This window comes from Perognathus longimembris, chromosome 28 (assembly GCF_023159225.1).
Source record: "Perognathus longimembris pacificus isolate PPM17 chromosome 28, ASM2315922v1, whole genome shotgun sequence".
In the NCBI taxonomy this organism is placed as follows: Eukaryota; Metazoa; Chordata; class Mammalia; order Rodentia; family Heteromyidae; genus Perognathus; species Perognathus longimembris.
The window spans coordinates 93,856,812-93,928,900 of NC_063188.1; the positions used below are offsets into that span (position 1 = coordinate 93,856,812).

General features: G+C 37.6%; 2 long non-coding RNA genes across 2 annotated transcripts; one reads left to right on the forward strand and one right to left on the reverse strand.

Moving 5' to 3' along the window:
* Nucleotides 1-11,727: 11,727 nt before the first annotated feature.
* Nucleotides 11,728-29,728, reverse strand: LOC125344087. The gene is made up of 3 exons (XR_007209408.1): nt 29,649-29,728; nt 17,710-17,715; nt 11,728-11,738 (listed from the first exon to the last, which is right to left on the reverse strand). It is a non-coding gene; the product is annotated as an uncharacterized LOC125344087 (long non-coding RNA).
* On the forward strand, nt 16,355-29,755 carry LOC125344086. The gene is made up of 3 exons (XR_007209407.1): nt 16,355-16,366; nt 20,860-20,866; nt 29,652-29,755. It is a non-coding gene; the product is annotated as an uncharacterized LOC125344086 (long non-coding RNA).
* The last annotated feature ends 42,334 nt before the right edge of the window (nt 29,756-72,089 follow it).

Sequence of the window (72,089 nt, forward strand, 5' to 3'; positions counted from 1 at the left end):
TAGGCATATACAGAAGTATATAGAAGGAGAGTTCCAAACGTCTTTCTGGATGCTGGTGGCTGGTGGCTCATGCCTGTAATTCTAGCTATTGGAGAAGCTGAGATCTGAAGATAATGGTTCAAAGCTATCCTGGACAGGAAAGTCTATGAGTCTCTTGTCTCCAGTTAACAACAAAAAGCCAGAAATGAAGGTATGTCTCAAGTGATAGGGTGCCAGCTTTGAGTGCAAATGCTAATGTGCAGCGCCCAGGCTCTGAGTTCAAACCCATTATCAGCATACACACAAAAAATGTATCTTGTACAAAACTTGTACAAAAAGTTCATCATAGCAGTACTCACAATAGCCAAAAGGTGAACACAGTCAACAGCTGATGATTCAGCAAATAAAATGTGGCACATTTATATAGTGGACTTAATCAGCTATAAGAAAGAGACAACACAGCTATAGCAGGAAGCATATATACGGGATTTTAGTCCAGGACAGTCCAAGAAAACACTAATACACTTCCTTAAAAAGGCAGGGGAAAAATGAGGGAGGAGGTAACAAGTTGGATAAGAAATGTACTCACTGTATTACAGATGAAACTGTAACCCCTCTGTACTTCACTTTGACAATAAAATAAAAAAATAAAAAGAAATAACCAGAGCAAAAAGAGTCAGAGGACTGGCACAAGTACCAGAACACTTGCCTAGCAAGTCTGAAGCCAAAGTGTAAAAGAAGATGATTTATGTTATGATACATACAAGAAATTAAAGTATTTTATTTTTCATTAGCTTTTATTAGTTTTGCAAAATGATTTCATTGTGAAATTTCTATACATTCATATAATGTACTCAGATGAAATTCAGCTTACCTCTCACTCTGCCTTCCCCCTTTAAAACAACTGCAACAGATTTCATTTTTCTGTTTTTATAAGTATATAAATGTAATATTTTGAGCACAGTCACCCTCTCAGTTTGCCCTTCCCATCCATAGGTACCCATTCCTTCCGTACAACCTGTTTTACACTATGTTAAATTTGAGGACACCATATGATAAATGAAAGCAGTCTACCATAAAAGACCACATATTGCATGATTCTATCTGTAGATTTTCTTTTGTCAGTCAATGGGGCTTGAATTCAGAGCCAGGGTGCTGTCCCTTAGCTTTTGTGCTCAGGGCTAACGTTCTACCATTTTGAGCCACAGCTCCACTTCCAGTTTTTAGGTGGTTAATTGGAGATAAGAGTTTCACAGACTTTCATGATGGGGATGGTTCTGAAACTAGACCCTCAGATCTCAGCCTCCTGAGTAGCTAGGATTACAGGCCTGAGCCACCAGCACCCAGCATATTTACATATTTTAAAGAAATGTCCAGAACAAGAAAATTTACACAGATAAAAAGTATATTAGTGGTTGTCAAAGGCTGAGTGCATGGGGAGAATGGAAGTAACTGTTAAATCATATAAAATTTCTTTTTGGTGTGATGAAAATTTTTTATATCTGGTCGTGATGCTGGAAGCATGGCTTGGTGAGTATGCTAAAAACCACTGAATTGCACATTTTAAGTGAGTTAACATTTATAGTAAATGAATTATATATCAAAGAATCTCTTTCAAAAAGAGCATTTATTCACTTTAGTCCCAACAAAATGTATTAATATTAGATATTTTGATAGGTTACTATAAAAGTACTGAGTTTGAGTGTATCCTGTTTTCCTTGATACCTTTAACTTCAGCTAATTGCTAGTTGTGAGGCAAAAAATAAAACAATTCTCATGGTGGAGAAGGGTTTATGTTCTGTTTGGATCACATAAACATTACTATTTTCTTCATTGATGTTGTGGGCCACTCTGAATGCTACATTGGCTCACCATTAAAATTTTGCACAAAAAGAAGCTGGAAAACATTTTCTCTTTCGTCTTCCAGCTCATTTGACAGCCTCATGCCTTAGATTCTTAGGCTTAGAAGCATAAAGTATTTTTCCTTGACCCAATGGCAGTGAAGTAATAAGTAATGCCAGGAACTGACTTTAAGAAGGAAATTTCGTCTCTAGGGAATTAGATCACAAAACTAGCCTTACAACTCCCTCACCCTTCAGCATACATCCCAGACATTTTCCAAGTATGGGAAAATATTCTCACGACTTTATCTTATCAGTCCAGCAACATCCCCTTGAATACTAAGTTTTCTTCTTTTTCTTAAGAATACAAGCCATTCTGAATGTCAAAAGGATAGGGGAAATATGTTTATACACACACTTGTATGTAACCCAACTTCAATCAGTGGAGTCTCAAAGGAGAAAATGCATCATCCCAGGGACCATTCTCAATTACATTTTACATCACAGCTGGATAATTGAGCAGCCTATCTCCAACTCAACAGCTGACACAGAGGGAGGCACAATTTGAAAAGAACAGTGGGAATAATTATCTAGCACCAGGTGGTAAAAATGGAAAGCATGAGAAGAAAAGAAATAATCATTGTATTTTGAATGTATACAGAATATTCCAGATCTTCCATAGTCAAAAGTCAGAGAAATGGGCCAAAGTCTGGTAAATTGGTGATCACATGGCACCCTAGAGAGTGCTACTCCTCTGAGCATTAGTGTTTCTTGAGCACAATACACTTTATTAATAAAATAGAGTCAGAACTGCCATTATTGCAGAATGTGAATTTAATGTCTCATTAAATGACCACAGTTGATGTTGGATTTTTTGCCATGATTTTCTGTATTTATTGACCATTCTTCCTCTTTACTGAGATATTTGGATGCTAATTTAAGAAATGTTGAATTAGAAAATTAATTGGAAGGTAAATTCATTGGGACTGTTGATTGTTTAGATACAGAGTAAGAGAGAAGATGAAAGGGCATACATATGTCACCTAATTTTTAGTGCAGAGACTGCCATATACAAAGAAGATGATGTTAATTTTACAAGATTAGTTCACCAGAAGATATACTAATAGCAGTGGGCAGGAAAGGGAAGAAATTTACTATTTCTAGTCTGCCATTTCTGTCTGTGTGGGTTTCTAAGTTGAAGTTTTACACACCAGTTTCCACTGAAAACAGTAAAGGTGCTTCTTTAAAGTACAATTGTTTGAAAATAAAATAAGTTACCCTGGGTGGGAAAAAGCTTTTTACTAATGAAAGGGTTATAGGAGAGGTTACCTGACCATCTTGGAGCTGATATTGAGCAATTATTCTCAAGCTTTAAGGTGCTGAGAATCCCCTGAGGAATCTGTGCAAAATGCATATGTTGATATCTTTATCTCTAAGACATTTCTAGATGCTACTGCTACTGATTCAGGGAGCACAATTTGAGTAGTAAAATCCAAGAGCAAGTTTCAATTCACCCATAATGATGAAATCTGTTTAATTGATTGTTACAAAGATTAACAACAACAATACAGTAGAAATCAAAGTAGAATTTATGGAAATTCTATTTCCATTTTGATTAAGTGTGTATAGTATAAGATTATGTAATTTAACTATGTTTTTATTTTGTATCATAAGTAAAAATGCTAGAAAGCTGATTGAAGAGGAAACTGATATTAACTAATTAATTAGGGAACTACTTAGATGTCTTTTTTCAAATTCTGTAACTCTGTGCAATCTCATGTCTTCTATTCAGGTTTCTCACTCTAGTGTTTGGACCCCAGGCACAGGTGTGGGCATCATTAAGTCCAATAACTTCACCCTCAAATTGGGAATCCATGATGGTACACACGGCAATATGTCACGTAAAGCTGTGTCATTTTCTCTGTGATTCATGTAATGAAAAAAAAACCAAGATTGTCTCACTACTTCCAGAAGGATGATTTGATTTTAATTTTTGTTGCTTTGCATGCTGGGATCATTGGTTTAATTACCAGAGGGTAGTGAAAAATCTATTTGTTGGGGCTAGGACTATGGCCTAGTGGTACAGTGCCTTGCATACATGAAGCCCTGGGTTTGATTCTTTAGCACCACATATATAGAAAAAGTCAGAAGTGGTGTTGTGGCTCAAGTGGTAGAGTGCTAGCCTTGAGCAAAGAGAAGCCACGGACAGTGCTCAGTCCCAGGACTAGCAAAACAAAATAAAAATCTATTTGTTAATTACAGGGTGTAAAAGAAGAACCTACAAGAGTTGTTATCTCCAATGTTACTGTATTTCCAAGGTCATAGCTATGAATAATTTCTCTCTTTTTTTTTGTATTGGTCCTGTGGCTTGAACACATTGGTCTGGATGCTATCCCTGAGCTGTCTTGCTCAAGGCTAGCACTCTACCGCTTGAGTTACAGCTTTACTTCTGGCTTTTTGGTGGTTAATTGAGGATAAGAGTCTCATAGACTTTCCTGCCCTGGCTGGCTTCTAACAGTGATCCTCAAATCTTAGCCTTTTGAGAAGCTAGGATTACAGGTATGAGCCACAGATGTCCAGTTTCATTATTATTAGTTTTTAACAGAGCAAAGATTGCATTTGAAATTCAGTCAAGATACAGTGTCACTTTAATTACTGATGTAACTTATAATATGTACAAAAATATATTAGTCTTAAAGACTATGGGCCTTCCAGAGGTGCCAGTATGTCTAAAAGTATGCCAACACACACACACAGAGTGTAAGTACAATGTAGGAGCAGAGTAACCAAGGGTAAGAAGAAACAGGTCTAAATGTAAAGAATGTTTTAATGAGAGATTTGAGGTTTGAGTTTTACTTCTCCATTAGGCAGAGGGGTAGGTTTGCTATCTCAGAAAAACCAAAAGTGAGACTTCCATAACATGATTGAATTTCACTAATTCTGCATTTTGCATCAGTGAGCTAAACTAAACCAATACGTTTAAGCTAAAACACCAGAGAATTCTGAACCATGTAAACCTTTTAGCTCATTTAAACTATTGAGAGTTAGTGCTTGAGTAGAAAGTTACCTTATCAACATTTAGTTGTCTACTTTATGTCAGGCAATAGCTAACCTTTGTGTATATTTACCTGATTCACAACTGTGCTACCTACATGTATATGTATATATGTGTATATTTACATATGTGTATAATTTAAATGTTTTATGTATGTATGAATGTACAGGTGGGACTGAGGTTTGAACTCAGGGCCTTATACTTGCCAGGTAGGCAATTTACTGTTGATCCATACTTCCAGCCCTGTTTTATACTAGTTTTGGTTTGTTTTTTGTGTATCTGCATGTATATCAGTACTAGAGTGCACACTCAAGGCCTGGACATTGTCTTTTACCTTTTTCATACAAATAAGTTACCCTGGGTGGGAAAAAGCTTTTTACTAATGAAAGGGTTATAGGAGAGGTTACCTGACCATCTTGGAGCTGATATTGACTTGTTAGCATTTGAATTAAAGGGAGTTAGATCCTAGCACTTGAGTTCATATGATTATGTAAACATCTTGCACCATTAGAATAATATTAATTATAAATGTAGTTAAGGATGCCATGCTTAAAAAACATTTTAAGCATTTTATACTTGTTGTTTTATATCACCAGGCAATTGTTTCTTTTCAAAGAATGAGCTATGTTATTTCAAATAACTCATTGAGTATATTCATTTAAATGCACAAACTATAATATCAAATAATCTGTTGGATAAAATTAACAGAATGTTTCCTCCTTTGGTTAAAAAAATCTAAATCCAAAATGAAATCCAAGATAATCAATACTATAACATCAAAATTGGATCTTAAGGTATTTCTACCAAAAAAAATAAAATGTTGGCATGGAAGCCACTGATGCTCAAAACAAATCAACTTTGAGGAGAAATACAAATAACTGGATGCCCTAGGCAACACTGAATGAGATGCAAAACGAGTTTCTTTTGATTCCTTCTCAATCATATAATTCTACATTTATCTTCCTCTACTAGGCATAGCTCAGCAATGTGCTAAATATGTTAGAAAATTCAAGGAGAGCTAGAACTAAGTTCTATCTTAAAATTCTTGTTAGCTAGCTTTCCTGAAACACTAGAATGTTCTGTGAAAAGTTAAATGGATATATATTCCATTCAATTGAACAACTTTTCATTTTTAGTTAGTGGTAGAGGTTGACCTTCTGTTCATATTTTCAATTACAATACTACTTAGCATATCCCTAATATGGCTAAAATCAAATTATAATTCATGTTTTAAAGCATTAAAAAACAACGAGTTGATAAGCTGTCTTCTTTTATTAGTACTTAAGCTAATTGTTTACAATGCAGGCTGATCATAGGTCAGTTAGAACTCTTATTATTAGAAAAACAAAACAAAATCAACCAAAACCAAAAGTGAGACTTCCATAACATGATTGAATTTCACTAATTCTGCATTTTGCATCAGTGAGCTAAACTAAACCAATACGTTTAAGCTAAAACACCAGAGAATTCTGAACCATGTAAACCTTTTAGCTCATTTAAACTATTGAGAGTTAGTGCTTGAGTAGAAAGTTACCTTATCAACATTTAGTTGTCTACTTTATGTCAGGCAATAGCTAACCTTTGTGTATATTTACCTGATTCACAACTGTGCTACCTACATGTATATGTATATATGTGTATATTTACATATGTGTATAATTTAAATGTTTTATGTATGTATGAATGTACAGGTGGGACTGAGGTTTGAACTCAGGGCCTTATACTTGCCAGGTAGGCAATTTACTGTTGATCCATACTTCCAGCCCTGTTTTATACTAGTTTTGGTTTGTTTTTTGTGTATCTGCATGTATATCAGTACTAGAGTGCACACTCAAGGCCTGGACATTGTCTTTTACCTTTTTCATACAAGCTAGTACTCTACCACTTGAGCCACAGCTCCACTTTTGGCCTTTTGGTAGTTAATTGGAGATAAGAGTCTCATGGACTTTCTTACCCAGGTTGGCTTTGAATTATGATCCTCAGATCTCAGCCTCCTCAGTAGCTAGGACTATAGGTGTGAGCTACCAATGCCCACCTTTATACTAGTTATTTTTGAGATAAGTTCTTGCTTCCTGGCTGAGTCTGTGCCTGGAGGGCAATAAATCTATTTCAGGCTTCCTATCTTGTTGGGATGACATATATACAACACTGTGTCCAGATTTCCTCCATAAGGAAAGCTTTTGTGGACATTTCTGCCTAGGCTAGCCTGTAATCTGAGTCTCCCACACAGCTTAGGAAGACAAACATTAGGATGGATGTGTGTGTGTGTGTGTGTGTGTGTACATATGTGCATATATATACATATATGTATATATATATACATATATAGCTTTTTTGTCTGTTGTGGGCTTGAACTTTGGACCTTGTGCTGTCTCTGAGCTCTTTTGCTCAAGGCTAGAACTCTACTACTTTGAGCCACAGTGCCACTTCAGTTTTCTGGTGGTTAGTAGGAGGTAAGAGTCTCATGGACTTTCCTGCTTGGGCGGGCTTTGAACCATGATCCTCAGATCTCACTCAGCCTTCTGAGTAGCTAGGATTACATACATGAGACACCAGCACCTGGCTAGGATGATACATTTTAAATTTAAATTTTATTTGAATTTCAAAAAGAAGCAGAAAGACTGAATAAATATAAATAATTATCATTCATAGAACTTCTTCCTTTAACATATAACTAAGGATCATTTTGTGACTTAGGTAGACTAGGATAAATTCCAAGAAGTTTGATTAGGCATGAAATGTAGTTGGGTGGTCAAAAATGAGGTTAAAATCAGCTGGGGGTCAACTACCATGCCAAAGCCCAAGATTTCATGAATATCAATAACTCAAAACAAACCACACCAAATATTGAGTAAATAATCAACTCTCCATCTCAAATATGATACAATCATCTTTCAATAACTTAAGGCAAGTGAATAAAAGTCCTAGAAATTCCAGGTACTGAAATGGACTAGTGACAGAGTCATTTGGGACCCTGAATCCATTCAAACACTATATTTATAGATTTCAAGGTAAGAGATTGCCTGGGAATATAAAGGAATATATTTCAATTAAAAATGTAAAGGAATATATTTTAATTAAAAATACCCAAGGAAGAAAACATAAACTCGATAAACTCATAATTAATACCTTACTGCCCAAATCCCATTATTTATCATACCTCTATATAATCACTTCACTGACATATATGGATGAATGATAAAATAGCTAAAAAGATGTTTATTTGTATTGAATGGAAATTATATATGCATAATGTATGTATAAACAATGAGCTTTCTTTGGTCCAAATTTCTTTTCTAAGATTTTTTTTTCAGTTTCAAGTCATGTAGTATGGAAAGAAATGCAGAACCTTTTACTATTTTCAATTCAAAGTCATGATAAGTAGAGAAATGCTGTTGTAATAAGCTCTCACAAATTAGGGCAATAAGAAAGAGAAAACCTGCTAGATGCTGGTGGTTCATGCTTGTAATCCTACCTATTTAGGAGGTTGAGACTTGAGGATTCAGCTTTGAAGCCAGATCAGACAGGAAATTCCATAAGACTCTAACCTCAATAAACTACCAAAAAAGTCAAAAGTGGCTCAAGTGGTAGAGTTCCCGCCTTGAACAAAAGAATCTCAGGGACAGCAGCATCCAAGCCCTGAATTCAAGCCCCAGGAGTGGGGGAAAAAAACAGAAAAGAAAAGGGAAAATGGTTTTTGTTTATCATTACAACTTTCTATCTGTTGTAACTTCTTTTTGTTTTTATTTTGTTTTGGCCAGTACTAAGGGCTTGGAACTCAGGGCCTGAGCACTGTCCCTGGCTTCTTTTTGCTCAAGACTAGCACTCTACCTCTTGAGCCACAGTACAACTTCAGGCTTTTTCTGTTTATGTGGTGCTGAGGAATTGAACCCAGGCCTTCATGCATGCTAGGCAAGCACTCTACCACTAAGCCACATTCCCAGCCCTGTTGTAACTTTTTAGCTGTTATAAAAGATGCATGTTATCCAGATAAAGGTGTATACATATATAAGCACACACACACACACACACACACACACACACACACACACACAGAAACACACACTGAATTGTTAATTTCACTTTTACTCAACCGAACAGTGAAGGCAGTTGAATAAAATGTTCACAATAAAATCTCTTAACCAGATTCAAAGTGCTAAGCAGGTATGAATTCAGCTCTATTTTATTAGTTTGTGGGGTGGGGGGAGGGAGGAATGCAAGAGCAAAAGGTAAATCAAGAGCAATGCCAAGCCATAAAATTTCCTAAGTTTCTGACTTTAAAATGACACAAAAATTAAAATAACACTTTCAGATGCACTCAAATATGCACTTTCCTAATGAATTAGTTTGTTATTTGTTGCAGATGAAGATATTTAGGCACAGAGACTATAAGCCAGGTCACAGGGCCTGAGCAGTGCCAAGTCCTCACTTCAAGGTTAGTGCTATTTCCTCTAGGATCATGCAAATGGCAAGAACTCTGGAACTGAAGGTGGGAGGAGGGGGATTAAAATTCTGTAGAAAACACTGCATTTTACACATAGATCTAGAGTATATGTTAATGCTTTTTGAAAAAATACAGAGGTAAGAAGATTGAAATATTATTTTAAATGGCTGAAATATTTTTGGAAGTTTGAGGTAGGTATTGAGGGTGGCAATAAAAGGCCAAAATCAAACCTGGCAAAAACCTCTCTGTGTTGAAATAGTATCCTGACATGTGAAGTAAATAAAATAGAAAATAGAAAGACCTTGATCATCCTTGGTCTCTTATCTGAAATGAGTTCATTACTTGTTATCATTTATACAAATTAATTCACGTCCCTACTTTTATGGCTGAAGAAGGTTATTCCATATTTACCACACTTTTCAGAGAACTGGCAACACAAATCAAGTAGTTTTATGCTATTTTCCATTAGGAGATAATTATGAACTTTGTACAGCCCTCTTCATTTGGATTCTTTTAAAAGTTAACCTTAGCTGTGTACATCTTGTTTTGTTTAGTGTCCTTGTGCCTGGTTTTAATCTTAAATAAAGGGACAAGAAAAAAAATACTTTTTCTTCCAAAGGAAGGAGGAGATCTGAAAAGCCACTTCAGTAATAGTAATAGTTTTATTCTGCTTCGATAACCTCTCCTACTTGTTAGGAGCTTTGATTTGAGCTAACAAGGTTATCAGATTGTATGGCTATTGTCCTGTTATGACTTCCTTGGCTGGGTTCCTGCAGTAAACAGTGCTGATATGTTTTTGTTCAGAAGGCAGCTCAAGAGGGACCAGGAGGAGGAGGAAGGTCTGTAGAAAGGGACAGGGTCACAGAATTGTCAAGGTCTTCTTAGTGATGGAGCTGTAGCAACTGCTACCTACATACAGTCAATTCTAATCAGTGTTTCAATGTGCTGACCTTAGGGCCAGGTCTCCTTCAGAGGTCTGGAAATAGGGATTGAATCTATATATGCTTTATTGTTTGGAAGTGAACGCTGAGACCAATCAACAGAAGAAACATAATAAAACAGGGTAAAGAAGAAGAGGCAGGAGAATCTTTGAATCTGGTTAAGGCGAAAAGAGCTAGGGCCTTAATTAAGCTTAGACCACCTATAAAAAAATTCAATTCATATTGCCACTCACCAAATTTCTCCAGATAATTTTTCCGAAGGATGGAGAAATTATATTTAGCAGAGGAGTTTAAATAAAATATTATATGAAACTTTATATAATCAGATAATTTAAAAAATATATATATATATATATTCGTGCTATGTCTTTCTTGTCCCTATACTTTAACTACAGGCGTGCTTAATAACATTTATTAGTAGATGTTGATAGTCCAATGCATGCATATTTGAAACAGTCATGTATTGAGGTAGATGTTCCCAAAGTATTTGGTCTTAAATACTCATAAAATAACACCTCACATAAATTTTATGCTTTATATATTATTTAATTTTTGTGCGTCAATCCTGGGGCTTGGATCTCAGGGATTGGGTGCTGTCCCTGAACTTTTTGTCTAAGCCTAGTCCAATACACTTGTGCTACAGCTCCACTTCTGGCTTTTTTGTTAGTTAATTGGAAATAAGAGTCTCATTACTGAGTATCTGGGACTTAAGCCACCAGCAATAAAATTTTGTTTAATTTTTAAAAACTTATTTCTATTATCTTTAAACAGTTGTACACATGAGTTGCTATTCAACAAAGCAGTTCATGAGTACAGTGCATCTTGATCAGTATCACCCCTTTCAACATTCTCACTAGGCTGTGTGTGTGTGTGTGTGTGTGTGTGTGTGTGTGTGTGTGTGCTGGTCTTGTGCTTGGACTCAGTCTCTGAGCTTTTGTGCTCAAAGCTAGCACTCTTAACACTTTTTAAGCCACAGCTCTAATTCCTGGCTTTTTTTGGTCTTTATAACCATTCCTGGCCTTTTTTGTAGTTAATTGGTAGGCTTTTTTTGGTAGTTAATTGGAGTCTCATGGACTTTCCTCCCTGTGCTGGCTTTGCATCAGTATCCTCAGGTCTCAGCCTCCTGAGTAGTGTGGATTACACTCATCCACTGGGCTGTTCTTAATTTCAGCTATTTCAGTTGTTTAGGAAGCTCAATATCTGCTGGTTGAAAACAGAATTTAGTTAGAAGCTTGGTTATACTTGGTTGCATATACCACTACTTAGGAGGCAAAAATAGGAGGATTGTGATATGGAGGTCAGGTTGGGCTATATGCTAAGACTGTCTCAAAAATGTGATTAAGAATCTATTTGGAGAAACCAGTTTCAAAATGCATAAATATCTCCTTCTATGTATGTACCAATGAGGTGCTGCTTACCAAATATTTTCATGCCCACAAAAGATTATGATAGGTCTCCCCAAAACTAGAAAGGTAATACTTTGTTAAACCTGTGACACTTCATCTTCATTCAAAATGCCTACCAAAGAGAAGGAAGGCTTTTTTTTCATAGCTATTCAGAGGCTGAGATCTGAGGATCACAGGAGCAAGGCAGGACTGGGAGAAAATGAGGGAAGAGGTGAGGCTGTTGAAAAAAAAACAACACCTCAAATACATGACTTATTTAACAGTAACCCCCTGTATACCACCTTTATAATAAGAATTTCTAAAAAAGAAAAAAGTGAGTTGATAAAAATAAAAAATAAGCAAAGCAGGGCAGGAAAAGTCTGTAAGATTCTTAACTCCACTTATCCACAAGAAGCCAAAAGTGGAGCTGTGGCTCAAGTGGTAGAGCACTAGTCTTGAGCAAAAGAGCTCAGGGACAGTACCCAGGCCTTGAGATCAAGCCATAGTACCTGCATACATACAAAAAAAGTAATCTTTTTTTTTCTTGGACATACAGTAAGACTAAAGGGCCTAGTAATATAACTGATGGCTTTGAGAAATACTCTAAAATTCTTTTATTATATCAGTTATTCCAAAGTATGATGGAATTTATACATTTATCCAATTCTGTTACATTTTTCAAGATTATATAAATTTATTTATTTATTATCTTTAAAAAGAGACCGATTTATACTGACACTGTTGCACCAGATGCTTCTGCCTAGACTAGAAGAAGAGATTCTTAAGAAACAACCATAATTCCTGTTGTATACCCTTCAAAAGTACAATGCTGTTTTTGCAGGGAATCTGTCTGTGAACTTATTTCTCACTGTCTCTCACTAGACACTTCATATTTTCTATATTCATCTCAGATGGTAGGATAATATATACCTTATGAGCATCTACAAAAGTTATTTATAAACTCCAATATTTATAATTTATCTTCTTTACTTCTATTTCTAAGCCAATTAGTGGGAGAAACTACAATACTATTTGTGTGTGTTTGTGTACATCTTTGTTGTTTTTTTTTAAAGATTTAGGCTGAAGTAAAAGATTCTGAAAGACATTTATAACCAACTCTACAATTCATATAGTAGTTTTAGTTATATGAAGCAAGAGATTAAAAAAACTTTTAGGGTAAGCCTGGTATACATACAGAAAGATGCTTTATATTGAAAAAATCTAAAAAGTGTGTACATAGAAAACTATTTTTATGAAATTGAATTTAGTAGACCTTTTAAAATCAGACTTAGATGTACATGATAATGGTTGTAAGAAATTGCTTCAATTATGATAAATATAACTCATTCATTCACTCATCATTTTCATTCATACATACTTTGTCTTTGCTGCAACTGCATGAAGAATTTTTATAGCTTTTCAGAACACTTTTGAGTGATAGGAACATTTAGCCTAAATCCAAAATAAAAGCTTTCACTTGGTGAAAGCATTAAACCCTGCTGGACGGTTGAATGTTACAAAACTCTTTTTTTTAGCCTTTGGCAGCGAAATATAAGATCTTTAGAAGGACTGAAATTGTCACTATTGATCTAAGGGACACCTCTTTTTATTCAAACATGGGGTCAACAACAGTCTTCTTTGGAGAATTTAGATTTTCTAGTCTTTATAGAATGTACCATGGGAGGTAAGATGAGGCAAGGAATTTTGAATACCAAGAACTAACTTCATATGCTACGATTAGAGCCTTTTAAATGCAAAGGCCAATAGGCCAAAATCTAGTTACTTCAATGAAAAGTAACTATAATAGCATATAGCAAAGTCTAGCTTTTGTTGGCATCTGTCAACCAAAAATTTGTATTAATTGGTTCCTCCACAAAGGTAATCGAAATAAGTATTTTCCCTAATTATTCTGAGGCTCTGAAATATTCTAGAAACATTTCCAAATTAAAAAAGAAAGGTGGAGTGACTTTAGAATCACTTGTATTCTAACATGTTTTATACAAGTTAATTGCTTTAAAAACTGCATCTGGCTAAAAAATATACTACCTGCAATTTAACATATTACCTCATTAATTATAAATATATACTTCTTAAGTCATAATCACACTTAATGTAAAGGTTACTTTCACATTGTGTGTGTGTGTGTGTGTGTGTGTGTGTGTGTGTGTGTGTGTGCTATATACCAGTATTGGTACTTGAACTCAACATCTTTTGTTCTCAATCATGCCTTTTCCTTCAGAGCTGGCACTCTATAGCTTCAGCCATATCTCCAGTCCAGCTTTTTTTGGCTGGTTAATTGGAGTAAGAGTCTTTTCTGCCTGGGATGGCTTTAAAACTCAATCCTCAAATCTCAGTTTCTGGAATAGCTAGGATTATAGGTGTGGTTCACTGGAACCTGGCTAAGACTCAGAATTTTTTATTTATTTATTCTTTTGCCAGCCCTGGGCATTGGACTCAGGGCCTGAGCACTGTCCCTGGCTTCTTTTTGCTCAAGGCTAGCACTCTGCCACTTGAGCCACGGTGCTACTTCTGGCCATTTTCTATATATGTGGTGCTGGGGAATCAAACCCAGGGCTTCATGTATAGGATACAAGCACTCTTGCCACTAGGCCACATTCCGAGCCCCAAGATTCAGAATTTAATATAGATTTTCTGAGCATCTTCAAAGAAATGTCCCAGGTTATTTCTAAGTGTGCCAGATTATTTGTGAACTATAACGAAAAGGATAAGACCTTTCAGGATGCCTTCCCAGTCTGCTGGGGCAAAAGGCATGTACACAGATAACTATAATCAAAGATACGTTTAGAAACATGCCTACGTTATTGTAAGTTCATCTACTAGAGAGAGGGATAGTTTCTCTTACTCCCTTAAGCTCTCCGTTCAACCATGTATGTTACCGAGGCCTCCCCTGCCCTAGTACTCCAAACCAACTATATAACTTCTAGGGAGCCCTAAATAAAAAGGGATATAAGGAAGAAGTTGTCCTAGGGTTCATCAGGCTAATCCCTCTGGTGTAGGCTTGGAAACTGGGGTACAGCTAATTATTTGGGGGATTTTCCTGAGGATATGTCTAATTCTGTCTACCTTCCGCTCTCAGTTGGACCCCTGAGGTTCTCCTGAGTTAACAGAAAGAGCAGAGAGGTGGTTGGTTATAGGGACTTCATCGAGGATATAGGGTCTCTGACACACATATTACAGTGTGGGTACAGCTAGACTATCTGGGCACTGTATGTGAATGTGGGGGGGGTATCTTCCCCTGTCCACTCCCATAGTCTCACCTCTGCCACTTGTGGAGTTTAGTCTTCCCCATTTGCCAGATTTACAGACATTAGAAGGCAGCTCTGGCTCTATAATTCTCTAGAAGCGGCCACTGTCTTGGCCAGAAGCTCACATATGTAGGGCAGACAACAAAGATGCACTTAGAATATTGCTGACTCCATTATCAGATCAGGGGCTGTTAGTCTCCCAAATTAAGCTCTTACATTATCATACCAGAGGCCTCTCCCTTCCAAGTACCTCAGACCAAGGATACAGCTCACAAGTTCCCCTTTTCCAGGACCACGTGGGGAGAGATGGAGACATTCATTTGACCAGAAGCCCTTTAGTACAGGGCTGAGAACAAAGTTGTAGATGGATTATTTGGGGAAGGGTTCACTGGGGATATAGCCTCTCCCACTCCCCTACCAATTCAACAGTGACTCCTCAAAGAATATAAGCCATCCCATCCAAGGACTTCAGATCAAGTCTTTGATTCAGAGTTTCCCCTGAATTCAAAGGAGTGCCGTGAAAAGGGCAGAAGCAACAGTTTTTCTAGAGATGATTCAGGGAAAATGGTAAAGCTAGATTATTTCCAGCCCCTCTGTATTTTGGGGATTGGGTTATTCCTCTGTCCAACTTCAGGGTGTCACCTCTACCATATACATAGCTTGAACAACCTGTTGACTTTGTAACAAGGCTCTGACTTATATGCTTTACTAAGGCAAAGAGAACATTCTCCTGAGTAAATGGGAAGTAAGGAGACTAGGACAAGGAGGACTCAGCTAGATGATTGTGGCAGCTACACTTCAGTTCTCATCTGGACCCTTTACATCACTCAGGGCCATTCTCCTCCAAAGGCCTCAGAGAAAATCTGAACTCGAAGGATCAACTTCTTGGAAAATGGTTGTGGGGAGGGTTTGGAGCACTTGCCCAACTAGAGGTATTCCTGAGTAGAAGGACGAGAGCAGGCAATGCTGCTTGGACCAGCTCCTTCCATTTCTAACATCTGCTTTCCCATCCCGACTTACTGTTGTCTTAAAAAAAACTTTTTATTTACTTTCCTCTACATTTTTATTACCATCAATTAGTTGTAGAGGGGATTTCATTTTGACATGTCCATATATGCATGTCCATATATGCATATATGCTCACTTCCTCCAATGCTCTCTCTCTCATTTCCCCTCCCAATGGTGTTGCTGTCTAATAACTATGTCCTCAGCCATAGAAGAAGTTTATTTTGTAAAGGATCAATACAGCCTGAGTGGCAAATATAGTGAGTAGAGCAATACTAGGATACTGACAGCAGGCATCTTTCTCTTGAAACTCTTGAACATAGAGGTGCATACTTAAGAGATGGCATGCCTAAGTTTTCTAGGCAAAATATTTGCTTTAATTCCCTAACTATCTTGATTTGTGATGCATTTCACTTTCAAAGTGCTACTAGATAAAATCCACAAAATGATGTTTGTTTTTAAATACTATGCATCCATTGTGGGAAATCTGGAAAACACAGAAAAGTACAAAGGATGCACAGCTAAATTATCCCACTAAGTAGAAAGTATCGCATTAACATTCCAGTGTGTTCCTTTCTTTGTCCTAAATTTCCTTTCATATTTATGGATCCATTTGCTCAATAATTGAATAACTATTTAGCAACCTTAGCTACACAATAGAATCACCTGAGGTATTAAAAATAATTATGCCTATTATACCCTCAAGGATTCTCACTCAATTGGCTGAGGTATTATGAGCATCATGGTTTTTAACATTCTTTTTAGAGTGAAAACTACTGCTTGATCAGCTTCTATGATATCTCAAACACTACTTTGGCATAGAAATGCAATAATAGAAAAAGTACAGTCACTCAAAGATCTTCCTTAGAGACAGACAGCAGAATGAATGATCAATTTCAGTATCCTAAAATGGAAGACAATAGACCTGGGTTTTAACTCAGGACCCTGTGTTTGACAGTCAGACAGTCTTAATACTTAAGCCCTTTTGGTTACTTTCAGAATAGGAAACCCAGTTTTTGTCCAGGCTGAATTCTGGACCTGGATTCTCCCATTTACATTTTCTGCTCAGTTTTTTTTAGTAGGATAAGATGGGATCTCAGTAAATTTCTACCCCAGCTGGCCTAGAAACTCTGTATTACTGATCTTACCCTACACTGTGCTAGGTTCACAAGTGTGAGCCACTATGCTCAGCTCTTCATCCCTACTTATATCTCAAGGGATATTGAGATTCATAATCTTGGGATCCCTAGGTGGGGAGAGGTCCATATATAGGAGTCCAGAAAGACAGCAAAGTAGGCTACTCCACCCTATAAAAGATCTCCAAATATCCCAACTACATCCCCAGTGTTAACCTTGTACCAGATTTTATCTTCTCAGGGAAACACACTCAGCCCTCTCCTCACCTCTACTTCTGTTGACCACAGAGACCAGCCATAGGTGAACTGGAGAGGAATAAACTTGGCTCTGTTAAGGGTCCATATGAAAGCAAAAGCTGAGCAACAGAAGCTTCATTTCCAAGAGGACAGTCTCCCCCCCGCCTCCAATTCCACTTGTACCACTGTTGTTAGCATTTTATCCTGGAGCAGCAAGTCAGGCCACATCTCCACAGCCATTATCAACTCCTACCTTCAATTTCAAGGGATTTGGGAATAGCAGCCCTGGTCCTTGGGAATAAAAGGTACACATGCTATAAGAGGTTCAGTTGAACACAGAAGGTGAACACAGGAAGACTCATGGATGCCCTGGGGGCATACAACTACAGGCCATTATCCCCATCTCTCACTCTCACATACTTATATCTTGGGTACCTTGGGGTTCTCTGTTTTGGATGTATCTCTTTGTAATGGAGGGGCTAGGCTCTGTAGAGTGCAGGTGAGACTGGATTACGGGTGGAGGAGTCCTGAATCCAGGGACAAATGATCACAAATGCCATTGGCATCAGTGTTTTCAGCCCTACAGATACTTTTTGAACAGATACTTTTTACACCAAGAAATTATTTAATGAGATTGATAAAAAATTATAGGCATTAAAACACATGCCATGGGTCTCTACTGGATAGAAGTATAAAGTGCTAACAATGATGCTAAATCATCATTCTCCATCCCATGGTTATCCCTTCAAGAAAAGAAAGAAGTAGAAAGCACCCAACCCCTTTCCAATCCATTCAGTCCATCATGTCTTCCCGTTGGCATTCCTGCAATTTCGTTATAAGAACATAGTGCTCAAACTGGTTTAGCTCAGTGTCTTGATATATCAATATGTCAGGCCGTCACTAAATGAACTATTTCTGTGCTTAGCACTTGGTCAATTTGAAGACACAGAGAAGTATGTAATGCTTTTTATATGCACCATGCTTTCCACTTAGTATAACTAATCTCCACGGAGATCTGTTGAGGCCATGATTACATGTGTCCTCTTCTCCAGAGGAAGCTGAGGCCCATGAAATCCACTTAGTGCCTTTGAATGACAACCTGCTGAGTAGCAGATGTAAATGGTAGAAGTTGAACAGACACTTCGTGAAAGAGGTACAAAAGGCTAATCAATGTATGAAGAAATGCTCAAGAACCTTGGCTTCAAAGGAAATGCAAATCAAAATGACACTGAGATTCAATCTCACTCTAGTCAGAATGGTCATCATCAAGAATCCAAACAGGGCTGGGACCATGGCCTAGTGGTAAGAGTGCTTGCCTCATATACATGAAGCCCTGGGTTCGATTCCCCAGCACCACATATATAGAAAATGGCCAGAGGTGGCGCTGTGGCTCAAGTGGCAGAGTGCTAGCCTTGAGCAAAAAGAAGCCAGGGACAGCACTGAAGCCCTGAGTCCAAGGCCCAGGACTGGAAAAAAAAAAAAAGAATCCAAACAAAAACAAATGGTAGGGAGGATGAGGTGAGACCTAATACACTGTTGGTGGGAATGTAAACTAGTGCAACCACTACAGAAACCCATATGGAAGTTTCTCAATGAACTAAAAATAGAACTACCTTACAATCCAGGGATACTACTCTTGGGCATTTATGCAAAGGAATTTAAGTTAGGATATAATAGTGGCACCTGCACACCCATATTCATTGCAGCACTATTCACAATTATATATATATATGTATACATACATACGTATCTCATTATAGTACGGTATAGTATATGTATGTGTAAAATACCATCATGAAGCTCCTTTGGTCAATTAACATGTACATTAATAAAACTGAGTATTATGAACTTGAAAAATGTCTTGTTTATGTCAAGTGGGTACCAGTGTGGGGTGGGGGGGACAGACAAACCAAGAGGGTGAAGGAGGGTATGATCAAAACACATGAATGAAAGATGTACATGTATGAAGACAGAACAATGAAACTTGTTAATATTGCTTTGTGAAGGAGAGGATGGGGAGTTATGGAAGGAGATAATTAAGATATGCATATACAAACATGTCACAATGAAGTACCCTTGTACAATTAGTTGATACTAATATTTTTAAAGAAACTTCTGTTGTCTGCAGGTGTGTGTAGTGAGTGGTGAGGACAGAGCAATGCAAAGGGTATTGAGACCATGAAAGTAGATCGTGAAGGGGATCCCCACACAGACAGAGCATCCCTAAATATTCCAGAAGTATCTTTGCAATTATCTTGCAACCAGAAAGCACATTTTGTCTGGAAAGTGACTTCTCCTCTCCTCCCAATCTCCTTTTAACTCAAGTGACATTGGTGTTTTCAGTCTTGGACTGACTTGGATAGGAGGTTCTGGGCTCTGTGGAGGTGTAGATGAGATGACAGTGAGAAGAGGAAGATCCAACACCAAAAAAAGAAAAGTACCACAAAGAATCCATCTGCCCCAAGGGTCCTGTGATCAGGTGACCAGTCCACATGTCCCCCATGCTCTCTGGCTACAGGGCCCCGTGAAGTGGTTGGCTTGGTCTGAATACCTTGTTTGGGAGAGGACAAGGCTGTATAAGCGGCTGAGTTTAGGATGATGAAAGGAGCCACCTGTGCGACACTAGAGGGCGCTGCAGTAACCGGGACTCGTGCTCTCTTTGGCGTCACTTTGCTTCCACTTTGGCGCCACTTCCAGTCTGCTGCGCGCCCTCTACTGTCGAGGGAGTGGATACCTCAGACGGCGGGCATCGGCGAGGTGGAAAGACGCCAACTCCAGCTGCTGGAAGGAAGACCAGGCGGGGGGCCAAGTGAGTCCCCACCAAATAAATATAGGGTCCCCTAGTATTCTAACTTCAACCTTGTGGCCTGGGCCTTGAGGCATAATCGCCGCAGGCTCCTGCCCCAACCCTCCCCCACTGCCCCCCACCCCTCCCCCACTGCGCCCCACACCTGCCCCGTCCTCTCCCACTGCGGAGTCTTTAGCTGCGGAAAACGGGGTGTCTCCGCACCTTGAGGCATATAGCCACAGGTTCACGGCCTACCCTTCCCTCACCGCGTCTGTCTCCCACTGCCTAGTCTTTAGAATGGGTGTCCGCAGGTTCGAGGCCTACCCTCCCCCCACCGCGCCCTTCCTCCCCACTGTGGAGTTGTTAGCTGAGGAAAATGGGGTTTCTCTGTACCTTGAGGCATATTGCCACAGGCTCGTGGCCCACCCCTCCCCCACAATGTCCCTCCCCCACCGCGCCCCTCTCCCACCACCATTTCTGTACACAAGGAAAATGGCGTCTGTCTGCATCTTGGGCATATTGCCACAAGCTCGTGCCCCCCCCATCCCCCACTGCCCCCCTCCTCCCCACTTCAGAGTCTTTAGTTGAGGAAAATGGGGTGTCTCTGCAACTTGAGGCGTATCGCCATAGGCTCGCGGCCCACCCCTCTCCTTGCCTCTCCCTCACCGCGAGAATGGGGAATCTTCGTCCCTTGAGGCATGTAGTTAGAGGTTCGCTCCCTCCCCCACTGTGACCTTCCCCACCCCACATCCTTTCGTGAGGAAAGCCACAGTCCATTCTAGGTCTGAGGTACTTGCATGGACTGGCAGGGCTCTCTGAAAACCTGGTTTGTCTAGGAACAAGTAGAGAGATGGAGTGGCATCCGCAATGGACAATGTGGGGCCGCAACACAATCAGACTGCACCTTATTCCTCCCTGTGGCCACTTGTGCACTTGAGGCTTGTGCACCAGCACCCTGCTCCCCAGCATAACCTCCTCTCTGTCGCATGAAACCAGCCAATCGGAGCCATCTTCTCATTTATTCTCTTCTGATATCAGCAGGTGTAGGAAATGGGAAGGCTGGAATTCTGTGATTGGTGGAGGTGAGACTTTGTGTGTGTGTGTGTGTGTGTGTGTGTGTGTGTGTGTGTGTGCACGTGTGCGCGCGCATGTGCGCGCCAGTATTGTAGCTTGAGCAAAGGGTCTGGGTGCTGTCCCATAGATTTTTCCTCTCAAGCCCAGCAGTTTATCAGTTTATCTCTGAAGCCACAGCTCTACTTCTGTTTTTTCTTTTTTTTTCTTTTGATTAGTTTCTGCCTGGGATGGCTTTCAACAGCGATCAACCTCCTGAGTTGCTAGGATTGCAGGTGTGTACCCAGCAAGGTGAGACTCTTGAAAGCATGCAGTCGAAGTCCAATCCCTTTCTGTAGAGGATCCCAAAATACTCCAGGTGCACCTTTTCTTTGAACTCTATGTATTTTAGCTGAGTGGCCCTGCTCCTCATGCCTCCCACTTTATAATTAGTGAATTGTAATGTTCTCATTCATATTCAGAAATTTCTGCAAGGCTTGAGGGACCACCAGGCTCTGACATTGGTCCAGTTGAGAACAGACTGTGATCAAAGGAAGTCCATTCCCCAATGAGATCCCAGATAATCCTTCTGCATCCTGTTTTAGCCTTGCAACCTGCATCTGTGCAGGTGAACGTGTTCACCATTTGCTAGCTCCCTCTTCTGCCACAACCCTTGGAGAAATAGGCTTGGATTGAGGTCACTGGGGATAATTTGCCCTGGCTCTGTAAGGCGTTAGATTAAAAACTTAGCTCCATGAGAGGAATCACTCCCCTTCTCAGATAGAGGGACCTGTAATAATCAGCACCTTTTTTGTTATCTGTGTGAGATCAGGGTGAACAGAAGTTCGATCCTCAGGTAGAGCATCCTGAAATTATCCAGCTGCACCACTGTGGTCAGCCCTGCAGGCTGGGAATCCAAGTGGTGGCCAATACCCCCACTCATTCTTTCTCCCTTCCTTCCCCCTCAAGGGATCCTGGGGTGAATCTCCCTGATCTGTGGGTCTTTTCAGGAGAGTCCTGGCTCCATCAGAGGTTCCAGTGACAGCTGTAGACAGAGAAGCTACTACTGCCAAGACCTTCAAGGTCCCTGAAGAATTCAGGGCAATCCTATTATCAACCCTTCACAGATGGGCTTCTACTCACATGAACGGCCTAAAGATACTTCCCCTTCTATTTACCTAGGCGGAGCCTACCTTTGTAATGCAGTCCTTGGAGGGCTGATTCTCAGGCAGTATAAATGTTTGTGGTGTAGCTTAGGTTGGAGAGAAGAACCATATCACTCATGGATAGAGGGTCCCACAGTAATCTAACTGAATCCCTTCTGTCATTTGTCACATGTCGTTGACTAGTCAGGAGAATGCCCCATTATGTTCCATGGGAGTGAGAGCCTTGTTACAAGATCTTCAGAGCTGAGGATTTGAGAGGCCTCAGCTCTGTGAGTGGTAGACAGGAGACAGGAAGTGCCCTTCCCCACCTCTAGATAGTGGTTCCAGGAATAATCAAACTGAACTCCTGCTGTCATTCCTGAGCACAAGGACATCTAGGCAGGTAGTCAGGTGAGCTTGCTTCCCTTTTCCCCAACTGTCCTTCATTTATTTTCTTTTTAATCCTTTGTGAAATTTTAACTCAGGACCTTGTGTGTATTAGGTAGGCACTCTACCACTTTAGCTACTTCTCTAGTCCTTCTTTCTTTTATTAGTTTTCAAGTAGGATCTCTTTTTGTTCAGCATGGCCTGGGCGTGAGTCCTCATAATTGTGTTTCCCGCAGCTTGTAATGACAGGACAAATGACCACACCCAGCTTACTACTGGTTGAAATGGGGGTCTTGCTAAATTTTCGCCCAGGCTTGTTTTGAATTATGTTCCTCTCAATGTCAGACTCATGAGTAGGTAGGTTTATGGGCAGGAGTCATTGTGCCCAGTTCCTTACTACTATTTCTCAAGGGACCTTGGGGTCTTGGTCAAAAGTTTTTGGAGAGGAGATGCTTAATCTCTGTGAGAGGTTCAAGTAAGAGAGGGGTTCAGATGGTGAGCAAAGGAATCCCCACTCCCATGTGGAAGGTATTCAAATATTCTAGCTATATCTCCAATGTTAGCTCTGTACCAAGTCATGTACTAAGAGGAGACCCATACCCTTCTCCCAGTTTGTGCTTCAGTACCTGATGACCATGGAGAAAGGACTTGTACTATGTAACTTGGAGAAGGGAGGCAGCGACTCTGATAGGGATCTAGGGGAGAGGAGAGGTTGAACGAAGGAAATCCAAACCCAGGTGGCATATTACAACATATTCCACACACATCACTATTGTCATCCCTGCATGCTGGAGGTCAGGCCAGCACTCCTCAACCTCTTACCTACAGTAAGCAAACCCTAACCCAACCACCTAACCCTAACTTTCCCCTGGAAATACCCTGGGAGTAAAAGCCTTGGTCTTAGGGTCCCTGAATAAAGAAGCACTGACACTGTGTTGGGTCTACATGTGATCAGAAAGTGAGCAGAAGAAGCCCTGAATGATTGGAGGGATCTCAAATAATCCATATTTACCCTTGTTCTCAGCAATACTCTTGAAGTGAAGGGCCTACTCTTCCTATGGTCCCTCTTACTACAAGGGACACTGATAGGCATAGCCTTGGTCTGAGGACCTTGGTGAGGAGAGTACCATGCTCTGAAACCCTGGCTCTATTGTTTTGGTTGGTTATGGGGCTAGAACTCAGGGCCTGAGTTCTGTCCCTGACCCTTTTCACTCAAGGCTACAGCTCTACCACTTTGAGCTACAGCACCACTTCTGCTTTTTTTCTTTCTTTCTTTTCTTTTTTTTTTTTTGTTTGGCCAGTCCTGGGCCTTGGACTCAGGGCCTGATCACCGTCCCTGGCTTCTTCCCGCTCAAGGCACTCTGCCACCTGAGCCACAGCGCCCCCTCTGGCCGTTTTCCATATATGTGGTGCTGGGGAATCGAACTGAGAGCTTCATGTGTAGGAGGCAAGCACTCTTCCCACTAGGCCATATTCCCAGCCCTCTGCTTTTTTTCTGATGGTTATTTGGAGATAAGAGTCTCATGGACTGTCCTGTAGGGGCTGGCTTTGAACCATTATCCTCAGATTTCAGCCTCTTGAGTAGCTAAGGATTACAGGCATGAGCCACCAGTGCTGGCTATATCCTATGCTCTATAAGGGCCTAAGTGACTAGTTATAATGTATAGAGGAGCCACCTTCCCTTTAATAGAGAGACTCAACAACAATCTGGCTCTAGCACAGTTGTTAACCCTGCACCCAGGGGCATGAACTAGAACCAGCCTTACAAGCACTTCACTATCCACTGCTTCAGCCTCAGATGCCCTGTAGTTAAGAAGCCTTCTGAGGGCTGGGGATATGGCCTAGTGGCAAGCGTGCCTGTCTCATATACATGAGGCCCTGGGTTTGATTCCTCAGCACCACATATACAGAAAATGGCCAGAAGTGGCGCTGTGGCTCAAGCGTCAGAGTGCTAGCCTTGAGCAGAAAGAAGCTAGGGACAGTGCTCAGGCCCTGAGTCCAAGCCCCAGGACTGGCCAAAAAAAAAAAAAAAAAAAAGCCTTCTGAGTTACTTGGAAGAGAAAGGCCAGGGCTCTCGGGAGGATTCAGATGAGAACACAGGGAGAAAAATGGAATCCCTGTCTCCAGACACAGAGTCCCCAAACAATCCAGCTGCATCCTGTAGTCATCCTTGAACTTGAGGGAATTATATGAGGTTTATCCCCTACTCCCAGCACCTCTTTACTGCCTCAAGGATCTCTTCGAATAACAACCTTGCACTGGGGCCCTCAAGGAGAGGCCTTGGCCCTCTGAGAGGTGGAGGTTAGAGCTGAAGGTGAAAGGAACTCATACCAGATATAGTGACCTAAAATAGTCCAGCTGTACCCCTGTTGTTAGCCCTGGATGTGGGAGCATCTACTCAAAGACAGTGACTCCTACTACTTCAGGGATTAAGCCTTGTTCTGAGGTCTGCAGTATATTTGAGTGGAGAGAAGACCTCTGCAACTGGAGGAGCTGAAAATCCCACCCATGAAGGGTCTCCAAGTAAATCTTTGGAACCGTTGTTGTCAGCTTAACATAGGTAGGCATCTAGTTAAAGGGCTGCACCCCTCCCCCATCCATTATTAGTGACTTGGAGTTAGATCCTTATAACTTATAACCATGTTAGGTCCTTGGAGGGGAGATATCCAGGCACTATGTGTTCCATGTGAGAGCTTAGTGAGAGGTAAACTACCCTCTACTCCACAGAGAGATCCACAATAATTTCTCTGCACAGATTTTTTTTTTCCACATGTGGGCTTCTAGTCAGGAGAGTCAGAGACTTATGTCCTCTGGAAGTCTAAAGGGTAGACAGGTCTCAGATTGGGGAGAGGTAGAGGTGAGTCCCTGAGGTTGGACAGAGGAAGCCCTACCCTAGTGGCTCCTCAGCCGGCTCACTATTGATGAGATAATGTCTTACTAACTTTCTGCTTGGGCTAGCTTTGAAATGTGATTTCTCTGACCTCACTTTGTGAGAAGCTAGTTTTCCATGCATGTGCTACCATGCCCCACTCTACCTCTTCTAAATGAGGGGACGTTGGAAGTAACAGTCTTGGTCTTGGGGCATTTAGACAGTAGATGCCAGGACTCTGTGATGGATCCTGGTGGGAGTAGGTCATGAGAAGAGGAAGCCATGTCACCAGTGCAGAGACACCCAGGAATCCATTTGTACCCCTGTTTGCATTCCTGTACCAGGGGCCTCCTGGTTGACTGAATACAATCACCTTCATTTACCACAACCTTGTAGCAGAGAGGACTTTAAGAATCCTAGCTTTAGTTGGAGGTCTTTTTAGGGGAGAAGACAGGGCCCTATATGTGATTAAGTAAGAGCCTGTGGGGCAAAGAGGAACACCTCCCACTCCATTAGGGATCCAAAATAGTCCAATTGGATCAATTGTAATGAAACTATCACATGAGGGCATCTACTCATGAGAGGACTCTCTTCACCCCTAGGGAATCCTGAAAGTCAAGCCTTGCTCTGAGGTCTGCAGTACTCTCCATGAAATGGAGATAAGAGCCTCAGGTTAGACAAAGGAAGCCACCTTTCAGTTAGAGTGCGCCCAAACAATATGTTGGTAGTGTTGACAGGTCCTATTTTGATTGAGAGCAACTGAAATGTTATAGTGTAGGTAGTAATGGATGTAGTAAAGCAATTCTCTGAAGTGATGGATTCTTTTAGTTTGAAGATAAACTTCCACCTATTTTTAAAATTTTTATTTTCTTGCAAGTCTTGGGGCTTAAACCCAGGGCATGGGCACTGTCCCTGAGCCTCTTTGTGCTCAAGGCTCGTGCTCTGCCACTTGAGGCACAATGCCACTTCTGGCTTTTTCTGAGTAGTTTCTTGGAGATAAGAGTCCCATAACCTTTCCTCCCCAGGCTGCCTTTGAACAGTGAGCCTCAGATCTCAGCCTCCTGAGAAGCTAGAATTACATACGTGAGCCACCAGCAGCCAGCTTACACTGATTATTTTTATATGTGAAGAAGTCATGGCCTTTAGAAAAGGAGTCAACATCCTGAGGTCATTCATAAGTTTGTGGCAGAACTCTGAATGTTCAAGTATTAGTCCATACTGTCTTTATACTAAATATTCGTCCCTGATAGGTAGTGATACTACTGGAAATCACATTTCCCTTAGATGCTTGAAGAGACACACAAGTATCATGTGCATACGTTCTCTGGCACTCGGAAGTATGTAAAGAACACATCCATAGAAGTTTTCATCTGTTCCAGGGTGAGTGAATGCTTAACAGTAACTCCCAATATTATTTCTATAGTTTTTAAGTCTGTATCTCTGTGTGTGTGTCTCTAGGCGTGTGTGTGTGTGTGTGTGTGTGTGTGTGTGCGTGTGTGTGTGTGTACTAGGATCTAAACTCAGGGCCTGGGCACTCTCCCTTAGCTTTTTGCTCAAGGCTGGCACTCTAACACTTGAGCCACATCTCTACTTCTGGCTTTGTAGTGATTAATTAGGGATATGAGTCTCAAAGGCTCTTCCTTCCTTAGCTGACTGGCTTTGAACCACAGCCCTCAGATCTCAGCTTTAAGAGTAGCTGGGATTGCAGGCATGGGCCATAGGTGCCTGGTTAATTCTATATCTTAGTGGGTGAATAAAGAGAAAACTTGGGATCTAAAGCCATTTGTGGGAACACATTAGATTTATTCCCTGTCTATGAGACTTGTGGGATATGTATGATCTGTTCCATCTTTGGAGAAATAAATACAATGTATTATAGAGGAATTGAATGCTTCATATTCTCAGGTCCTTAAGTATTCCCATAGCTTTGACTGGCTAACCTATTGCAAAATGGTAATTATAAAGATATTTTGAAAGAACTATTTTCCTGTGTCATTAAGTAATATGTATAAGTACCTAACACAGAATATGCATGCAAATATGATGGCTACACCAAGTAATTTTTATAATTAACTGTCTTTGGATTGTTGAGAGCAGTGGAATTGAACAGTTTTTATTTCTCTCTTTTAAGAAAGGGGTTTCAATTCCACAAGTCAGGTTATGAGATTTTTTTTAGGTCCAAGACTGGGACTCAAACTTGGTACCTGATGCTTTTGCTCATTGGCTAGCACTCTACCAACTGGGTTACGCCTCTAAACCCATGGTTAGGAGGTTGTTGTAAGCTATAAACAGGCACAGCATACAGAACGTATGCTGGCATTTCCAGAAGCTTTGGGAGTGGATTTCAGAGATGGATATCAATAAGGGAAGGGGAAAGATACTGAAATCAGCCCCCAGGCTCACAGAATAAAGCTCATGCAACTAGATTCCTTTAGTGTTCAGAAATTTGAGGATATAACATGGCAACAGGTCAAGGTCAGTCATTTTCCCGGAGCTCTCAGTTGAACATATTGAACAGCTTTACCCCCAGAGCCTTAAGAAATCATAGTTGTTCTTTCTTATCATCTATATAAGCAAGGAGGATTAGACTAATTAACATTTTCCCCTTCCCATTATCTTTCTAAAAGGTTTGAAATGATTTATGGCTAAAATTATGTCACCATCCTAAATCTTTTGCAGTAAAAAATGATAATAGTAAAGTTTATTTGGAAACAGTCCAACTAAAAACAGTGAGTCCAACTTTTCATAATTGGAACCAAGTATCATGATTACTATAATTAATATTAAAATTAGCTGGACTCAGGACAGAAACTAATTATAAAGTGCTTTTACTTTATTGTTAGTTTTCAAAGTGACAAATAGCTGTGTTTCTTTATTGTATACAACAAGATCTTTTGAAATTTCGAAATACAAATACTTTATGTAATGGCTAGATTGAACTAGTTAAACCTTTCATTGCCTTGGTTATCATTTTGAGGAGAAAACAATCAAACTGTTAGTATTTTTCAACAATACATTATATTGTTATGAACTATATAGTTACTGTGCTGTACAATACACATCTTGAGCGTATTTTTCTTATTTAGGTAAAATTCTGTGTCCTTTGACTCATATCTTTGTAAATTCCCCAGTATTGCCCCAGTCTTAGACAGTCATCATTCTACTAGAGCAATGAGCTTAACATTTTAGATACCACATAGAAGTTAGATCATGTGCCTGGCTTATTTCAGTTATTGCAATATCTTCCAGTTTCTTAGATGTTGTTGCAAATGAGAGGATTAAAGTCTGAAGTCAGGATTTTGTGCTTGGAAAGAAGATGCTCTGTCATTTGAGACACATCTCCAGACCTGGTTCCTTATTCTCCTGTTTATGCTTCCTAACAAAGGTGGATGACTGGCACCCATTTTTTTTTTCTATTGAGATGCAGTAGAAAGTTTTTTCCAGGGTGGCCTGGCACTTCAGTTGTCCTGGTCTCAGCCTCTCATGTAGCTGGGGTGACAAGTGTGTACTATTACACTTAGCTATTGGTTGAGTGGGAAAATCTCTCAAACTTTTTTCTGTGCCTGATCTTGGACTACTATCCTCCTATCCTCCTGATGTCCTGCTCCTCAGTAGCTAGGATCACAGGTATGAGCCACAGGCAATAGGCAACACATTAACCAATCGTATGCTTATGGTTCATACTTGTAATTCTAGTTACTTAGGAGGCTGAGATCTGAGGATTGTAACTCAGAGTCAGCTTGGGCATAAAAGTCCAAGAACTTCCAACTCCAGTACAAGGCCTGGTTCTGTATACTTTTAATTTTTTTAATTTATTTTTTAAAGTTTTTATTATAAAACTGATGTACAGAGAGGTTACAGTTTCATACGTTATCTGTATACTTTTTAAATTCTGATTTTTTTTTCTAGTTCTGGGGCTTGAACTCAGGGTCTGGGTGCTGTCTCTGAGCTTCTTCTGCTCAAGGCTAGTACTCTACCACTTGAGCCACAGTGCCACTGCCAGCTTTTTCTGTTTATGTGGTACTGAGGAATAGAATCTAGGGCTTCATGCATGCTGGGCAAGCACTCTACTACTAAACCACATTTCCAGGCCCATTTACACATGCAAATTTCCCTGAACCAGTCTGAGGGGATTCCTAGGGGATTGTTAGATCCTGTTTCATGAAGGAAAAGGAGATGGACTATGGCTATAGCTGCAATGACGAACAGGAGAATGAAGTAGAATGCCTTCTAAATTCTGAATTCAGTAATGGAAAGCATAGAGGTTAAAAATAGTCCATTTTCTGACCCTAGGTTTTTTACAGTTTAGAAGGAAGCATGGGATATGATTATATCCTGTTTGATAAGCTTACTTTCAGAGTAAGATCACATTTCTTTCAAATGAGTGTCATGTACATACTAACCTCGAGGACCAAACTAAGCATTTTGTAAATGATAAAACTGACAATACAATTATGATCTGTTTATCTTATATAAGTTGTTATAGTATGGCCATTATAAATGTCTCATAGATCACTAGGTTTACTTCTATAATCCTACCTAAGGTTTTCACGTCCCTTCCAGTATTTTTGTAGTGTATTGAGTAAAGCAATGTCTGTTATATATTTTGTGAGTTGTTTCTTAAAGTTAGTTGTACTCTCTGCTTCTATGTGTTTAACTTTTGTAGATTTCACATACAAATTGGTTCATGCAACATTTGTCCTCTGTATTCATTTAGCATAATGTTCCTCAGGTTCATTTACATTGTCTGAATTATAGGATTTCATTTTTTGCCATGGAATAATATCCCATTCCATAATATTCTATAATGTCTTTATACAGTTCTCCAAATCTGTGCACTTGAATTGTTTCTGTATGTTGGCTTTTGTGAGTAATGCCTGTATTGGTTACTTGAAATTTGGTAAGACAGAAAATTGTAAACTTTATTTCCGCATACTGACAATTATCTATGGTGATGGATGTAATTATTAGTTCAACTGTGATAATCACTACATAGTGTATATATTCATCATATCATCACATTTTTATGCTTTGAATATATATTTTTTGTCAGCTAAATATTGAAAAAGAAATACAGGGAAAAGTTACTCACATACAGCTTAGAAATAGGAAAAATAAAACTCTGACTATTATCTCCTCACCAAAGCACAAAGAGAAATAAAAAGCAATTATGGTTTAGTGTTGAAAAAATGGAATCTCAACTCTATTATAGGATTTGTGGGCAGTGCAAGTAAGTCTTTAACCTAGTTTTTTTATATTTTAAAGGTGATGTGCAGAGGGGTTACAGTTATATAAGTTAGGTTATTAGTCCATTTCTTTTCAAACAGCATTACTTCCTCCCTTGTTTCTCCCATTTTCCCTCTACCCTTCTCCCCTCCATCCCCAAGTTGTGAAGTAAATTCCCAACATACTGTCTAATGAATACTGCTGTGGCATTGATTCTCCCTTTGTCCCCCCATTTCTATGATTCCCCTTCTTTTCCCCAAGTCAGATAAACTTATATATAAGACAAAGGGTACTCAAATCAGAAACAGTGACCATGGGGAATAAACCAGAGGAGAAAATAAAAAAGAAAGACAAAAGAAATGATTGCAAAAAGCACACTTAAAAGAAGGGAAAAAAGAAAAACAAAACAATCACAACCTCTCGTTTCCATAGTGTGGAGAACATTTTGATCAGCATTATTTTGTATGGTCATATGTACATAGCTACTGGGCTACTGTGAACCTCTGCTAGGACTATCCTAGGCATGTAATAATTATTACAAATGAGGGAAATCATGAGACCGACTTACTTCACTTAATATGATTTTTTCAAGTCTTTCCATTTCTTTATGAATGTGGTGATGTCATTCTTTCTAATGGAAGCATAGAGTTCAATTGTGTATATAAATACCACATTTTCTTGATCCATTCATCTACTGAGGGGCTTTTGGGGTGGTTCTATATCTTAGCTCTCTGTCCTAGTTTTAAGAAAGCAAAAGTAATTCCACATCTTGGCTGTTGTGAATAATGTGTCAATAAACATGACAGGATAGATGTTTTTTTAACCTATTTATTTTCATTGTCTTAGGTAAATTGTGATCTGTCAAGTGTGACTGCTAAGTCATGTGGTGGTTTTATGGTTTGCAGCTTAACATGGTGGCCACTTGTTATCATATGTGCAAATTGTTCCCAGTGTGAAATAGTACCTTCACACTGTCAGTTAAGCTTAGACTGTTGACATTTTGTTGAGTACACATTTGCATTCACTAGTTTTAAGTAACTTGTAAAAGATAACAAATATAACATCAGTAAATCTACCTGTAACTGTGTTTATCAGTATTGTTATGAACTGTACAAATGGCTATATAATTATACATGATTATGGAAAAGTTAAAGCAGTGATGTTTCATTATTTGAAATCAATATGGTCACTGATCTTTAAAAAATAATTTCATTAGAAGAATCAAGTTAATTTTTAAAACTTAAAAATGCTTCTAAGATTCATTTATTTGTTGCTAGCAGCTATAGTTTTTTTTGCTTTTACAAATTGTAATATTCTTTAGACTGGGGATGTGACTGAATGGTAGAGTTCTTGACTAGTATGCATGAGTTCAATCCCTAGTATGACAGGAAAAATAGTGTGATTATTCCACAATTTATTATATATCCTGGTGTACATATACCAGATGTTCTGTGAAGGTATTATTTCAGGAATAGAGTTATTTGAGTTTTGAGTATGAATATGTCTAGAGATTTTTTTTGTGCGTGTATTGGTCCTTGGGGCCTGAACTCGGTGCCTGAGTGCTGTTCCTGAGCTTTTTTTGCTCAAGGCTACAGCTTCACTTTAGGCTTTTTTTGTTGCTTAATTGGAGTTAAGAATCTCACGGACTTTACTGCATAGGCTAGCTTTGAACCATGATCCTCAGATCTCAGCTTCCTGAGTATCTAGGGTTAAAGGCATAAGCCACCGGCATTTGGCTTGAATATATCAGGATTTTTTTTTATTTTTTGCAATATTCGTGCTGAACTCAGGGCCTTGTGCTTACAAGGTACTCTACTAATTCAGCCATACCACCAGCTCTTTTTGCTTTGGAGATTTTTGAGATATCATTTCACTTATGCCTGGGCCTGTACGAACATCAGTCTTTCTATGTATACTTCTCATGTAGGTGAGATGAAAGGGCACATCACCGCATCTAGCTTTAAAAAAAAATTGATGATTGGACCAAGAAGTTGTGGTATATATACATAATGGAATTCTATGCTTCCACCAGAAAGAATGACATCATTTGTAAGGAAATGGAAAAACTTGGAAAAAATCATTAAGTGAAGTAAGCCAGACCCAAGGAAACATATATTCCATGGTTTCCCTCATTGGTAATAATTAGTATATGTCTAAGATAGTCCTATCAGAGGATCACAATAGCTCAGAAGCTATGTACATATGATCATATAAGGTGATGCTAAGTGAAATGAACTCCAAGATAAGGAAACGAGGTTTTTCATAGTTGTTATCTTTAATGTACTATGTGAGATTATTTCTTTTTTTCTTTCATTTTTCTTTGCTATGGTTTATCCCCTCTTGTCACTATATTTGATTTTGGTATCCTGGTTATTGTATATACATTTATATAAACTAGGGAAGGGAAGGGGAACATCAAAATGGTGAGACAACGGATAAAAGGCGAACTAATGCAATAGTGATACTCCCAAGACAATATGTTGAATTAACTGTACAACTCAGGGGCAGGGGGGATTGGGGAGGAGGGAAGGTGAGAAAAAAATGAAGGAGGAGGTAGGAAGTTTGACAAGAAATGTACTCACTACTTTATATATGTAACTGTAACCCCTCTGTACTTCACCTTCACAGTAAAATAAAATAAGATAAAAAAAATTGTGGTACTGGTTCTGGAATTTGAACTTGAAGGCTTGTGCTTCCTAGGCAGGCATTCTGTCACTTGTGTCATGTTCTTCAGCTCTACACTCAGCTTTGTATTCATTGAAATGTGTTGCACTAACTTTTTGCCTGGGCAGGCCTCAAACCATAGTTTTCCTGATCTCTGCCTCCTGAATGGCTAAGACTACAGGCCTCTTAACATGGCAGCCTCTATCTAGGTTTTAAAGATAAGTCAAAAATTCTGTCAGTTATTATTTGACCAAGAAGTATATAAGACACTCTACTGGTTCTTAACCTTGCCAATAAGCACATATTATACTGCTGTTTTTGTTTTGTCTTTTGTGTATATATGTGTGTGTGTGTATTAGTACCAGGGCTTGCAATTAGGGCCCTGCTTATGGACTCACTTTCTGCTCATGGTGGGCACTTGAGTTATACTTTCAGCCTGGCTCTTTGATGGTTATTTTTTTTTATTTTTTATTTTTTTGGCCAGTCCTGGGCCTTGGACTCAGGGCCTGAGCGCTGTCCCTGGCTTCTTCCCGCTCAAGGCTAGCACTCTGCCTCTTGAGCCACAGCGCCGCTTCTGGCCGTTTTCTGTATATGTGGTGCTGGGGAATCGAACCTAGGGCCTCGTGTATCCGAGGCAGGCACTCTTGCCACTAGGCTATATCCCCAGCCCTTTGATGGTTATTTTTGAATATGTAGTCTCACAGGCTTTTAAGCCAGATCTGGCTTCAAACTGTGATCCTCCTGGTCTCAGTCTAGGTATTTAAACTTTTTCTTTTGTTTTCAAACTGTACATTCTTCACAATGATTTTAAATGTGCACAATATTTCTCAAGAAATATTATGACATTAAGTAACCCCCAATTTGTAATCACAAAGTATTTATTATTTTCTCCAAAAGTCATGTACATTTACATTCTTCTGATCATGAAAAAGAAAATAGGGCATTTAACAAATTTGAATTTTCAGTGACAATTTTTTATCATATGTAAAATACACCATTTGCTCCCTAAAGCTTTCCAGTTAACTAGGACATATTGGATGTTAGTAATCAAATTCAAAATGGGTACATGGTGAATAATTTCTCTATTCTCCAGCAAAGGTTAGAATGCCACAGGAAAGTAATAAAAATATATTTAATAAAGCAAAAGTTGTACACGTAAATAAGCAAACTAGCCAGTTAATCACTGTACTTAGTTTTGTCCTTTAACTGCTTCTGGGATTAAAAAATATTTGTAACTTGATGATATATATAATGATAATCTCTAAAATAACTTTAAAGTATGCCCCAAATAACTTTCAGTTATGACTAAAATATCACTGAGTATATCTTAGCTATTACAGGGATGTAGTCAATATTTGCTAAATTTAAAAGAGTACTATAATTTTAGAGAAAGTATTTTAATCTGAGCAATTTTATTTTATAAGCTATTTTTTACTTATTGTCAAAGTGATATTAAGCAATGTTATTAACTTCTTTAATATATTCAATGTCACTTTGACATAATTGACAATGTACAGAAATTATTACTTTTATAGGCTATTAGCAAATAGCTTACATTTAAAGATTTGTGAATATGCACTAAATTAAAAGTAACTATACGTTATTTAAGTGCTCTTCAACCCTGGTAAGTCCATATAAACATTTGAAGAACTTTTAAAAGAGTAAAGAATTGCCAGGCACTGGTTCACACTTACAATCTTAGCTACTCAGGAGGCTGCGAGCTGAGGTTGGAAGCCAGTCTGTGTAGGAAAGTCATTAGACAATCTCCATTTAACTGCCCAAAATGCTGGAAGTGGAGGCTGTGGCTAAAGTGGTAGAACACTAGCTTTGAGCAATAGAGGCTCAGGGACAGTGCCGGGTCCCTGACTTCAAGCTCCAGGAGTGCCAAAAAATAAAGGTAAAAATTCATCATCCAAAACAAAACCGCAAAGAACCAATAGCCCCTTCATCAAGTGGGCTAGAAAATGCAGCAAAACTTAGCATTTAATGAGGAAATGAGAATGGCCAAGAGGCATATGAAAAAGTGCTCTACATCACTGGCCATAAAAGAAATGCAAATCAAAACAACATTGAGATTCCATCTCACCCCAATAATAATGTCCTATATCAAGAAAACTAACAATAACAACTGTTGGAGGGGATGTGGCCAAAAGGGAACCCTACTTCATTGTTGGTGGGAATGTAAACTGGTTCAGCCACTCTGGCAAGCAGTATGGAGATTCCTCAGAAGGCTAAACATAGAGCTCCCCTATGACCCAGCAGCCCCACTATTGGATATCTGTCCAAAAGACCACAAACATAATCACACTAAGCCACCAGCACAACAGTGTTCATCGCAGCACAATTTGTCATAGCTAGAATCTGGAACCCACCCAGATGCCCCTCAGTAGATGAGTGGATCAGGAAAATGTGGTACATATACACAATGGAATTTTATGCCTCTATCAGAAAGAATGACATTGCCCCATTTGTAAGGAAATGGAAGGACTTGGAAAAAGTTATACTAAGTGAAGTGAGCCAGACACAAAAAACATGGACTCTATGGTCTCCCTTATAGGGAATAATTAGCACAGGTTTAGGCAAGTCACAGCAGAGGATCACAGGAGCCCAATAGCTATACCCTTATGAACACATAAGATGATGCTAAGTGAAATGAGCTCCATGTTATGGAAACAATTGTTATATCACTGTTGTAACTACTTTCAACGTGCCATATGTAACTGTAGCTTCTATTATTGATGATATTCCTGTATTACTTTCCTATGGTTGTACCTACACTATCTCTGTATCTTATCTGAGTATATTGGGAACCGTGTATACTGGTAGTAGAACCAGGAAATTGGAAGGGAATACCAAAATCGAGAGACACAGGGTAAAAAAAAAAAAAGACAAACAACCTCAAAAGCAATACTTACAAACTGTTTGATGAAAATGAACTGAACAACTGAACAACACGTGGGGGGAGGGGGAAGGAAAAGAGGGAGGGGGAGGGGGGAATGAGGGACGAGGTAACAGTACAAGAAATGTATTCAATGCCTAATGTATGAAACTGTAACCTCTCTGTAATTCAGTTTGATAATAAAAACATATTAAAAAATTCATCATCCATCTGGTGATGGTAATAGTTGAGGCCTACCATCAGTTTATATTTAGGCATTAACTTAGACCAGATTTATTATATGTGAATTGTCAACAATTTTTTGTAACTATATAATTGTTAAAGACAAATAATGTTGTGTTGTTGGTATATTTGATTTTGTCAATGTTTAATGTGCTTATTCAAATTTGTATTTATCTAACTATACCATTACTTTGGGTCAATTTTAAAAGTTAGTTTGTTGGAAATTTTGAATGAGCTTGTGTTTATCTACATTATGTCCTGTTTGCATTGATTTTTTTTACAGGTATGTTTAGGGGGCTCGTGAGTAAATCAAAGATGTCCTCTCATCTTTATTTACTTATTTTTGCCGGTCCTGGGGCTTGAACTCAAAGCTGTCACTGAGCTCTTTGTGCTCAAGGCCAGCACTCTACCACCTGAGCTACAGTGCAACTTACAGCTTTTTCTGAGTAATTTACAGGAGATAAGCGCTTCATGGATTTTCTGCCCAGGCTAGCTTTGAACCGTGATCCTCAGATCTCAGCTTCCTAAGTAGCTAGGATTACAAGTATGAGCCACTGGCTCCTGGCTTAGATGTCCTCTCTTTTGAGGAGTATAAATGATTGTGTGGGTTCTGATCCAAGCTCTGAGTAAGCTACTGAACGACCAAATGAGTGGTTTGAAGCAGGAATCAGCAGGGATATATGGCTCCCACTATTAAATTATTTTAAAAACAGAATGTATAAGCAGCTGAGTTGAAGGAAAATGCAGCAAAACTTAGCATTTAATGAAAAAAGCGGACTTAGATGACAACAAATTCATTCAAATGATTATTGTTCTTTTGTGAGAAAGGACAAGCTTGAGGTTAATGTGACATTATCTATGAAATACTGCAAAAACTCTTGGCCTTGGAAGGTATGTCAACATGCTGCCAGCTTTGGGTTACCTTAGTAACTAATAGAATAAGGCCTTGTGTGTTTTTAGTGACCACAGAAAGTAGAAAGCCATTTAGATGTTCTAATTGGGACCAAAATAAATTTTTTATTGAATTAAGCCAGTTTTTTTTCTTTCCCTCATTTCTGAGCTTCAGAATTGTTAAAAAGGTGTTGAAAGCAATTTGGTTAAAAGGGAAAGCAAAATTAGTATCAGGAAACCTAGATCACATAATTGTGCTTCAGATATAAGGGTAGCTACTTGTTATTATGAAGTTTATACAAAATCCTGACCTTAAGTCAGCATTAAAACAAAATTAATAACAGGAGAGGTGACAGGAAATGCTTGAGGTCATTTTAGGTTTTAGTTTTGAACCTAGATAAATCTTTAGATTTAAATCAATCAGGATAAACACACTTTACAGTGATACCTCAGTATAATTGGAGACTTTGAGAGTTATTTTAATGCTTGTCTTTGTACAAATCATCAGGTTGCGTAAAAGGTTGTAAATTGTAAGTGACTGAAAACTAAACAGTTTAATCCCTGCTTTTTTGTGCTAGTACTGGGGTTTGAACTCAAGCTCTGACCTCTGTCCTTTAGTTTTGTGCTCAAGGCTCGTACTCTACCACTTGAGCTACAGCTCCACTTCCAGTCTTTTGGTGGTTAATTGGAGATCAGAGTCTCCTGGACCTTCCTTTCCCAGTCTGGCTTCAAACTGCAATCCCTAGATCTCAGTCTCTTGAGTAGCTACGATTATAAAATTGAGCCACTGGCATATAGCTTTAATCTCTCCTTTTTGCAGGCAATATGAAGAATTTAAGATGTAATCAAACTAGTTAGGGAGGGAGCAAGTAAAGTAAAAACCATGACTTGAATAGATGCTCTCTCTTCAACATGCTGTCTCACATCACCATGAAATGTATCAGAGCTGGTCACGGAGTTATATCAGTCAGTAGTTTCACCTGATTTTTTTTCTTACTATTGCCTAAGTAAAGCTAGACTTTCTTGTTTTCTTAAATAGCTTAAGTGAAATATCATTTACATACTATAACATTTGCTTATTTTAATTGTACAATTCAATATATCTGCATATTTACAGAATTACACAACCATCCCTACAAACTAATTTTAGAATATTTCTATTTCTCTACAAGAATCCCTGTGCTGCTAGTAGTCACAGCTCATGGCCTAGCCCGTGGATTAGACAAACCCTAACCTATATTCCGTCTGTATAGATTTGTCTGTTCTGAACATTTTATAGGAAAATGGAGTCATTCAATATGTGGTCCTGTGACAGGCTTCTTTTACTTAGTATGTTGTAACACACATCACTGTTTCTTTCCTTTTTATTACTGAATAACATTACATTTTAAGGACAGGCCACAATTTATTTCTCTTTCCCTCGGTGGACATTTGAACTGTGTTTGTGTTGAAGAGTAGATCATCATTGATATATACATACATATATATATATACACACACACACACACATATATATTATTAACTCCAGTGAAGTGGATGCCTAGGAATGGTATTGTTGGGCCATTTTAATCATTTTTAAAGCCATTCCATGTCATTTTCTAAAGTAGCTCCTCCATTCTACATTCCTATTAGCAAAAGTTAGGGGTTCAGATTTCTCCACAAGATCCTCATAAACACACATACGGAAGTGGAAGTATGACTGAAGTGGTAGAGCACCAGCCTTGAACAGATAAAGCAAGTAAGAATGTGAGGCCCTGGTTTCAAGCCCCAGTACCTGCACAAAAAATAAAGCCATATGAATGAATATAAACTGAGTCTAGGTTTATTAACATCTAGGTTTATTAGCCTCTCCTTGATGAGCAATAATGTTTTCTCTCTTGGCATGTACTTATTGATTATTCATATATCGTTTGTGGAAAAAGTTCTAGTTAGCTTGTATATTTTATTGAGTAGCTATTTGTATTTTTGCTTTTCTTTGTAATCAGTTGTTAAATATTCAAGATCTAAGTCTCTTATTGAAAATACAATTTACATTTTTTCCAGGTTTTGTACTACCATTCACTTTTTTAATGGCATCTGATGTTGGTATTCAGTTTCTGGGGAAATTCTGTGTTATTATTCATACACTGCATCTTAATCAGTGGCGACAAACTTACCATGATGAAACATCACAAATTTATTACTTCGTAGTTTCCACTAGTTAGAGATTTTAGACAGTCTAGTAAGGTTCTCTGCTTAGGGTCTCAAAAGATGAAAATCAAATCTTGGCAGTTTGTGTCCTCATATTCAGGCATAAACTCTGAGAACAATGCCTTAATATCCCTGGTTCCCCAACTTAGTAGATAGGAATGATCTACCAGAATACAGTGTTCCTGGGCGAGTCTTGTGATAACTGGGGAGTGAACTTGTTCTTGAGCACGTCAGATGCTCTCTTGGGTTTTCCTAAATATCCTGCCAAAGTGGGTCAGGGCTAGAAAAACTGTTGCTATTGTCAAAGCAATCACATTTCCATGATTGGCAAGGCCTGGGAAGATGACTTAAAGTAACGTTTATAGTAGCCTTTTTATTTACCGGATTATTCCCCTTGTCTATTCTAGATTATAGTGAAAAATATAAGTAGAACTAATACTAAGACTATGTTATGAGGTCTGTGATCAGAAACCATAAAATAGAAAAGAAACTGTGCCCACTCATAAACTTATCTAATAATCTTTTCAAGAGCACAGAATTCTGTATTCCAATTATTTTTGTTAAATTTCTTTTGAAGTATTGGCACCATGTGGCTCAATCAGAGAGAATCATGTAGTTCTTTTTATCATTCTTAATATGCTTGCAATATTACCTGCAAGAGATCTCCATGTGTTCTTGCTCCTACCTTTGAAAGGTGTTTTTAGGTGGATAATTTGTCTTCATTTCCACAGATTATACTCTTAGAGGTTCACAGCCATAGAGCCCAGACTTTTTTATTGTAATTTTATTTCCAGAAGGCTCTGGTACACAAGGTCCTTGCTGATGTTCATGGCCTTGGCATTTACTGTCTAGCCTCCATAGATTCCTGGAGTCAACTCTGAGTTTGGGCTACTGAGAAGAATAACTCTCTAACATTTTGAACATGAATACCTGTTCTTCCCATCTGAGTAAGATGAGCCCAAACTTTAAGAAGATCAGACTTATTTGCCTTATGGGAGAAGAGTAGACTAAAAAAGAAATGAAACCATATATATGCTTATATGATGAATTCTATATAGAGACTAAATTCTAAATTTAAGTTATTCCTAATAATTCAAGTTAGTCTGTCTTGCATGCCTCATTTTATTTAATTTCCATAGAGGCCAATTTTAATCCTTCTATTATATAGACTATTGCAGCCATGCCAGAAGTTAAATGATTCAGCCCCAGTTTACCCATCCAGGAAATAGCAGACCAGACCTAAGATGAGAAATAAAGACTAAAAACAAAGTGCATATTCTTTGCAGTATTTCTCTCCAACAAGACCTGGCCAGATCCCTACAATTTTTAAAAATATAAATGTATTCTGCATTTGAAGAAATTAAACTCCATGAGTTTGGTATATTACAATGTGAGAACTCTTAATAACTAGTTCTTAGGGAGAAATATGTAAAAGTAACCATATATGAAGTAAAGCAAAGATAGCGATTTTATTTAACCACTATGATAAAAGAGAGATCAATAAGGAACCACATCCATGACTCTTTGGCTTTGAGACATTACTGGTCAATTGCTATCAAAAGTCAGATCATTTGTTGACGATATCCTTCAGCCTAGAAGAAAGATTACATTGACAATGACTGCTTTTGGGACACAGAGTAAAATTAACTTCTAGGTTATCCCCGTCAAGGACCATTAAGTCCTGAACTATGAGGGACACTGTGAACAAGTCATATTTTAACCTCCCATGAGCACACGGCCGGCCGGCAGGTTTCGCCCCCTCTCCTCCCTTCAACAAATCTGACCTTCACTGAAATTTATGTGAAAATGAGAAGGGAAAAGAAAGCTGTGGCCCTGCCAAATCCTGACGATGTTACTCATTTTAATTACTGGTATTTGGAAATTAAATGGCCTAGGGCTTGTTCGGCAATTTGTTTCAAGAAAAAAATGATTTAAGCAAGCCACAGAGTCTCAGCATCTTTTTACAGCAGGTGTTGAACAAGGCATTCATTTTTCTTTTTACAGAGTGTCCTTGTAAGCATAATAACAATTAGGAAGCAAGGCCTTCACATCAAAACCTCAGGCTCATTCTGACATTCTTCCTTTGGCTACTGCATTGCTTATAGTTTCCTCAACCAGCTTTGGAAATGCGTGCACTTGAAAATTGCCTTTAAATAATCTCGTGTGTTGTAGACTTTTTGGTGAAGGTAAAGATTTTAAAGGATAATTTGAAGAGTACTTTAAAGTTAACTCAATTGCTTTTCCGTCCTCATGTTCTATTCTCCAGCTCTGTTAGTTAGTTAAAATGCCATCAATACAACATAGTAAAGCAGTTTATAAGAAAAAAAAGTTGTAAATTAAGTTTGATTTGAATACATGCATTGAAACTGTCCATCAGCTTATAGGTCCATGTGAAAGAGATCACACCTGGAAAATACTTTAGAAGCATCTTTTTAAAACATAAAATATTGTGTAAACACGCAATGCAACAGTGATACTTAGTAGACACTATGTTGGAAATGAACTTTACAACTTGGGGGAGAAGGGAGTCGGGGTGGGGGGGAAGCAGGAGAAAATGAAGGAGAGGCTAACACTGTTCATAAAGAAATGGACTCATGAATGTGCTGATAGCTTTAGTATGGCTTTTTTGTGATCATTTGGGTAAATGCCCAGACAGAATTATTTACCATAGCCAAGATATGGAACCAACTCAAATGCCCCTCTGTAGATGAATGGATCAAGAAAATGTGGTATATATACACAGTGAAATTCTATGGTCCCATCAGAAAGAATGACATTGTTTCATTCATAAGGAAATGGAAAGACTTGGAAAAAAATCATATTAAATAAAATGAGCCAGATGCAAAGAGACAGATTCCATGGTTCCCCTCATTGGTAATAATTACTATATGTCTAAGATAGTTCTAACAGGATTACAATAGCTTGATAGCTATGTAATATGATCATATAAGATGATGCTAAGCAAAATAAACTCCAAGATGTGGAATGAGTTTTTTTTCATTGTTGTTATTTGTAATGTACTATGTGAAATTATTTCTTTTTTCTTTCATTTTTCTTTTCTGTGGTTTATCCCGTTGTCACTGTATTTGATTTTGATACCCTACGTATTATATATACATTTATTTGAATTAGGGAAGGGAAGGGGAACATCAAAATGGTGAGACAAAGGACAAAGAGCAAACCAATGCAACAGTGATACAAGACTATATGTTGGAAATGAATGGTACAACTTGGGGGATGGATGGGGGAGGATGTAACAAGTTTGACAAGAAATGTATTCACTACCTTACGTATGTAATTTTAACCCCTCTATACATCACCATGACAATAAAATTAAATTTAAAAAAGAAATGGACTCATTACATATGTAAGTATATCCCCTCTGCATATCACCTGTACAGTAAAAATTAAAATAAAACAGTGGTTAGCCACATTGCCTGGGCAGACCTGTGTCTATTTAGTGTCTCTCAAACTTTGTGCAACTGATAACTGTCTAGATTATCAGGAGGCAGGTAGCTTATGGTATTGTTGTGAATTAAATGGATGTCAAGTGCATAGTCCACACACAAACACAAAAGAACACTTAACATGAGATTTACCCTCTTGAGTTTTAAGTGTAATATAATATTGTTGACTATAGGTACAGGCTTGTACAGCAAATCTCTAGGGCTTATTCATTTTGCTTAAGTGAAACTTTATACACACTGATTTTTTTTAAAAAATATTTTTCTTTAAATAGTTGTACAAAGGAGTTACAATTCAACAAATCTGTTTATAATTACAATGCATCTTGATCAATGTCACCCCTTTCATCATTTCCCCTGTCCCTCCCAGCCCAAACCCACACCTAAATTTTCTTAATGTCATAGGATATGCATTAAATATTAAGACTGCATTCTACCAGCTTCATCTCTTCATTTATGTGTTCTCCCACCTTTTAACCTCCCTCTAACACCTTTACTTTTTTGGTGGTCATGAGCCTTGAACTCAGGGCCTGAGCACTCTTGAGCTTTTTAGCTCAAGCCTAGTGATCTGCCACTTTGGAGCCACAGCTCCACTTCCTGTATACTGGTGATTATTTGGAGATAAAGAGTCTCGTGGACTTTCCTGCCTGGGCTGGCTTCAAACCATAATCTTCAGATCTCAGCTAGGATTACAGGTGTGAACTATTAGTGCCTGGCTTCCCAACACCTTTTAAGTGACAGTTTCCTGGTATTCACTTTGTTGGACTGTTTTTCTAAGGAATTACAACATTTGAATTATCCCCTGCAAGCACCGTACTTTGGTTAATGTACTTGTATACACTTGCATACAATCCCATGTGTTGACTTGTGCATTTACAAATTAGTTCTAGCTTCCATACATGAGAGAGTACATGGATCCTTTGTCTCTCTGGGCCTAACTTGTACTATACTGATTTGTAGTATTTTGGATAAATGTCAAACATGCTATTGCTTGATCATAGGGTAGTTCTATGTTTAGTTTTTTGAAGAATCTCCAAATTGTAATCCAGAGTAGTTGAATTTTTTATTTTTACCTTCCCACTAAGAATGTATTAAGGCTCCTTTCCTCCCACATCATCGCCAGCATCTGTTGTTGCCTATTCTGATTTCAGTGAGGTGGAATCTGTCTTATTTTGATTTGAATTTCCTTTATGGCCAGATATGTTGAGCATTTCTTCATATGTCTAGTAGTTATTTTTGCTTTTTCTCCTGAGAAGTCTATTAGCTTGTATGCCCATTTATTAATTGGGTTGCTGATTCTTGAAGGGCTTAGTTTCTTCAGCTCTTCATATATTCTGGATATTCTGGCCATTGTCTGACCTGTAGCTGGCATAGGTCTTCTCTCATTCTGTAGATTGTACTTTTAAATTGTTAGCTAAAACTTTTGCTGAGTAAAACTTCTTAGCTTGATACAAACCTACTTGTTAATTTTCTCTTGGATTTGCTGAGCTGCTTACTCAGAAAGTTCCTGCTAGTGCTTAGAAGGTTTGGGTATTTTTGGGACGGGGTCATGGGGTCTGAACTATGGACCTGGGCACTTTCCCTGAGCTCTTCAGCTCAAAGCTAGCACTATACCACTTGAGCCACAGCACCACTTCCGGTTTTCTGCTGCTTAATTGGATATCAGAGTCTCATGGACTATCCTGCCTGGACTGGCTTTGAACCACGATCCTCAGATCTCAGCCTCCTGAGTAACTAGGATTATAGGCATGAGCCACCAGTGCCCTGATATGGGCTTAGAAGTTCTAATGATTCTCCTACTCTTTCATTTTGTAGCTTCATGGTTTCAGGTCTAACATAGGTCTTTGATCAATTTACAATTGACATTAGTACAGGATGACTGCTGGGGATCCAGTTTCAGCTTTCTGCATGTGGACATCCAGTTTTCCTAATACCATTTATTTTCTTCATTCTATGTTTTTCACTCTCATCAAATATTAGATGGCTGTCAGTATAGGGTTTATTTATGGGTCATCTATTCTGTTTCATTGGTCCTCAGGCCTATTTTTGTGCCAGTACCAAGCTGCTTTTGTTACTATCACTCTGTAGTAGAGTTTAAAGCCTGGAATTGTTATATCTTCAGCACTACTCTCCCCCCCACACCCACCGATTGCTTTTGTGATTCGGGGCGTCTTGTGGATCCATATGAGTTTTTGGATTGTTTTCTCTGTTCTCAGTGAAGAATGTCATTGGTTTTTTGATGGATATTGCATTGGATTTGTAGATTGACTTAAAAGTTTTCTATTCATAATTACATTGCATGTTTTAATAAGGACACAGGCTATACTAAAATGCTTTCTGTGCTTTTTGCAATTTTGTCCTATGAGAACAAAGAGATGTTCAGTGTCAGTATTTGTTGAGACAGATCCTATTCAAAGGCCCAAATAACAATAATAATTTTTGTAGTTTATGCTGGAGAAAATAGGTTCAATTGAAGAGCCATCATCTACCTAGGAAGTAGGTGATGAGGAAATTGAGATACTAAGAAGTTAAGTACCTGTTTCAAATTACCCATTAGTAAGACACAGCATGGGGATTCAAATCCATGCACATTTTCCTTATCCATTTTAATATCTGATTAGTAATGGAGTTACTGAGTAATTTCTATGGAACAAATGTCACATGCCAGTAAGTTATTTGAAGAAAATTAAGGCAACACTAAAGCACTGACTGTGACAAGTTGGATAGGTAAGTTTGTATAGATTGGTTGCACAAGGCCTGTCAGAGAAGATGAGGGGATAGCTTTAAGAACAAAAGGAGAAGGGCTATGTGACATGTAGACATAAGATTATTTTCATAGATACAACTGCCAATGTGTGGTTCCTAAAGTCAAAACCAGCAGAAAGATTTTCAGGAATTGCAAGGCCAATGTAGCTAATTGGTTAATGCAAGTGAATTAAGGATCAGAAAATGAAGTGAGGTCTCAGAACTAGCCAGGCTGCAAATCATATTAAACCTATAGAGTATTTTAAAGATTTTATTTCAAAATAGCAACAGCATGTGTAGCAATTTGTGAGTATATATTTTAAGTAATTGTGTGACACTATCAGCTTGTGTGTAAATATCTGAAGAAGGCAACAAGAAAACTCTTGGAATCAATGCTCTGTGAGCACAGTGTAAAGTCTGGTGTGACAGCATACCTGGGGCTTTAGGTAGAGGTTTGAACAAATTATATTTACTGAGAAATGTAAAGGCAATGATAAGAAATTGTCAGTTTATAAATAAAATTAAGAATTACTTTGGGGGCTGGGAATATGGCCTAGTGGCAAGAGTGCTTGCCTCATATACATGAAGCCCTGGGTTCGATTCCCCACCACCACATATATAGAAATTGGCCAGAAGTGGCACTGTGGCTCAAGTAGTAGAGTGCTAGCCTTGAGCAAACAAGCCAGGGACATTGTTCAGGCCCTGAGTCCAAGCCCAGGACTGGCAAAAAAAAAAATTTCTTTGTAAAGGGGATTTCTTATTATCAAGTAAAAATTATAAAAACAAAGAGTCATTTAGTAGTTGACTTCAACAGAATCCATTCATCTGCAAATGTAACATAAAAATCTGTTAAATTATTTAACATTATCAACCAAAATTATTTTAAAATTCCATCCAGTTTTTATTACCCTTATGTGTGTTTCTAGGCCCATCTTTAATGAGGTCTTGATTGTTTTCCAACTTCCACATGGAAACTTTCCTTGTAGTAATTTTTCTTTTTTATATTTTATTTTCTTTAGGAAGCTTTACACAGGAGTTGCCACTCAATAGAGCAGCTTACAAATATAGTGCCTCTTGACCAGTGTCATTCCTTTGAACATTCTCACTCCTACCACCCCACTCTTTCCCTCACTTTTATTAATTTTTGGTTATATATTGAATTTTTTGCCATTTAACAAAACAATTTATATATACAACGCATCTTGATCTGTGACATGCCTTCAACATTCCCCCCTTCTACTCCCTTCCTTATTTTTAATAGTGAACTATTCCTAATCATAAAAGCTTTTATCACAATGGCGATAGGTCATCAGAAGTCAAGGATCTAACTGCTAAATGTCCTCATCTCTGGTAGATAGGCAGGTCCTTACAATGAACTGTCCCCAAATAACACTACTCCTCTGGTAAAAAGCATCATACATATTTGAGATTCCTGGTGTGTGTGTGTGTGTGTGTGTGTGTGTGTGTGTGTGTGTGTGTGTGTGTGTCTTGGTACCAGTGCTTGAACTTTGAGACATGATGCTGTCTCTTAGCTTTTTTTTTTTTTTTCTCAAGGCTGGTCCTCTACCACTTGCCACAGTTCCACTTCTGCCTTTTTGCAGGTTAACTGAAGATAAGACTCTCTTGGGTTCGTCTGCCCAGGCTGGCTTTGAATCCTGATTTTTCAGGTCTCAGCCTCCAGAGGAGGAATGAGCCAACAGCACCTGGCTGTACTGGGGTGTTTTAACTCAATGCTTCCTGTTTTCTAGCTAGGTGATCTGATGCTTGAGCCATACCTCCAGTGTGTCTGTTCTTGCTATTTTTGAGAGAGGTGGTCAAAAATCCCAGCCATTGCTGGGATAATAGGCATGTGCCATCGTGTACAGCTGATGTGGGGGCGGGGGTTCTCAGGAACACTGTTGCCTGGGTTGGGCCTAGAATTATGTCCTTCCTGGTGATACCCTTTGTATAACTTCACATAACATCAACACCCAGCTATTGGCTGAGATGAGGTACTATGCACACTTTGTCTGGGCTGGTCTAGGATCCCAGACATGAGCTATAGGCCCTCAGCTTGAAATTTTTTTTAATTTATTAGGGAATATGGATTTTGTACTTTGTTTTAGTACTTTATCTTATCAGAAATTGTAGTGGATTTTCTAGAACAGATTACATGAATAATATTATGGAAAGTGTTTCTTTGATATAATTGAATGTCTAGATTTACATATGCATGTATAACTTTGAATACAAAGGTAAATCCCTTCTATTTAAAAAACTCAGGCAATTATTTAGAATGAGATTCAATCACAGGTGATATCTTTTCATTAGAATGAAGGATGCCGGCACACTGGCAGTTAAATATGTGTGCTCATTTGTTTTCTAATGGCTGGAATTCGTTGTTTTCTTCCTGATAAATTAGTAGCAGGAACAGACTGAAAGGTAGGGAATGGATGGTTAGGCAAATTCTATATGGAGTTTATTCTTCAATAATCTCCAGCATTTAGCCATTAACGTAATTAGACAACACAGCTCCCTCATACTTTACCATTTCTAGGGACATAATGTTTACCATTTTCACTCATTAACCTGCAAGAGAATAACTCATGTGAATGTATATCCTTGACCTTGATTTTTTCCTTTCACAAGTTGCCAATGACCACAAAGTAATTTATAGGGAGATATTTCTTACCAAGAGAAGTAGCAAAACTGAAATGTAGCTGATGTACTCCAAGTTGTCAGATGAACTCAATAATGCCTTTTGTTTGAGGCTTTCGATTTTGTTTTTGTGTCACTCAACAAAGTTTCTTTATAAAACCTTTTCAACAAATGTGTCCTTTACTCACAGGCACGTTGTTACTAATCTGCAAACAGGAGGTGATGGAGGTAAAGGATCATGAGATTTAAAACGTAAGCGTTTATGATTTCTGTTCTGTTGAGTTGATGAGCCAGCACAATAAACTTTTCATCCCAGGTTTTGCAGCTAAGCTAGTTTCCAATCCAACTTTATTATGGTGAAGAATTCCGTTCAAAAGACAATGAGTCTCCCACCGTTAACCTGCAGTATTCCATCAGTTCACCTTTGAGGCTTTATCTTTTAGAAAGCACTTTTGCCTATGTTGTCTTCTTTGCATCTCAGTACAGATTTGGAAGGTAGGTAGGTTAAATATCAGTGCTAGTAAGTACCATTTTAAAGAGATGATGTACGACCGATAGGGTAACAAATAGGTTAAGTGATTTCCTGGAGGCCAACTAGTCAGTGAGGGTGAGCCAAAAGAAATTCTAGCTTCTTGCTTGCTGTGTTATTATTTCATTATCAATAAAAATAAAGTCAGGAGTAGAAGCACTCTACATTGAATTTCTATTTGAACAAGAGTATATGTACCCCCTCAGTAAATGAGTGGATCAGGAAAATGTGGTACATATACAGAATGGAATTCTATGCCTCTCAGAAAGAATGACATTGCCCTATTCGTAAGGAAATAGGAGGGCTTGGAAAAAATTATACTAAGTGAAGTGAGACAGACCCAAAGAAACATGGATTCTATTGTTTCCCTCATAGGGAATAATTAGTACATGTCTAGGATGGTCATAGCAGAAGATCACAAGAGCCCAATAGCTATGCCCTTATGAACACATAAGATGATGCTAAGTGAAATGAACTCCACATCATGGAAACAAGTGTTATATGATTGTTGTAATTATTTTCAACATGACATGTGAAACAATACCCTTTTTTTTCAGGAGTTCAAAGAGTTATTTCATTTTTTTTGAAGCTCATGAATCGTGAAGACAGCAAAGGGATTTTGTTGCTGTTATTGTTTTTCTTCAGGCCTTGAGTTTTTGCTTAGCCTTTTCTTTCTAGCCACATCTCCACTTCTGGCTTTTGGTGCTTCACTGGAAATAAGGGTGATTTGGATTTATCTTCCTGGTCTATCTGTCTGTCTTTGAACCACCACAATCCTAGGATCTCAGCTTCCTAAAAAGCTAGGATTACAGGCAGGAACCACTACTGCCTGGCTGAATACCCCTTTTTTTCTTTCATATTCCCTTCCTGTGGTTTTTAGCCCTGCTATCACTGTATCTCATCTTAGTACCTTGGATACTGTATATACACATATTAGAACTAGGGAAGGGAAAGGGAATACGAAAATTGAGATGCAAAGGCTAAAAAGACAAAAGACTCCAAAAGCAATACTTACAGAACCATTTGGTGTAAACCAACTGTACAACTCGGGTGGGGGGGAGAGGGAAAGGGGGAGGGGGAAGGGGGGAAATGAGGGAGGAGGTAACGAGTTGAACAAGAAATGTACTCACTGCCTGACATATGAAACTGTAACCCCTCTGTACTTCACTTTGAAAATAAAGGAAAAAAAGTATATGTACCACAGACGGTAGATTACTGGTAGTTTATAGGAGAAAAATATTTAAGTAAACTTTCTTTTTTTAAGTAAACTTTCTTACTGTTATTCAGACATTTAGTACCATTATCACTGTATTACATAAAAATGAAAGCCCACTGGGAAATATTTCAGAAAATGCAAAGGAAGTGAAGAGATATAAAAATAAAGGGCAAAAAATTAATTACTTCAGATGGGTTGATAAATTAAACTCAAAGGCTAGTAATCATTTACAGAAGGTTTCTATGGATCAAAAAGTCTTTGCAAGGTAAATGGCCTCCCATCCAGTCTGAGTTAGTAATTCACAAGAGAAGATAGCAAAAACCCAGTTATGATTTCTCAATTCATGATAAGTAGATTCTCGTTTTTCTTTCAGCTGTCAGGTTGGCACCCTAGTAGACTCATGACATATAACTACATAGTTTGACTGAAGTTTTATTAACACATAGTCAATTTCAGAATACCATGCTAATTCCTTTACTTAAAAGAATTATATAAATATAGTGAAGTATTTGAGGAATGAAGACCTAGCAAAAGGGCAAATACAGATATCTTTTTAAGAATGAGCAGCTTTAAATGATATTTGATTTTTCTGAACACTAAGACATGGGTTTTATTCATAATAAAATCTCAGATGAGAGTGTTGCCTAGGAACATGATTGACCATGTGAAGATAATGAACCTCTATCATGCCTTCTTTTGGCTATCCCTCTATCATTCTCTGAAAATGCTTATACTGGAGTCATTAATATTTGAGAAAGTTCAAAAAAGGTGATATGGTAATAAAGATATAAAAAGTTATAAGATATACATCTGTAGAAACATCAATAGCAATTTTACAGAAATTTTGTAACTGTAAAGCTTGTATGGAGATAAATATGATTTTCTATTTCTATATCTCTATAGACTAGATCTGTGTGTTCCAAGATACTGTCTATATATTGTTATATAATATCACTGTATGTATCTGTATACACATTTACAATAAATTTTTCTTTTATATCCTTGAGATCTGTACTATTCAGAAAATTTTTTCTATGAGAAATAACTTCTTAAATTCCCTTTACCAAAATTCAAATGAAATTATTTATATTAAATTAGTTTCACAATACATCCTGTATTTTGGGTAGGAAGGAATATAGGGAGAACAGAAATACTTGTGAAATAAATGAGGGTCTTGTCAAAGGAAGAAGCAGCAAGAAAGGACATAGCTATAGACTTAGCTCAAATAGGAGTTTACTAGCATAGCAAGCATGAGGCTTTAGTTCAGTTCCCAGTACAAAAAAAGGAGAAGAAAGGCATTCCAATAAGGGGCTTAAAATGAACAAAAGCACAAACATTTATCCAGAGCATATGGATACAAGAATAATCAGTACTGATTTTCTGTGTAGCAAAGTATTGATAAGATAAATCTTTCAGCTGAAAGAACACAAGACAATGCTTAGGATCTGACAATCTGAAGTCAAATACAGTCTGCTTGTGATCTTTTTACAAGTCATCATCTACCCGGGATCTCAGCTTTGCCATGCATAAAATTATATGTTTGTTGAGAATTAAATACAAACATGTAAACTTGTAAATGTTAGTGTAATTATTATGATTATGAAAAGCTGGCATTAGAGCAGAAGTACTTAGACTTGATGTTATAACACATTTGTTGAGCAGGAAAGTGGCATAATTACAGTAGTACTTGAGAAAAATTACTCCCATTAGTGACAGTTATGACAAACAGGCTGGATAAAGACCAGAGTCAGGAAAGCTAGTCATGAAACTACTGCAGAAGTCTCAGGTGTATATGTCAAATTATGGATTATTATGACAAAGGAATGTGAAAGAAGGAATGGACTCTAAATTCTGTATTGTTACTATCATTGTGGATTTTCTCATTATAGATGTATCAATAGCATATGAGATCTGTATTGTACAAAAACAAAGCTTAAAAATAGAAAGACAGGTGTGGAGGCATATACCAGTAATCCCAGTGACTCAGGAGGTAGAAAAGGGAGGATTAAAGTTTGGCCAGCTTGGGTTCATGGAGGGGAATTAAATGCAAAAGGACTTAGGGAAAGGCTCAAGGCTCTGAGATCCATCTTTAGTGTAGAGGGGAAAAGTAAATGAATAAATACCTTTCCTATCCTACAAACTAACTCTCCCCCCCTCTGTATGTGTGTGTGTGTGTGTGTGTGTGTGTGTGTGTGTGTGTGTGTGTGTGTTCTAGGCTTGAAATTAGGACCAGAGTGCTGTTACTCAGCTTTTGTGATCAAGGCTAACACTCTATCACTTGAGCTATACCTCCATTTCTGGCTATTTGGTGGTTAATTGGATATAAAAGTCTCATGGACTTTCCTGTTAGGGCTGGGTTTGAACTATGAATCTCAGATCTCAGGCTCCTAAGTAGCTAGGATTAAAGGCCAGAGTCACCAATGCCCAGCTACTATTTTACTTTTAAACTGTCAGGAATAATTCATCAAACATGCATTTCATTGAGCTTGTGGATGTAAGATATAATACTAAGCACTCAGTGACAAAGTGTCAGGAAGATACATTTTGCAGTCTCAGAGGAAGCAGTCAGCACACAGTTCAGGTTAACACAAACGAATAGTAATGACAGCTCCAAATTCAGCTATAAAGTTCATATTTTAGTAAATATGAAATATGAAAGACAAGACTTTCAAACAGAAAGCATTTACTGGTGTGGTATAATACATACTAATATTTATTGAATTTGACATAAATAATTCTATTTTCTTTCATTAAGCCTTAAATAGGCAGCTGAGATCATTTCACTAATCATCAATGTTCAACCAGGATGTCAATGACTAGTGAAATTACAGAAGGCAATGATCATATGTCTTAGATACACAATTGTGAAGAATGATCAAAGGAACTACTTTTATACTGAGTCATGAAATTTCTGTAAGTGTTTAAGAACAACTAACCACATAACAAAATGTTTCTTTCTTAGTTCCCACTTAGCATTCCCATTTTGAGTTTTTTGCTTTGTTTAATAGTTTGAACTCAGGGCCTTGTATTTTCTACGCAGAGCTTTGCCACACGAGCCCTATTTTTGATGACAACTTTTGAGATTGGTTCTCCCTTCCCACTCAGGTGCACCAAAACCATGATCCACCTACTGTGCCTAGCTATTGGTTGAGAAAGAGTCTGATGAATTTTTCTGCCTGAGCTAGCCTCCAATCATGATCTTCTTGTCAGCCTTTCAAGTATCTATAGTTATAGGCATGAGCCAATAGTTTGGGGTCTTTAAAAAAACCCACTAGATTGGATTCAGGAGATTTGTTCATGTCCTAGTTCAGCTACTTATTGGTCCTGTGACTTTCTGTGCTGGAGAGTTTTGTTATTTCCCGGAAAGTGAATATTTTTGTTTAAGGGTTGTAGGTCTGATAATGAAGACTACTTATAGTCTTGAAATATCTTACATTCTCTAAGGATCTATACATTTCATAGTTTGGATAATTGATGGGAGTCTCTTAAGAAGAGGTCATTGGCATGAGGAGAAGAGAAGGTTCAGAGCACAGAGAAGAGAAAATGCACAACAGGGAGTGAGGAAAGAAGTGAAGGAGAGAAGTAAATGAGGAAGGAGGGAGGGTAAAGAAAGAGGAGTGGAGGAAGGAGGGGGAAGAAAATTTGGAGGAGAAGAAGAGAGCTGGAGAAGAGAGAGATCGGTTTATAATCTGCCTGTTAGGCTATTTTTCTTCTCTGTCATATGGCTCCAGTAGCTTAGGGACGGGTAATAGCTTTCTGGTGATGTTGGTTCCTAGGTACTTAAACACCCCTTGTTGGATCTTTAATGCTATGTATTTTCTATAAGGAACTCATTCCTTGTAGATATTTATTTTATGACTTGCTATGCCTCATGTTTCCCACTAGGAGCTTGATAACACTATAATGTATCTGATCTGTATTATGAGAAGGCAATTATGGCTGTAGGATGAAGAAAGGACTCAAGTGGAAAATAGTGGAGACCAATTAAACATACTAGTGAGAATCAAGTGAATAGTGAGAGTGAAAACAGAAGGGTTGGGAAGGAAGATAAGGATAGTGTACTAAACTTGCAAAACTGTTTGGTGTAAATCAACTGAACAACTCATGGAGGGAAAGGGAAAGGGGGAGGTGGGAGGGGGGAATGAAGGAGGAGGTAACAGTACAAGAAATGTATCCAATGCCTAACGTATGAAAATGTATCCTCTCTGTACATCAGTTTGACAATAAAAATTTTTTAAAAAAGCATAGTGAACTGAGTATTAGGGGAAAAGAAAAGCATTGGAGTCTTGTTAGTTTTTCTTCATATATTAAGTGCATTGCGGATTGCTATGTAATTCAGTAGAGAGTATAAGAAGTTTTAAAGGTTGGCAGAAATGACTAGTTCAATTGAAATCACTGAGTTTACAGTACCATACTATATTCAGCTAGGAAGTACAATATATAGGCATGAAGGTGAGTGCAATATTTAGAACAAATATCTGAGTTATAGTGTTATATGCCAGAGATTAAAATCTAGGAATGAAGTAGCACATACGTAGTAGTTGAAGCTAGACTGAAATTAAAATAACCCAGAAACATCACAGGCGGTGTCCAGGAGTCCCAGAAGACAACCATATATATTGTTCAGGGAAAGAAGAAAAGCCAACAAAAGATGACTAAGAATTGCTTGGTTTTTTTTTTCTTTAATTAAAAAAAAAGATTGTAGGTGACTTGTTAGCTTTGCCGAAGCAGAGATGTACAAAAATTGGAACCAGATTACTTCAAGAAGGAACATAAATGTCTGCTATGACATTCTGTTATAGAGAAAAGATAGATTTAACACAGTTCTCATTTTACCAGTTCCCACCCCAGTGTGTTTTTTCTCCACTTTTCCGTTTAAAAAAAAATTTATTCTTAGTTGCGGTCCTTATTTTTACATTATTTTCTCTAGTTTTACTTTATTTCTTCCCTGGAATTCTATGGCATTGTCCTTTAGCCTTTACACTCAAGGCTAGTGCCCTGACACTTAAGCCATAGGTCCACTTCTACATTGTGTGTGGGGGAGCTGCAGGGGGAGGGGGTTAGTTGAAGACTCATGGGTCTCATGGATTTTCCTAACCCATCTGGTTTCAAACCAAAGTTCTTAAATCTTAGACTCTGACTATCTAGGATTATTGTGTAAACCTCTGGTGCCTGGATTTCTGTTTTAGGAAATGTTTCCCTTTCTTTTTAGTTGCAATTACTATTTTACTAATTCTTACTGTCTCCAACTACTGCTAGAATATCACAGACTGTATATATAATTCACAGTTCCTACCATTGCCTACATTTTATTTTGGCAGCACTAGTGATTGTACCCAGGGTCTATTGTCTTTAAATTAATTAATTTTCTTGTGGTACTAGAGATTGAAGTTAAGGCCTCATACTTGCCAGGCATATGTTTTCATATTGAGCCATGTCTTCAGTTGGTTTTTTTTTTGACTTTTTAAACAAGCATACTTACTGCTGAGCTATATCCAGCACTAATTCTTGCTCCTCATTTTCAGATAGGGTTTTGCTTTCTGCCCAGGCTTGTGCATGGGGAACAATCCACCAAGGTACTAGGAAGTAGCTAGGATAGCAGGCTGGCTTCAAGTCCAAATCCCAGCAATCTCAGCCTTCAATGAACTAGGATTATAAGCATGGGACAGTAGTGCCCAGATGCTTTAGTTGTTCTGAGGATAGTCCCTCACAGTTTTGCTCTATTTATGCTTCCTGGGTAGCTAGAATGACAGGCACTTATTACTATACCTACTGTTTGGAATGAACATCTTAATAACTTTTTTTTTGCCTATGCTGGCCTCAAGCTTCTGTCCTGGTTTACAGCTCCTGAGCAGCTTGTATATTTCTTTTAAAAATCAACTTCCAACTTTAAGTAGTGAATTTTTTGGATGCAATCATATATACATAAGCTCCGGAACAAAAGAATAACCTTTCAATCATAGCACTTTTCTCATTTGCTATAAGTGAAAGTAAGGGTAGAGCTCTGGATAAGACTTTTAGTTTTTCTGATGAGTTGTTCTCCTGAAAAATAACTACATTCAAATGGGTATAACTTTAAAATTTTTCATATTGAAAGGAAAACGTTGTGGGCTGATATTCTGACTCTGTGTTTGTGGTGTGTGTGTGTTTGTGTGTGTGTGTGTGTGAGAGAGAGAGAGAGAGAAGAGAGAGAGAGGGTCTATCATACTTGCATCCTATATTATACATTGCCATTCTGACAAGTCAAATCTAATATAAATGAATCGCATTAATCAGAAATGTGAATTTTTACATGACAAGCTAAAGGGACATGCCATTTACAATTAGATTAGTGATCTAAAATTAGCTACTGACACAAGCAAGTATACATGGTCAATTTGCCTGCTTGAAACTGAAAATTAAATAAGACATATTGGATAATAGATAGCCCTAGAGGGGACATACAGCTGTAATTCACTCAAGTTGTTCCGTTGATGTCACACACTACCAAGGAATATTCAATTTTGTGCTCATTTTAAGATGCTTGGATTTAACTCAAGAAAATACTTGGATCAATTGTCCATTGATTTACTTCAGTGAATATTCTGAGATACATACAGAAAGGGCATTCACTGTTGTTTCAATAGAGAAGTATTTGAGATAGCAAACAATAATGGTTCATTGTGAGATCAATAACTCATTATCGATATGTATCAGTACTGTTGAAATGGAGAAATATGCCTTTGTCCAAAGCTATTTAAGCTTTTTGTACCTCCTTTTAAATATTTTACGTTGTAAATGACATTATCACACGTTATTGCCAGTATTGGTCAAAATAACAGACAAGTGCATATTGAGGAATTGAAAGTGTTTTTTAAAATTTTATTACCAATATCATTACTTTAAAATGTACTTAAGTCATTTTTGTAAGGTTTGTTTTATAAATTGTGCATATTTGTACCTTGTGTACATCTGGCAAGGAGAGAATATGCCATTAACAAAATAGAATTTACTTTTTCTAAAGAATTGCCCAAAGTCCCATGTTTTGTGACTGGCAATGAAATGTAAGACACATAAAGTTGTGGGGAATACAACTCATTTTTACATTGCAGAAAAAGGTTTTCACTAAAAGGAACAAATAATTAATAATGCAATTTCTTTTTCAAATTGTTTTTAGTTGGTAAACATACTCTCATGTTCTTCCTCACAAGTAAACATTCAAATTTGTTGCCAGCATATTTGTCATAATGTGAATGCATTTCAAGTTAATTTTATTTTCCAATTAACCTCTATACTTTTGAGGGAAACCTGCTATATCACGAATGTACATATTAAAATTTTAACAAATCAAAGGCCAGGTGTGATGGTGCAAGCTTATAATTCTAGCTACTCAGGAAGTGGATGCCAGGATGATCATAAATCAAGGTCAGGCTCTTCAAAAAGTTAGAGCAACTTCATCTCAGTTAATGATCCAGGCTGGTTGGTACCTGAGATTTGTAAATTGGAAGATTGTGATCCAGCCTGGGGCTGAAACAATTCCCTCTTTGAAAACTGACTAAAACTAAAAAGGCTGGGAATGTGGCTCACTTATATGGTAAAGCAAGCATGAGGTCCTGTGTTCAAAGCCTTAGTACAGAGAGAGAGAAAAGGGGGTGGGGGGGAGGGGGGTAGAGGAGAGAGAGAGGAGACTGAGGGGGGGAGAATAGAAAAGAGCAAATCAGAAAACTGGTAACAGATTGGGACTTATGCTTGTGCTCATTAATATTTTACAAAAGGCTTTATCCAAATGGATAATAAGCTTATTAAAATTTTTAAATACTATTATTTTTTTAAGAAATGCAAATTAAAACCTCAGTGAAATACTGTTAAATCAAATACACTAATAACACTCAGTGTTGGTGAGGAAATGGAACAACTAGAATTTTGCATATAACATTTGCTAATACCTATTAATGCTAAACATAGTATTGTCTATGTAATCTAACAATTGAGCTCTTATATTTATACCTAAGAAAAGTAGTGCAAAAGTCAGCATCAACAATATTTTTATCAGCATATTTTATAATAGCTTCAGTTTAGGAACTACTGAAATGTCAAGACTAAAATGAATAAATACTCTGTAGATAAATACTACTATGGAATAAAAAATAGAGACTACTAAACAAACTATATCAAACAAAACAATATGGATTACTGTTAAAAATGTAATGATGAGTGAAGACATAAAAATTATTATGAGAATGGGTATGTGAGAATGGTGACTGTAATACTAGAAGTAAGAGCTTCATTTACCCCTGAGTAAGGAATGGGTGGCTAAGTAAATAGAGAGCCCTCTAACTGTTTAATACCTTGATCTGATTCAAGTACTGAATTTCTTGATATGAGTGTGTGTTCAAATGCTCACAGCTGTAAATTTAACATTTATATACTTGAATGCATATATTTTATGCCCTCGTAAAGATTTTTAATGAACAGACCTTTATTTTTTAATTAGTCATTGGTATTTTTTCTGAAAACTAATTTTTTAAACTTTTTTCTTTATTGTCAAAGTGTGATACTGAGAGATTACAGACTCATATGTAAGGCAGTGAGTACATTTCTTTTTCAACTTGTTACCTCCTCCCTCATTTTCCCCCTCCCCCTTACCCTCTCCCCCCAAGAGTTGTGCAGTTGATTTACACCAAATAGTTTTGTCAGTACTGTTTTTGGAATGGTTTGTCTTTTTGTTCTTTGTCTCTCAATTTTGATGTCAGACCTTTATTTTTTAAAGTTTAAACCAAACACAGATTTTTATTGGGAATAGAACATTACTAAAATTATGTATTAATTCTGAAACATTTTCTTCCTATAAAACTCAAATCACCAGATGTCCTTAGATGATCAAATGTTTAAATTTATACATTGAAAGAAAAAAGTGAATTTATTGACAATATACAAAATATTAACAAAATTAAAATTTCCAGAAATAATATCCTAAAAAATTACAAAGAAATCTGGTGGCTAAAGTAATTAGTTTTTAGAACTCTGCTAGTATAACTATTCCATCGTGACACATACTTTCCCACGAAGAGCTTCAATTCAAATAGTCTTGCCAACTATTTCTTGTGTCCTTGAAACATTTCGCTTCCTATTCAGCATCATTTAAAAAACATCTTCATGAGTATCTTATTGATGAATACACTGAGGACTCTCCAAACATATTTTGACATGCGTATGTATTCACTTATGTAAACAGTTGAGACTATTTGCAGCATTGTTAAATGGAAAAAAGAGAACTGAAAACAAATAAACAAAGTAGAGAATTCTCTTTGTATCTTGGAAATCTGAAAAATTGGGGCATAGATCCATCTGAAAACTAGTAAATGATGAAATGCTCTAGAATAATTAATTTGTAGATGGTACTAATTGTTTCTCTTCATAAATATTGAGCTATCAACCAATGACTTGACAAAAATCAAAATAATCCAAACTAAGCTTTACAATGCATAAGATATTCTTTGAGTTTTAAAATAAAGTAAATTAGCTGTGCTGTGCATGGTAGTGCATACCTCTTATCCCTCAGGAGACAGACGCAGGAGAACTGTGAGTTAGAGGTCAGCCTGAGTTAAATAGTGAGTTCCGCCTGAGCACCAGTGGTTCATGCCTGTAACCTAGCTACTCAGGAGGCTGAAATCTGAGGATTGTGGTTCAAAGCCAGCCTGGGCAGGAAAGCCCATGAGATTTTTATCTCCAAATAACCCCCCCCCAAAAAAAAGTGGAATTGGAGCTGTGGCTCAAGTGCTAAAGTGCTAGCCTTGAGTAAAATCCTTAGGGATATCATGTAGGCCCTGAGTTCAAGCCTGAGGACTGGCAACAACAACAAAAAAAGAGTTCTAGGCCATTCAATCTACATAGAGAAATCCCCTTTTCAAAGTTAGAAAATAAAATATCAAGAGATTATCCCTTAACTCTCTAGCTGGTATTAGCACCAGGAATAACTGTCAGGGCAAAATGAAGACAAGAGTCCTTCCAACTACTAAATGTTTATAGGCAGTGCTCCTTATTTTTACTCAGGGCATTAATTCATTATATTTGGAATTATGTTAAGGAATTTCTCTGAAGAGATGGTTTCCTGTACTTCACATCACCCTTGTTCTTTTTTTCTTTACAAGCAAATTAAGTCTCTGTAGCCTAGCCTCTAAACATGAACAAATTCATACTCAAATGTAAAATTTGAAGCCTAAAGCTAAACACCTTGAAAGTAGCAGAGGTTTTTCACATTGTATATGACTGATGTTTTGGAGGGCTGGAATGAGGAAGGTTTAAGCATGGCAAATTTGTGGGTAAATTTAATTAGGCACAGAGAGAAAGAGGCAGAATTTCATGTTCTAGGAGCATTTCATGTGGGAGAAGCACTTTTAATCACAGAAGATTATGGCTTTCTCTACTCATCTAATATGCCCTTGACCTCCCCAAATGCCAAGAAGTAGCTAGGACATGTCATGCTTCATTGTTAGGCTAAGAACTTGAAGCACAATGAACGTTAGTATTCAACTAAAGTTAATACATAGAACCTGAGTCCTTGAAAATTCGGAGTACTTACCTGTTATTACTGCTTATACATTTCCCTGTGATTGTAGGTTGAATCAACGTTTTAAAATGTATTTGAAAATACAGAATACACTTCTGTGTTTTAAAAAGTTAAAAAACTTAAAGATTCAACAGTGACCATTTTCTCTACTGTCTTTGTGTCTCTAGGTATCCCGTATATATTCCCAGAGTCAGTGTTACCAGTTTCTTCAGGACTTCTCTAGGGATATTTAATGTTTATGAGAGAAAGTACAGAAGCACACGCGTGCATGTGTGCGTACACACACACACACACACACACACAATGGTTTTTGGCCGGGTGGTGGTGGCTCATGCTGTAATTCTAGCTACTCAGGAGGCTGAGACTTGATAGTCATAGTTCAAAGCCAACCCAGATAGAAGAGTCTGTGAGACTCTTTATCTCCAATTACACAAAAGCTTCCAACTTTTGCACAAATGGTAGCATGCTGCACAAATTTCTCTGTACTCTGCTTTTGTGTCAGTATGTTCTAATAATAAGCCTGTTTTATTTTTCTTAACCTTTTATCATTGTATTTTCATCTAATTACTGTTCTCTTCAACTGTGGATCCTATTGATAATTTCATTCCATAGTTTACAAATGCCTATCCATTTTAAGTTTTTCAAAAGAAATTCTCTCCCTCTTCATATGTAAATCATCACTAATTCCCCACCTAGCCTCCTATTTCTTCCTTTTTGCTTCAGTTTAATGGAGGATACCACATTAAGTCTGCTCTGCAGTGAACAGTGAAATCCTAGTGTGAATTGTAAAATGTCATTCTCCTTGGAAATTTACTGTGGTTTAAATTCCTTCTAATCATGGTTAGTACACCTACCTGCCTCTTAGTCATCTAGTCCCTCCCTCAGAAATCCAAGTCTTTTTCTCCTGATTCAATTCCTGGAGATATCTTATATAACTGAGTAGGCTTGAAATTCCTTTAGCTGCCTATTCATAAGTCCATAATCAGAATCCTCTTATGGCTAGGAAATTACTTTTCTTCAGCAATCTATTTTTTTAATGTTTTCTGGAATTTTAAATTGGCTGATACTAGAACAATGTCACTTAATATTATACATAACCTTCCCAATTCCTTACTTTCTACCCACAATTTACTACTTTTTGTCTATTTTACCACTTTTTATCCATGATAATATTCTTCTGTTAGAGATATTTAAGTGAATTCACACACAATGGTTCCAAGCACATCTGTGGTCTGTTCAAATGTGGTTGGGTTTCAATACACAATTGAGTTATTTTTTCTGGTTGATACCTCTTTCTTCTAGTCCTGTCAGTTATTGTTGCTGAAGTCCCAAACTTACATTGTGTCTTTCTGCAAACAACTCCAGGTTTCATTCTCAGTATATGACCTTGCATTTTCATCAGTAGAAAATATAGGTCATTGGGCCATCTCAGGCCATTTCTCTGTAAATGACTATTCATTTTTACATCTTTTTTATTTGCAGTGCTAGGGCTTTGCACGTTCTAGGCAAATGATCTTTTTCTGAGCTACATCTCTGATTCTGGTTTTTTTTTTTTTTTTACTTTCTTTCCTTCACTCTAGAAGCCTCCAATGTCATTCCCAGTTCACAGGCAATTTATACCTGTTTTCTCAATCCAGTTTCCCTCTGTATCTTTGCTCTGTCAATCATTTCTCTCTCAATCTCTTTACTTAATATGGCTTTCAACTCAAAAACACCTAAAAGTCCTGTCATTTTAGATGTCACTTAGACTTGTACCTCATTCAACTTTCATCCACTTGCCCTTTGTATATTTTCAGATCTTTTGAGATAATAGAAAACTTGACTTTTTTGGGCTTTTCATTTTAATGTTACACTATGAACTTGGAAATTTGGCTTCCTATTTCCTCTCCTGAAACCATACTCCCCAAGATACACTATAATCTAGTTGCCAAATCTGATAAACCTTTATGGGGGGGGTGCGCGCACACTTGTGCACACCAGTATGCAGGCTTAAACTCAGTGCCTTGTACTGTCTCTGAGATTTTTTCTCTTTTGTTTTACATTTTTGAATTTGTATTATAAATGTTATGTACAGAAAGGTTACATTTACACAAGTCAGGTAATGAGTACATGTCCTTTTGAACAGTGTCACCCCCTTCCCTCATTCTCTTCCATTTTTTTCTCCTCCTGACTCCCTTGCCCCCGAAGTTGTATATTTCATTTCCAACATAGTGTCTATTGGGTTTCACTGCTGAATTGGTTCACTCTCTGTTCTACTGTTTCTATGCTTCCCCTTCTCCTTCCCTTCCCCAAGTCAGATAAACTTATGTACAAGACAAAAGCTACAGAAATCAAAAGCAGCAACAGAAGGGAAATAAAGAAAAAAAGGAAAGAATAAAAAAAAGAATCACAAACAGCACAATAAAAAACCTCTTGCTTCCATTTCTTGGAGTTTATTTTGATAAGCACCATTTTACATGATCTTATGCACATAGCTATTGAGCCCACGCGATCCTCCTTTGTTCTCATTGTGTGACTGTTTAGACTGCTGTTTAATTAAACTGTCCATAAGATTTTTCTCAAAGGTAGCACTCTACCACTTGAAGTACAGTTCTGTTTCTGGCTTTTGGGTGGTTAATTGGAGATAAAATTCTAACAGCCTTTTTTTTTTTTTTTTTTTTTTTTTTTTTGCCAGATTTGGCTTTGAGCCACAATCCCATAATCCTTAGAGCTCAGCCTACTGAGTTGCTAGGAGTTCATGTGTAAGTCATCATCACTGTCAATTTTCAGTCTGTTATAAATGAACTTGTCCCTGCTTTTCACATTACTGATTTATCTTCTTATACTAAAATGTAATATACTTTATGATTATGAAGACAACACTTACTATGGAATATTTGGAAATACATAAAATTATAGAGAAAAGGATCATTATGATAGCACTAATTGGTGATAATAACTGTTGAAATTATCTAATACATTCATGTATATGGGACAGAAAATGATAAGTGTAGACATAGGTATATGAGGCAAAGTTCTGTGCAGTAATTATTTTTAAATTTAATTTTATTGTGAGGGTGACGTAGGGAGGGGTTACAGTTGCATATGTAAGGTAGTGAGTACATTTCTTGTCAAACTTCTTACCTCCTCCATTTTTCTCCCGCCTTCCCTCTTCCCCAGTACCCCCTGTCCCTAAGTTGTACAGTTACTTTCCAGAATATTGTCTTGTGAGTATTCCTGTTGCATCTGTTCAACTTTCATCCTCTGTCTCACCATTTTTATGTTCCCCTTCCCTTCCTTACCTAGTTCAGATAAGTGTTTATACAATACCCAGGCTACCACAATCAAATACAGTGACAGCAAGAGATATAACATAGGTAAGAGAAATGCAAGAAAAAAGAAATTAATTTCTCATACTACATTAAAAATAACAACAATTAGAAACCTCTTGTTTCCATATCTTGGATTTCATTTCACTTAGCATCATCTTGTATGATTATAGGTACATAGTTGTTGGAATATTGTGATCCTCTATTAGGACTATCCTAGACATATACTAATTATTTCCAATGAAGGAAACCACTGAGTCTATTTTTCTTGGGTCTGCCTCATTTCACTTAGTAAAAGTTTTTTCCAAGTCTTTCCATTTCCTTATGAATGGGCAATGTCATTCTTTCTGATGGAGGCATCGAATTCCATTGTGTATGTACATATATATATTAGATTTTCTTGAGCCATTCATCTACTGAAGGGTATCTGGGTTGGTTCCATATTTTAGCTATGGCAAATATTGCAGCAATGAACATTGTTGTGCTGGTACCTTTAGTATGGCCTTGTTTGTGATTTTTTGGGTAAATGCCGAGAAGTGGGGTTGCTGGGTCATAGGAGAGCTCTATATTTAGCCTTTTAAGGAACCTCCATATGGCTTTCTAGAGTGGTTGAGCAAGTTTACACTCCCACATACAGTGCAGTAGTGTTCCCTTTTGGCTACATCTTTGTCAGCATCTGTTGTTATTAGTTTTCTTGTAATGGACATTCTTACTGGGGTGTGGTGGAATCTCAGTGTTGTTTTGATTTGCATTTTTTTTTTAGTCAGAGATGTTGAGCATTTCTTCATGTGTTTATTGGCCATTCCCATTTCCTCTTCAGAGAAGTCTCTCTTTAAGTCTTTAACCCACTTATTAATAGAGAAGTTGTTTCTTTGAGGATTTGTTTGGGGGGGGACTTATTTTTTTGAGTTCTAAATATATTTCAGTTATGAGCTATACAGTCAATTTTACCTGTCTTTTTATATACCAGATTAAGAAAATGTTTCTATATGCTCAAATACCTTTTTTTTTGCCAGTCCTGGGGCATGAACTCAGGGCCTGAGCACTGTCCCTGGCTTCTTTTTGCTCAAGGCTAGCACTCTGCCACTTGAGCCACAGTGTCACTTCTGGCTTTTACTGTTTATGTGGTGCTGAGGAATCAAACTCAGGGCTTCTTGCATGCAAGGCAAGCACTCTACCGCCAAGCTGTATTCCTAGCCCTCAAATACTTTTTGAAGATGCGTGTAACTGCTCTATGATGAATGAATGGATGAATTAACATTAATTTAGTCATTTCCCTACTATTGAATATTTGGCCCAGTTTATCTTCCCTATTATATATAAAAGTGTTGTATACAATACTTTTTCATATCTTTGTTCATAAATCTTCAACAATTACCTTGGGGTGTATTTCTTTAGAAAATAGTATTGCATGAGAATTATTGGGTCCAAGGAAGTAAATCTTCTCAAGGCATTGTCACACAATGTTGAATTGACTCCCAGGAAAGCAGTGGTGATTCATTATCTCATTTACAATGAGTCTAAGTACTTGTTTTTCTTTTTGTCTGAACATTGTCTTTTATTTCCATTATAAAAGCATCCAGTCTCATTCCGCAATAATAGTACCTTTTAGTTCTCCCTGTTCTTTACTCATGACATTTCCTTGTCCCCTCATTTGAGTTTATATTCCTATAACTACCTGTTGAAATTAATAGCCCCCTGCCTCTTTCATCTTATTTTTTCATAGGGTTAATTCTTGTACTTCAATAGTTTCAAAATCCTCTATTATTCTGAACATTTTTAAAATACAAGACATTAGACTCTTGAACTTCAACTCATGGAAAGGACCACCATAAGGCATCACTTTTCTGCTATTCTACAATTAATAAACAAATCATTATATGAAAAAGATGTGTTGGTAGGATGACTAGCCAAAAAGTCAACTAAACTTAAACCTATGATATTTGCTTTTCCTCAGTTTAATAGCCACCTCTCAGAGTAGAAAAGATATGAAAGACAGGAATATTTCCAAAATTGATTATTCTTTTACTTGTTTGAGAGAGAAATATTTGGTGGAGTATTTTGTTGGTCACAGTTAAGGCCAAAAGTAGATTTGGACTGGAGATGTTAGCTCCATGGTAGAGTGTGAAGCTCTTGGCTTGATTTATAGCACAAAAATTTAGGGCTGAAACTTCTAGCCTAAAATAGTACTCTTCCTCTTGGAATTTATTTTCTAACGTTTATGTTTGTATGCAATTGAGAAAAGTAGAAAGCTGTATAAAGATATTCAGAATATGAAATTATATTACCTCCAAGCTGGAAAACAGTTGAGACATCCAGTTGAATGCCTTCATTTTGTAACTTAACTATCTGTGAGGTAGAATGCGGCATGACTCACTCAGAGAAGTATGGTTAGTAGTAGAGATAACTCAAATCCAAATCTTCAGCCAAGTTCCAGTGGCTTATGCCCATAACCCTATCTACTCAGAAGGGTAATAACACATAATCACGGTTTGAAACCAATCTATGAACTGAAGTGTTTGAGATTCTTTCTCCAGAATAACCGACAAAAAGCAGGTTAGACACATGACTCAAGCTGTAGAGTAACAGCTATCAGCAATTAAGCTCAGGGAAGGTGAGAGTAAGTAAGTTCAAATTTCAGAATAGCAAATAAAAAAGCACATCTTCCAACTCTTATTCTAATATATGTTTCACTACATAAGTATCTGTACATGTTCTTGATGCTAGTTCTCTGACAAACCTTTATAAAAAGCTATAAAATATGAGAAACCATGTACCCTTAGATAACAACATTTAGATACTCATGGGTCTTCATTAATGACATTCTTATGATCCATACACTTTTGCCTTTGTGGGCCAATTTTTACGTAGTCAAAAAATAAGAAAATATTACATTGGTGTGCAAATTAATATAATCCAGACTGGATCCATTATTATTATTTCCATTTTTGTCCTCATTTTAAAATACACCATTTTGAGGACACCTAGAAATGTTCTGGACCATAGGCAATGTGCCTGAGATTAGTGAACAAGTCACATATACAAGTCTTGTTCATAAGACTTGTAAACAGAGAACGTGTTTACTTTTTGTTTTACATAGCACTTCCGTTTTCTTCTCATAAGGTCCTATTACCATATCAAAGCACGTTGTGTTCCATAGAACCAGTAGGGGAAAACTTATTCTCTATTCTCAAGTTGCAGTGATAGTTACTCTGCAGAAAAGTAGATTGTGATGAAAAATCAAGTTACTCTGGACTTGGCTGAGGTTGAGATCTCTGAATTAGCTGAAAATGCTCATAAAAACCTCTTCAAAATGTTTTATAGAGCATACAAGCACATCAAATACTCGCATATTGTTCATACTGAAGAATGGAATGTTTGACAGTTAGATTTCCTTAACACATCTTTCTAGCCCATGGGACTGGTAATGCACTATTAATTAATGCTTTTGCCTCTTAAGATAATCAAATAAAATTAAGATGCCATAAAACCAGATTTTCAGATGATGGGTAATAGAAAGTTCATGAATTAGAAGTGCCAGGATTCCTTGCATGTAGTGACTGCATTAACAAGAACCTCATTCTTTGTGCTTTTAGGGTTCTTTTGGTCATATTGATATGGCATAATTAATTAGTATCTGAAATGCCTTTGATAAATTAATATCCTTTTTAAGAAGACTAAAGTTTTGTTGTGAATTCTGAAAAGCAGTTAACTTACAATAATCAAATATACTTCTAAAGAGATCCAGTGGTATATTAGGGCCACACGATGAGCTGGGATAGTACACATAGGCTAATGCCACATTGACAAATAAGCATACAGATCCTCATGATTTAACTTAAGATTTATGTTTCACAAAGTCTGTTATCTTGTTTTGATTTTCCATTTCCATCAATTCAACATGAGAACTCCTCCATAATTACTGTGAAAAGAACCCTAGAAGGTCAAAATCTGGCTGTAAAGTAGTTTGATCTGTAAGTGACAGATAATATTTCTGCTCACAATCTATAGGACAGACCTAATTACGTGGTCCTCCCAAGGTGTAATACTCCCATGTATCTAGAGGGAGGATAGAAGTGGATGTGGAGGAGCACAGATGTTTCTACCCCATTAGTCGTTAGATAAAAGTAAATGTATTTTGCTTGCCCAAACACCCAGGTCAGAATCAGTAACAGTTGATAGGTGGTCTTTCCTCTCCACGCAAAAAACCCCCTAAAAATAGCAGATTCAATGTTTAAAATTGACCTTAAGGTGAGAATATTATTATCAGAAAGTTAAGGACAATAGCAACAATGACATTTTCAGCTTACCTTCCCATTACAATATTATGTTTAGCATTTTCATGGTGATCCAGTCCAGACTTGATATGTCTAGACTTCCCAGTATGGAATACCCTTATCAAGATCAACTAGGGTTATTACCAAAAATAGGTACTTAGCCTGCCTACAGAATTACACTTGGAGTTAGGCAATTGCATGTTGTCTTTAGAATTGCTATGCACACTGTTGCTTGATAATCACTGACACGGAAGAACCGTTGACCTAGAGGTGATCAGTGCTGGGTAAAGAAAAATAATAGGCATTTTTGAAATCTAAAAGTAGAATAGAGCATCTTAGCTTGAGGTTTCTTTGGCTGAAAGCAAGAAGATCTGGTTTAACTCATATTATTCTTAATCAAGGATATCTCAAAAGTCAAAATTTTCATGGAGATACCCCACTGTTTATTCAAATGGCATATCTTTTCACATTCATAAATTAGAATCTAATTTGACCACAAGCTGATTCAGGAATTTTGTATTTTACTTTCAAAAGTTGTTTTTATCTTTTGCCTTTTCTAGCTATCCCTATTCCCTAGATGTTCTCATTCAGTCACATTGCTTTCAATACCTTCAAAATGTAACTGCAAATGAATACTTTTAGATTAAACCTCCTTGATAACTCTAGACAGCTTTCTGTTCAACATGTCCATTCATGGCTAGCAGGATTTTTAATACTAAAGTATTTTAAATTTTACCTTCTGATAGCTCTTTTCCCCCAAATAGCCTCTGTAAGGTTCGCCAGAAAGGAAATCTGCCACATGGTTCAGGTAGAAAGGAGTTTACTGGGGGGAGGGGGGGGGGCGGGAAGCAAACTGCCAGCCCACACAAGATGGAGGCATGTGGAGACAGAGGGGAAGGAAGTAGAGAAAAAGAGAAAAAGAGCAAGAGAGATTAAGAGAGAAAAGAAAGAGAGAAAAGGAAAGAGAGAGAGAAAAGGAATGAGAGAGGGGACTGTTTTGAGCAGGATTATGTAGGGAAAGGTGGGAGATATGGCCAGGTGGATTGGATGTGACCTCAGAAAAGGAGGGGGTAACTGCCTTCAGGTGTACGAGTTACCTAGGTAACTCAGGTACTGGGCACAGACTTAAAACAGTTGGGGGGTGCATCTGCATGGAGCCCTCCCAGGGGTGGACCTTACAATCTCCTCGTATATTCTTTACCACCTCATTCTATGTCAGTTTAGGCTGATGCTCCTAGCATCATAGTTGACACCTTTCTCACACATACAGGGTACAACATAATGTCCATTTCTCTCAACTTTGCTTTTAAAATATACCACTTCTCACCTACTTCCATGGATACTACCTTAGTCTAAACCAACAGCATTTCTACCTGCTTAATTATAATAGTTTCCTAAATGTTTTGTTTGCTTCTTTATTTTCAAGCTTAAACTGAATCTTGTCACTCAAAATTGTCAAAAATAACTCAGAGCAAAGCAACAGTATGTGAGCATCCTAACAAGGAAGATACAGTAGAGTGGTAGAAATGGGTAAACAACTCATGTTTATGAGTAATGTTTATGGTAGTCAGCCTTCAAAATAGTTTCCACTGACCCTTTCCTCCTGGTATTTTCTTCCATGTAGCCTGAACCTGTTGACTAACCTCTACAAATAGAAGCAAGCAAAAGTAAAGGTATGCATTTTTACAAATTAGGCTACAAAATGGAACTTGTTTTTGTATTGCTTGCTTTCTCTCACTTTTTCTTATTGATCACATAAAATTCCATGTTATTAGATACCCTATAAGATAGTGAGCTAGGAATTTCAGTAAAACTGCCTGAGAGAAACTGAATATTTGCTCTAATCAAAACAGGCTTTGGGATATATCTCTCCCCTTTAAAATTTAGAATCTTGAGATAACTACAGTCCTGATCAATTGAAGTCTAAGAGACTGAGCTACAGGAACAAGCTAAGCCATCTTGAAATTCCTGACCCACACAACTTATGGAGTCGTAACCCACTAGATTTTAAAATAATTTTTTACCCAACCATAGATATCTAATACAGTGGCCATATACCAAAAATATTTTAAAAATTTCTTTTAAGGAAATATGAATGTGTAGTGATAATTAAGTGACCATTTTGAGGAAGGACCTGTGTTCATAGTGTTTATCAAGCTGCTTGTAATTATTTACTAATCACATAAGTAGTTTATTAACCAATTCAGCAACAGAAAGAATTCAAAAAAATGATAAAATGAATGATAACTATGTGTCTACTTTAGTGGAATTCATAGTGTAGGGTGAGGGTAAGAGGGGACAGATATCAAGTCCCAAAATAAGTGATTAATAGTTTCAGCAAAAAATAAAAATGAGTGATAATTTCTAGACATACTGGCCATTGGAGGAAGGATACTTCTATTCTATTGAAGGTCTGTGCATTTGTAGCAATGGAGTTCAATTCCAATTAAGAAATATACAGCAATGCAAACAACTCTGCACATAACAAGTACAGACAAAGAAACAGGGGGACTGTACAAAAGAGATAGATTGTGCATATTGTTTTGGCTTTTATTTTAAATTCAGTGGAAATCCCTTAGAGAGTTGAAACAGGGAAGTAAAGTAAAATAACTTCATTTTAAGTATATGAATGGTTATTCTGGCTTCTGCATAGAGAATGATTGTGGTAGATCCGGTGTTAGGGTACTGACAGTGGAATGGTATCATACAGAATAATAAGTAATTGGTCTACTCAACTAGTACCTAATCACTGCTTGATTACTTTTACCAACAATCAACAGAGTTACCAAGTTTTTGCCTGTGGGAAGAGTTAGACTGTGGAAGACTCACAGGTAGGTCTTGTGTACTTGTCAGTATAACTTGACTGATGGGAAAATTGATTTATACATAGGATGATGTTGAAATAATAAAAGAAGCCAAATTTGCAGTCAGTCCAATTTGTTCTTAGGGTAGGGTCAGACTTCTTTTATTAATCAAAAGAACATTTAAAGATACATTAGGCATAATGTTTTGTATAATTCCTCATTGCTCACAATGAAAATGTGACTTTGATGGTTTAAAAACTGCTGTTAGCATTTTCTTTTTGTGTTTGTAAGATTTTTATGAGCTTGAAGACTAGCTCTACAGAACTATAAACAAATTAATTCTAAGCATAGTCTCTCTTAACCTTGGTAATAAGTATTGCACATAGAAATGGTTATTTGACTATGTTTATGTTGATTAGGACTTTAAGTAAAAAGTAAATTACAGTAAGAGATATATTCTGTTGATTGGCATTAACTTCAATAAGAAAAAGAAAGATAATGAGGAAATGTTTCACGGGATGGGAAAGTTGAAAAGTTTACAGCTGTTTCACTGACAAACTACTGGCTTGATGCTGACTCATTGTCTGAAGGTGTAATGGAAAGTAAGATGAGAAAAAAGTGGAGTAGGAATTGAACAGAAACTTGCCAAGTGACCAGGGTACTTAAAGAATTGCAAAAGCAATGAAGTTTGGAAATATGGCTTTATAATAAATTTAGCCCTTGGATAGGGAACATAAGAACTAAAAGTGTGTACCTTTGAATATATGTAAGAGGAGAGATGTTATACAAATTACCATAGCAGCGTGAACATTAGTGACCACAAATAGTGGATTAAAGCATTAGTAAGTGATTATTTCATAGTGCTGGGGTTCATTAATCTGAAATGAAAGTGTCAGTATAGTTGGTATCTTATGAAGGTTCTGAAGGAGTCTGTTTCAAA